The following is a 72,089-nucleotide window of genomic DNA, read 5'->3' on the forward strand; positions in this document are numbered from 1 at the left end:
AAAGTTGCAATGATGGGTATTGTCTTGTAATTAGCCGTAGGGTAGAACATTTTTGAAAAAACGCTCAAACGATGTGTCAAAAAGTGATATTTACCCCAATAAAGAATTATAATTGTTTATTCTTTTAGATTTACTTACATTATAAGATTAATATGTTAGGAATTTAATTGGAGTTGTAGGGGTAACATAGTCTATTTATTAATACTCTTATTATTATTTTATTTTATTCTATTTGGAGGAGTGGAAACAATGGAGTTTGAACGCTATACTTAGCTGTTACATACTGAAGTCTGCACCGCTTGAATGTATCCTTAGAGACTATTATTATTTTAATTAAAAACAATTAATGAATAAAATGAGGACTATAAATAGTGAAAGATCTGTTGCTCTCGCAAACTCAGAAATGTTCAATAGAATGATTGAACAATCAACCCAACATTACCGTATAAAATAAAAGTACGCACAATAGATGATTTTATACTACAGTATTAATTAATTGCAGCTGTATGTTCACTGGAAAAATCCATTTTACAATGAAGATACATAAACCACTCAATAGAATCCCTCTTATTGAGTGGAGTTGAAAAGAAAAAAGATCCCTTCTAATCCTATCAACAATGCTAGCAACAACTAGACTTTGAATGGAGCTAATTGCATAAGAAACCTATCAACTAGTTCTAAACATACGAGTCTCCTACTCAAGGTATGATTAGACATATGAGTCTCCCACTCAAGGTGTGATTGACTAGATGTTGGTTTGAATGTTGAAACAATACAGCTTCGTGATCCAGCAACTCAACACTTGTATTTTTGCTTGAATGAACTAGTACCGAATGCAATGAGCTCTGCCCCTATTTATAGATGAGAGTATAAGCTTTATGGGCAAGAAAACATGGCTGATACTTTAAGGTTTTGAGCGTGTGCTAGGGTTGAGCACTTGCTCCCCAAGTTTAGGGATTGGTTAGACATGTAAACCAACAATCCCTAAAAACGTGGAAGACCAAGTCTTTTCTCTTTGCGGCTTGTTTATCATCCGATTCTTCTCTTCTCTTCCAAGTATTTGAATGAACTCTTCACTCCTTGAAATACTCCATAATTGTTGATATGTTCTGATTGATTTTCGGCAATTGAACACAATTGAACGACTGATTTTGATGAAATCAAAATCAAATTTATTTTTGACAAAACAAAAATATGAAACCAAAAATATATAGTGTTATATATATATATATATATATATATATATATATATATATATATATATAGGGATCAAAAAAGAAAGCTAAATGTAGGAAGAATAAAGAATAAATATAAGCCTTTAGATTATAGTAATCAAACGGCCCATAATTAGGCTGAAGATTAGATGCGATTTTTATCTTAAGGTTAATCAAGTAATTTTGATTTTTAATGTAACCGCTTTGACTTAATGATTTTTTGACCGAATCTTTTTTATTATTTTGTTTCAGTCATGGAGATATTATTATTTACGGTAGTTATCAAATTAATATTAATGAGGTTGACAAAATTTGTAGTATTTTTGGTGGTAGTTACATACATTTTCATGATTTTCTTATTTAATTTTTTATTAGTTCAAATTTTTTATTTTTTTTAATCATAAATTCGAGCGTATGTAAGACCATTGTTTTTAATTGTTTGTAGTTTAATGTTATGATTTATTTTATCACATAATAATTTTTTTCAATAATTAATTAAAATTAAAACTTTTTATTCTACATGTTCGTAATTTTTTTAAACTTGTTCGAAATGTTTTTTATGAAATATTTTAACATTTCAACAAGTAAAGTTCGAAAATTTAATTTAGATAATCGTAACTTTTGTACACTTTGTTCGAAATATTTTTCATAAAATAATTTTACAATTCTCAATCAGATATCAATTATATTATTCATTCTAATATAATTTATTTCAAATGACATTCATTACAAAAACGATTTACTTCGCTATTTTTGTATATTTATTCAAAAGGTTTCATATTAATTATTTTACTTTATATTAGTAACAAAGATTTTATTTAGATGTTCGGAATTTTTATGTAGTCTAAGATTGTATTTGAATATTGTTTAAAACGTACCAAAATAAGAATTATATTTTTGTGAATATGGATACTAATTTGATGAATAACGTAACTGTTACTCAATACTCATAAATTATGAATAAGAAAAATATTAGTTGAATAAAGTAACATTATTCATGAATATATCATTTTCGAATAAAAATCATATTTATTTGAATAAGGATAAGAGTTTGCTGAATAATTTATATGATACTCATAAATTGTGAATAAGGAAACTATTTTGTTGAATAAAGTAGCATTTTTCATGAATAACCGTATCTGAATTTTGTTCAAGATTTATCGAATAAAAATCATATTTATGTGAATAAGGAATAAAGTTTGCTGAATAATTTATATGATACTCATAAATTGTGAATAAGGAAACTATTTTGTTGAATAAAGTACCATTTTTCATGAATAATCATATCTGAATTTTGTTCAAGATTTATCGAACAAAAATCATATTTATGTGAATAAGGAATAAAGTTTGTTGAATAATTTATATGATACTCATAAATTGTGAATAATAAACAAATATGACATGACCACACATAATAAAGATCAAATTTATTTGAATAAACTACAAAAGTTAATGAATATACATAGAAAATTTAAGAATAAACTACACAATATACTGAATTTATAACGAATATTCAATGCAAAACAAGAAATGAACAATTTTTCCCAGCACTCATCGAAATTAAACCAGCAATCCATAGTATGCAATCCAACAATAAATGTCTTTGTTGAGTTTCCTCGCAAAATTCAGAGAATTGTAACTACAAACCTTAATTCCCACAAACCCTTCTAGGTGTTTATAGGAGCATGAACGAGATTGAAATCTATAAAAACACATCATATGAAACAATTTGTGAGCCAAATCTCGAAGTAATTACATAAAAGAGCCACCAAAAATACAAACAAATGAATTACACAAAAAGGGGAAATCCATGAGACATCGAAAGACAAATACCAGAACCAACGAAAAATTAGCGTGAATAATGGCTGAAAATATCTAGAGGCAGCGGCGGTGAAAATCTTTTTACTAGAGGTGGCACGGCCGGTGGTAGTGGCTTCGCCTGCGACGGACGACAGAGGGCGGCAGAGGGAGGGCGGTAGCGCCTCGCAGCGCCGAAAACAACGAGAAAGAGAAAGAGAGGGGATCCAGCAGCAGAATCGCGAGATCAACCTCGAATTGCAGGCTACTGAATCAAGATCGGAGACGCTCCACTCTACCAGATATTCATGATTCGCCACTCTACCAGATAAGAGAAATGGACGCTCCGCCACTCTACCAGCCACAAGCGAAATTGAGAGATTAGAGAGAGAGAATGAGACGACAAATTAATGGGGGTGATGGAGGCGTGTTATTCATAAGTATATTCTTCCATAACTTTCTTCAAAATAATTGAGTGCCGAGATTGACGGGATTTGGGTATTTGTGGGGTAATTTACGTGGTGGTAAAAATACACATCTATCCTCCACTAATTAAAACCAATTTTTAAATGTTTATTCACTAAATAAAACTATAATCTAAGAATTTATCATAACCGTCCATTTCCACTTAATAGACGGCTGTTATTGATTCCTTATTCTCTAACTTAAGGGGATTCTCTATGGATCTCTACCCTATATATATATATATATATATATATATATATATATATATATATATATATATATATATATAGGGGAAAGTTTTATGAAAACACAAAGTTAGATGGAGAAAGGAGACGCAATCTGGTTCGTTAGATCAATCTTGATCAAGGGCTGAGATTAGAAGTTAATATAATTAATATAATCATTTCTGACAATAAAATTGGTAAGATTCATAATATCCCTAAAATTACTCACTTCCCATTTTCTCTCCCTCATCTCTCTCTTTCTATCTCCCTCTCTCTCTCGTCTCTCACACATAGAACACACACACACTGAACCTGCCGCCCCCTTCTCCCATTCAAATTTCCGGCAAAGCAGCGGCAGGCGAGCCCACCGCCGCACGCTCGACGCCCTCCCTCTTGCTCCAACTAGATCTCTTCACTTTCTCGAGCCGTTAGTCACGCTCGACCGCCGCCCTTGCTGTCGCCAACCGGAGCCCTAGCCCTACATCCCGACTTCTCTCATATCTAGGCATTGGCACTGCCCTACGTGGCGCTGCCTCCTTTCTCGGTGATGGCAACCGCCGCCGCCTCCCTCCGTCCTCTCTCTGTTCTCCAGCTTGACTCGGTACTCTGAACAGCGACCCCACCATAAGCCACCCTAAAATTCCCGCCTCGATCTACTGCTCAAGCCCCGATTCGTCCCCACCACCACTGCCGCCTTCGACCGCCCTCAAGTTCACTGTCACCGCCGCCCAGGTTCACTGACACCGCCGCCCAGCTACCCTGCTCCGCCTCCATATCCCTCGCTCTCTAATCGGAATGGCAGGAGCCTCCACCGCCTTCCCGATTCTCACCATCAACGACCCATCTCCCTCAGAAAACGGTGAGAATCGTCGCCGCCCCTTCTCCGAACTTGTAGATATAGTCCAATGAACGTATAGTTAATTTTATTGAACTTATACATACATTATCCAATGAACGTATAGTTAATTTTATTGAACTTGTAGATATAGCCCAATGGACTTTTAGTTTTCTGGTATTGAACTTATGTATGTATTTTAATTTTATGGAGTTCAATACCATGGACGAACCTTGAACATTCGAGGGAGAGGAGGAAGGTGGTGGCAAAATTGGGGATATAATGAAGGGGATGGGAGAGAGAGAGAGAGATGAGGGAGAGAAAATGAGAAGTGAGTAATTTTAGAGATATTATTAAGGGAAAAGTATCAAATAAGCCCCTAACATAGTGGCCCTTATCACATTTAGATCCCTAAAGTCGAAATTGGGTCAACTAAACCCTTAAACTAATTAATTTCGTGCAATTACCCCCTCCATCCTAACGGCTGTTTAACACCGTTAAATCTATTTTTTCCCCAAGGTAGCCGGAAACTCGACAGAAACACGTCGGAAAACATGAAACACTACTCCTTTGTTTGATTTTCATTCTCCGTCGTCATATGTACATTTATCCCCAAATTATTAATCTAAAAACATGGAAAAACATCATCTCAATTTCCCTTATCTTGGATTCAATCAACCTTGCTCATCCACATCCGCTTAATTACGCCATTAATCATCATCGCATCACTCTGCATGTAGGGCCCCTTCTTCTCCATCTCCATCCCCACCATGTAATTCCTCACCCCCTTCCTTATAATCTCCTGCATCATGCACCCCAGAAATTTTGCGCTGAAAAACTGCTTCTTCGCCGCCCATCGCGTCTGAGGATTGGGATCTAGATCCATCATTGCGAGTGCGGTTGCAGATTCGGTTCCAAGCAGGGAGAGGCTGAGCGATGTGACGATGTGCGGCTGCGGCTGCGGAGCAGTAGACGGGGTGGGCCAAGGGAGTGGTGTGCGTGGCCGGTGGCGTTGAGGGCGGAGGCGACGGAGGCGGTGGAGGCGAGAGAGCGGTGCGCGAGGCCGCGACTGAGGGTGAGGAGGCTGCCGAAGCAGGGGAGGCCGCGTGGGCCAGGGATGGCGACGGCGCCGGCACGATTGCGAGTGTTTTTCCAGGTGGTGCCGCCGGGGAAAAAGAGAGGATTGCGGCGCTGCTGGCAAAATTAAAAAAAAAAATCTTAATGGTGTTAAACCGCCGTTAGGGCGGAGGGCCCTATTGTTAAAAATTAGGTACTTTGAGGGTTTAGTTGACTTAACTTCGACTATAGGGATCTAAACGTGATAAGGGTCGCTATGTTAGGAGCTTATTGATACTTTTCCCTATTACTAATCTTACCATTTTTATTGTCAGAAATTATTATATTAATTATATTAACTTCAAATTTCAGCCCTTGATCAATATTGATCTCACGCACTAGAATTTGTCTCCTTTCTCTATATAGGGGACTGTTTCTATTGAATCTAACCCTATATATATATATATATATATATATATATATATATATATATATATATGAAGAGGTTCAAAAAAGAACCACTAGATATAATTTACAGAGAGAGGAGAGATGGGGGAAGAAGAAGAAAGAGAAGGGTGGGGTGGGGTGGGGTGGGGTGGGGCGGGGTGGGGGGTGGGTGGGTAGGTAATTGATTTGACTTTTTTAATTCCTTTTAATTTTTAGCCCAATTTTTAATTATTGTTATTTATTTATTGTATTGTATTTAAATTAGTAATATTTATTGTTAATTTTAATTATTGTAATTTTTTTATTTAAATTATGTCTTTATTTTTATTTTAATTATTGTAATGTTTAATTTTAATTTTAATGAAATTGGGAATTTAAAAATAAAAGTGTAGAAATATGTATTTTGTGGAAATGAGTATCTAAGAGCATCTCCAATGCATGGTGTCTTAGGGGGTGTCTTAGATGGTGGTCCCCACCTAAGACACACCCCTCTCCAATGCATTGGTGCTTAGAGGGTGTCTTAGATCTCCATTTTCACAAAATTCATATTTCTACACTTTTATTTTTAAATTCCCAATATCATTAAAAATAAAATTAAACATTACAATAATTAAAATAAAATTAAAAACATAATTAAAATACGATAATAAAATAAAAAATTACAATAATTTCCTAATTTAAATAAGCCCTCGACGCTTGAGCGCTTCTTGGACTAGGTGGTTGTGCAAGGCCAATTGTACCTCCGTCATACCCGTCGTGTCCGTGCTCAAGTGCTTCATATCCATCTCCTCCCGTTTCATCTCGGCTTGCATTTTTTTGACCTCGGCGATTTCCCCCGTTGTGAGAGCATGCTCCTTCATGCTTTCTGCCACCTTCTCAAGGGCGTCGAAGAATGCCGAACCTCCTCCCGAAGACTCTCCTCCCTTCTTCGCCTTGCCCTTTTCTCACTTTGCCGCTTTTTGGCCTTTGGGCCTCGTCGTGACACTCGGCTCTGAAGAAGTGGTGATTGCTCCACCATCGGAGCCCTTCAACTTCTTTGCGGAGTGAACATCCCCGGCTTGCGACATGAATCTTTCGCACACACGAAACACTTTCCAAGCTCTGATGTAGGAGAATTGCTTCTTGAAATTCGCTTCGAACATCGTCTGGGCTTGTTGGATGATTTGGTCGTCGCTCATACTGCTCCCCCAATTCTCCTTGCAAGTGTTGTAGAAGCCCTCGAAGAATTTCGTGTCCTTTTGGGCACGTGCGAAGTGGGATTTGAGATGATCCGGCTTACGCGTCGGCACTTCCGGCTCCCTGAGCGCGTTGAACTTATCCGCGATTGCTCCCCAATATTGGAGCAACTTTTGGGAGGTCCCCAAAATAGGATTGTGGGTTGCCTTCTCCCATAAGATTGCCAGGAGCTCGGTCTCCTCGCTAGAATATTGAGTGCGAGTGCCCTCGGCTTTCGGCCTCGCCGCCTCCGGCTTTTCTTGGATGTTGGCGCGCACCACTTGCGTGGGAAGATTTCCCGTGGCCAAGACATTGGAGGCTTGCGAAAATGGAGTAAACTCCATCATCGGAAGTCTCGAACCTCCACCTTGTTGCTCGAGGAATTCATCGAATTCACGATCCATTACAAGAAAAATGTAGAAGAGAGAATTGTAGTTGAGATGATAAAAATTTTGAAGAGAGAATTGTAGTTGAGAAAGTGGTGAATTTTATTTTGTGGAAGAGCGGTATTTATAGAAGGGAAAAAAAATAGCCGTTTACAAAGCAACGGTCGAATTTAAAATAAAAAAATAAAAAAATCAACGGTTAAATTTTGAAAAAAACAGATTTTTGATTTTTTTTAATGGGGCACGTCCGGTTCCTCTCTTCGCCCCGGATCTCCGCCAAGACACGTCTTCGCAACAGCCCGGGTCTCCAGCGCGGCCACCCTCCTAGCGCCCCAGATCAATCCGCCCTTCGACCCCCCGGGTGGAGATGCTCTAAGACACCTTCTAAGACTCAATGCATTGGAGAGGGGTGTGTTTTAGGTGGGGACCACCATCTAAGACACTCCCTAATACACCATGAATTGGAGATGCTTTATAGTTAAAATAACTCAAACAAATAGAATTGCGAATTGAGAGAATACGTAGGGTGTGTTTGATAGCTGGAGTGAGATAAGGAATGATAAATAAAACCTAGATAAATAATATAAATTGTGTGAGATTGTTAATATTTTATAGCTATTTGATAAATAAGATAACTAATATTATTGTTTGGTACAAAAGATACAACTATAGATTAAAGAGTAAATTACAATTTTAACCTTATATTTAAATAAATAAACTAAACAAAAGAAAAATAAAAAAATAATTATTTAATCCTCCCAGCCCCAGCAAGTCAGCAACACCCCACCAGCCGCCCCCACAGTCTATAACTTCTTCTTCTTCTTCCCCACCTCACCCCACCCCACCCCACCCCACCGCACACCTCCACACCAACCCCAACCCCCCTCCCCCCACACGGCAGACTGCCAATCCTCCCCATGAATTCTTCCACCCCCAAACACAAGTAACCCAGCAGCTCCTAATTTCATTAGGTGAGTAACCCAGAATTTTTTTTATCTACAGATTTGCAATTAAATTTTCGTTTCATCTTCACAACTCCACTGCTGCTTTTACCGGTGACGACAATTTCCTAGATCTCATGCTCGCCAATTTTTGGTGAGGGTTTAGGGTTCCGCTGCGGGAGATGGTGGAGGAAATGGATGCGGTGGTGGTGGAAAAGCAGAGTCGGGTATGGCGATTTAGGGGGCTGTGTGTGTGATTTTTGGGGGCGATTTTGGGGGCTGTGATTTTTGTGGATGGTGGTGGTGGTGTGATTTTTGGGAACGATTTTTGCGGCCGCGTGTGTGGATGCGGTGGTGGTGGGGAAGTAGAGTGGTGGTGGGCGCTATGTATGTCTTGATTCTCCAGAGAGGAAGAAGAAACGAGGATTAAAGAGAGATGAATTGAGGTTGGTGGGGGATAGTTTTGTCAACAATGAAATTAATCCTTGTTACTGTACAACTCAATATAATTTAACTTGGGGGGAGTGGTGGATCCAGAATCTAAGAAGAATAGTGAATAGTTGCAGGCCTTGGCTTTTGTGTGGGCCAAGACCACTATTAATCAATCATATCAAACGCTCAAATAACTATAGAAATACTAATTAACAACTCTAATGCACCCTATCAAATTGACCCGTAGTGTACGTAGTGTCCATACCAAACTAAGTTTAATGAGTTAGTTTACTATCCAAATTAAGTATTCTATTTTAAATAGACCTTTCATTTCATATCCAGATTGCTGGTTCTTATAAAGAGAAGATTACAAGTAACTTTAAGAAGTTAGGACGTGATTTAAATAAAATTTCTTATTGATAAGATGGTAAGAACTGCATTGATTGTATAAGTTAATAAGTTAGTGTAGTTTTCATAAAAAATAAATTCTTAAGGCTTAAATAATATGTATATATTTATATATATATATATATATATATATATATATATACATATCTAGGGAAATGCTAAAATAAGAGCATTTCTTAAGATATAAAATAAGAATCATTTTCAGCCCTTAGATCATCAAAATCTACGATTGATTCGTAATCCTGTTGGATGGATTTATGGTCCTGAGTTCGAATCTCAAATGTAGCAAAAATTTATTTTTCACAATTCATACCTTTATACAGAGAATTCATACGTGTTCTACATAAAATTCATACATCAAAAATTGCTCTTATTTCTTATTTTTAATGTGCTCTCACGATAGCCCACCCCTACATATATATACATATGAGTTATACTAAGAACGATGTATTTCATAAGAACTAAGAATAATGTATAAGTCAATATATAGTGTTGTATAAGCTGCTTATAATAACTGCATAACGAAATTCAATTAATTGATAAAGTTTCCACTCCCTTTAGAATCTGAACCCGTATTTAAGCTTTGGTAAAAAATCGTCCCACTAGATAAATATCAGCCATAAGATTTGAAATTTTCACGTTACAAATCCATTCTCATTTCTCATCACATTTGTCCATTCTCATTTGTCCTTATCCTATATATATATATATGTGTGTGTGTGTGTGTGTGTGTGTGTGTGTGTGAGAGTATGGAGAGGCTATGGTAAAACCTACTATTAAAATAAAAAATACGAAAGAATAAAAATATATAAATTCTATGAAGATTACGTATAAATTCGCTGTGTAAATGTCTGAATTTTGAAAATTAATTTTTTTTTCTAGCTATAAGATTCAAATTTAGGACCATGAATTCATCCAAAAAAAGTGATGCATCATCCGTAGATCTTGATGATCTAATGGCTGAAAATAGTTCATATTTCTTATTTTAAGAAGTTTTTTTTTTAAGCTCACCATATATATATATATATATATACACATATATTGAGAACTATATTTTAAGTAAGAACGTGAGAATCATTATATTAATGCATTCGCTGTAAAAATTATTGCATCGTCTGTTAAAATTAATGCACTTACATTTTTTTTTGTTGCTACCACCAGGATTTAAAATCAGATGGTGCAATCATCCAACAAGATGATGCATCTACCGTATATCCTGATAATCGAATGGGTGAAAATTGTTCTCTATTTTTATTTAATTTAGTGATTTTTACTTGAGCGAAGAACCCTAGGCGCTCTCTCTTCTCCCCTTCGCCATGTAGCTGCGGCGGCTGTAGGGCAGTGTTTGCTTCCTGTCGCCGGCCGGATGTTGGTTTTCACCGGCCGGCTGTCATGTTCTCGTCCAACCTTCCACCGGTTTCCAATCCGGGTGTCTTCAACCTCTCGGACTCTAATTTTCCACCGTTTTCTCCTTCGAATCTTCTTTCAATCACGTCGGCTCTTCAAGCTCCGATCCCTTCTGCAACGAGGGCTTTGCTCTTGCTTTCCGTTCTTCTTTAGATGGCCTTTTATTTCCGAAAATTATGGTTTTGGAATCACAGACTTTGGCGCTCGCGGCTAGGGTTCATGGTGATCATGGTGCTAGGGCTTCAACACCTTTTTTCTCCTCGGGCGAAATCCACGATTTTGCGGTCACGGCGGGAATCGCAACTCTAGGTTTAGTGACGTCTGTTGCTGTCGAGTTGCTTCAGCCGGTGTCTGGTTTGTGCCGGGGTGGGGTTTCTCCGATTTTAGGGTTTCAAAACAGTGGGTTGCATGCCCCTATCTGTGAGACTAGAGGGTCGAATTTTTTGTCCTCGACTATTATCTCTGCAGATTGCTCAATTGGCGTCAATACTTCTTCCGGTCGGCCGCCTGTTCTGCCGTCTGGTTCTTTAAATCATCCAGGCTTGCCTTTTTCGGCTGTTGCAAAGGTGGATCAGTCGACGAGGGCCTCTTCACAAAACCTCCAGATGGTGAGTTCAGATTCTGCGTTGGTTTCCAAAGCCGAGAATTGCTCGGACCATCATTTGTTTGCTGTCAGTTCTTCGGCTTTGTCTTTGGGACAGCAGGCCTCCTCGGCGGTGGGTAACATTCTTTTATCGGCGAGAGGTTCGTCGGGTTTGATTGTTTCAGGAGAGGACGTCCGGCAGCATGTCGTTCAATTCAGGGGACATATTTCTCCTCCAAGAAAGTCGTTTGCGGAGATTCTTACACGTTATTCGGGACATCCTACGGACGTCCCGGCTCATGATTTCGCTATTTTGAAGCCTACCGTTGAGGATGAAAGACTTGTTCTTCTGTTATCTTCTGCCTTTCGTCAACGGCAAATTCGATCTTTTCAACATGCCATTCATGCCCGGGTTTTCCTTCGTAAAAGAGAGTCGCCAAGATTTGCTGCCGATCTTCATTTAGAGCTTTCTAGGCTATGGAAGCCTTCTTCGGCTTGGGAGGTTATCCCTCTTGGCAAGGGATATTTCACTTTGAAATTATCTTCCCAAGAGGATTATGTTGTTGCTTTTTCAAAGACTGCTTGGCGCCTTCGTGTCGGAATTATTTTTCTTCAGGCGTGGACACCAAATTTTAATCCGAACAAGTTGGCTTCCTCTACGGCTCAGGTATCTTTAATCTTCCACATGAAATATGGCATCCTGAAGTTATTTCTAGTCTTGCTAGACATGTGGGTACCCCTATTCTCATCGATGGCATGTCGGCTAGGGCCTCTGTGGGTTATTTTGCTAGGGTGTTGGTTGAGATGAATGTGGCTGTTGATATTCATGAATTTCTGGACATTAAATGTGATGATGATATCTATGAAATTGAATTCGGTTATGAAAACTTGCCATATTTTTGTTGTATCTGTTCTGCGGTTGGCTATGCTACTGACAATTGTAGGAAGCTAGGTTCGGAGAAGGAGCCCAATTCTCCATCTAAACAGGCTGAGCAGGATAGGTCTCTGCGGGGTCGAAAGCATCGCAATAGGTCTTGAAAAAGAAGGAATGACAGAAGCCGCTCTTCTGATGCTTGGAGGCCTAAATTCGATGATGTTCGGTTCTTCATGGTGATGGGAGTTTGGATATGCTGTCGGCTGATCCTAAGGGGAAGGAGACTGCTGGAGTCGCTTCGCCAGGTTTAGGCGAAAGCAACTCTAGGCGAAAGCAACTCTAGTGAGCTTCCAAAAGTCGAGGACCGGGGTCCTTTCTTTAGGACAGCAACGCCCTTTGGGTCCTATTTCGCATCACCCCAAGAAAGTGGTTGCTTCTCATCCTCCTTTACCTCAGCACCGTGGCGGTCATAGTGGCAGAAACAAGTCTCCAGTTGACCCCATTAGGTTCAGTTATGTTACTGTCAGGAACTCTCATTCGAAAGGAGGGATTTCTATCGATCCCCCCAGCCCGAAAGGGGGGTCAAGCATTCGATTCCCACTGCTTCGGTGGAATTCTTGGAGAAGGTTTCTGCTGCTCAAGCTGCGGGGGCCGTTATTCAGGGATTGTCTATTGACTCCTCCTCTTCTCGGGCTTCTAAGAAAATATCTGGCATTGCGAACGAGAAATAGGAAGATGTGATTGATGATGATGATGATCTTCTTCAGGAGGATGGCCTTCCTCTGGTTCCTCAATGAATGTGCTCTCTTGGAATATTAGAGGCATAACATCTGCTATGCCTCTTCTTTTCCATTATTGCAACACTTATAGACCGAGTTTGGTTAGTATTTTGGAGCCTAAGACTCAGTTTTCTGGTATCCCGAGTTCCTATTGGCGTTATTTGAATCTCTCTCCGGTCCATCAAAATGACCGCGGTAGGCGCTCGTCTAACATCTGGGTTTTTGTTGATCACTCTTTGGCTCCGGATGTTCTCTTCTCTTCTGACCAAGTCATGGTCATTAGGTGTGTTATTTTGGGGATTGTTACTATTTTGGCCTGTACACATGCCTCTTGCAATTATTTGGAGCGGCGCCAACTTTGGCTGGATATCGAGCCCTTCATTGATGGCTCTTTTCTTATGATTGGTGACTTCAACTCGATTTTGGGCGCCCATGAACGTAGAGGTCGCCGTATTCTGGCTTCTACGCCTTGTAATGAGTTTCGTGCTTTCATTGAGGCTTATGACTTGATTCAGCCGGAGTCTTCAGGGCCTTTTTTCACTTGGACCGACCACCGGCATTTTCCTTCATCGATTGAGTCGGTGCTTGATAGATCTATTTTCTCTTAGGACTTCTCTGATATTTGGCACTTGTCCTCTGTTCTTATCTTCCTCGGCTTGGTTCTGATCATTCTCCTACTCTGTTGAGATGCCAAGATACGGTCTCCGCTCCTGTCCGCCGTCCTTTCTATTTTTTGAATATGTCGTGCACTCATGAGGGTTTCTTGGATCAGATCAGGGCTTCTTGGATTCTTCCTATTGATTGTCTTTGCCCGATGGTTAGAGTGATGAAGAAGCTGAAGCGTCTTCGTCCGGTTCTCAAGGCCTGGAACAGAGATACTTTTGGGAATTACAATATTGCTTTGGCTGAGCTGCAACAAAATTTGAGTTCTTTTCAGGAGGGAATTAATGACCATGGTTACATTTATGATCTCTTCGATCAGGAGGTTTCTCTACAGGCCCGGATTGGCACCATTCTTATGCATAAATCCGAGCATCTGAGGCAGCAGAGTCGGCTTTCTTGGCTCTCGGATGGTGATATGAATACCTATTTTTTCCATTCTATGGTTAAATGGCGTAGATCCCGTCAATCCATTAAGAAGCTCAGCATTGACGGTGTCTTCGGAGTACACGGCTACTATGGCTGCTCATGTGGTTGACTTTTATGAGTCTCTTTTCTCTGAGCCTGTTTCTGGGTTAGTGGATACATCCTAGATTTCGAACTATATTCCCAGCTCTATTTCTTCGGCGCATTCTGCTTTGCTCACAGCCCATCCTTCGGCTGAGGATACTCGTTCGGTGGTCTTCTCCATGGATAGGGATAGTGTGCTTAGCCCAAATGGTTTTAATGGGGCCTTCTTTCAGCATTCTTGGGATGTGGTGGGAGAGGATATGGTGGCGGCCGTTAGGCGGTTTTTTACCTATGGCTATCTCCCCGTTGGGCTTAACTCGAACCTGCTTTGTCTTTTTCCCAAGAAGGCGAATGCGGTCCTGGTTTCTGATTTTCATCCGATTGTATTGGGGAACTTCTTCAAAGTCAGCACCAAAATTTTGGCCTCGTGGTTAAATGCGGTGACGGCGGAGATTGTTTTGGCCAATCAATTTGGCTTCATCTCGGGTCGCTCTATTCAGGAGTGTATTCTGCTTGCTTCTGGGGGCTTAACTATATGGAGAGTTCGGTTTAGGGGAGGAATTTGGCTCTTAAGGTGGATATCAAGAAGGCTTTTGATACTCTCAATTGGGACTTTGTTGATGTTGTACTGGAGTGTTTTGGTTTCCCTCTCACTTTCAGGCAGTAGATCAGAGTCATTTTTCAGTCTGCCCGGATTTCTATTATCTTTAATGGGGAACAACATGGTTACTTTGGTTGTTCGTGTGGGGTTCGGTAGGGTGATCCTTTGTCTCCTGTTCTTTTTGGGTTGGCAGAAGAGGTTTTGAGTCGTCTCATTTTGGATGTTGCGGATAGAGGTTTTATTGCTCGGATGCGGATGTCTCGGTCCCTGCTCTTCCCTTCTCACCTTCTTTATGCAGATGATGTTCTGTTGTTCTGCAAGGTAGATCGTCGTAGCTGCAGGATGATTGATTCTATTCTTTAGATTTATGCTGCTGTCTCTGGTCAATTTTGCAATAAGGCCAAGTCCATGATTTTCATTGGCAAGGGTGTCCCTCTTCAAATATGCCGTCGTTTGAAGCGTGATTTGGATTTCGCTACTGGCTCTTTGCCTTTTATCTATTTGGGTGTCCCTATTTTTGCTGGTCGGGCATCTTCTTCTCGTTTGGCATGCATTCAGGATTGAATTATTGCTCATTTTCCTAGATGGCAGGACATGCAGCTATCCATGGTGGGCCGTATTTGTTTGGTCACCTCAGTTATTCAGAGTGCGGCTGTTCATAGCATGTTGATTTACAAATGGCCGGCGAAGCTGTTGCTTGACTTAGATCGTGCTTGTTGTTCCTTTATTTGGATTGGCAGCACAACTTCCAAACCGAATTCTTCTGTTTGTTGGAACCGGGTTTGTGCTCTTACTACTCAAGGTGGTCTGAACGTAAAATCCTTCATTCACATCAGTCGGAGCTTTATGCTTAGGTTGGGCTGGTTGCTGATTACTTCTGATTCCATGGGTTTTCGGTTGTTCCGTCAGAGATATTTGGACCCTTGCTTTCGTCCTAAATCTCCTTGGTTTACCTTTTCGATCTGGCTGGCTACTAGAGATGCTACTAGTTTCTTGGTTGCTAATACGCATTGCTCCATCGGCTCAGGCTCCTCTATTATGTTCTGGATGGATAATTGGCTGGGTTATAGACTCATTGACAGAATTGGAGTTCCTAGTGTTGTCCATCCGTATCTCATGCAGTCGATCTCAGATTATTTCTTCGGTAATTCTTGGCACTTCACTTTGGAGTTTTTGCAGGCTTTTCCGGGCATTGCTTTTGACATCGATCAGTCCCTATTAGTGGGGTAGTAGACCGTTGTTAGACCCTTGAGAAGCGAGGTCCGAGACACGTCGAGTCCGTGCGACGTGCCTCGACAGATTGGCGGAAGGTTGTTAAGAAAAGGGGCAACGGAGCCAAGTGTTGATGCGCAGCAACACATCGTGCGGGTGAGTACCGGGCGAGATACGAATGGCCGATGTTGAGTGGCATCGGGTGAAGAGCAGACCAGGGTAGAAGGTCAGAGCAGACCAGCTCTGGAGGTCAGAGCAGACTAGCTCTGGGATGTCAGAGCAGACCAGCTCTGGAGGTCAGAGCAGACCAGCGCGGGGAGGTCAGAGCAGACCAACTCTGGAGATCAGAGCAGACCAGCGCGGGGAGGTCAGAGCAGACCAGCTCTGGGCCAGAGCAGATAAGCTCTGGAGATGTCGATGGCTGGATCAGTGGGATCAGAGTGAAGCAGTTGCTGGGCGCCAACTTCCACGACCCACGTTGGGCAGTTTTGAGTTAGTGGGGCGAAAAACTGCCCGACAGTTAGTCTCAGCCCGTATAGACGGTTTTTGCCTAATGATGGGGGTTGTCTATCACATTTATATATTGTAATTGGCCGTGAACGTGCAGAGAGTAAGAAATGTGCGCGAGCCTTGAGCATAGAGATAGGTCCTTGTAATTTTATTGTGGGAATAAAATTAAAGGTTGGGGCGTGGTGTCCGCGTAAATTGTTGTGTGTTGTTTAGGGTTGTTCATGTTGATGTCCGCTGCGTGTGAACTTTGATTCGTGCATAGATTTGCGAGCCTCATACATTCTAAGTGTCAAAAGAGTGTTGGTGAGGGAAGAAGCTGGTCGGATTATGGGAATTCGGCGCTGCACGGGGCGAAAAATTCAAAGTTGAAGGAAGACCTTGTGACAACCGCCGTGCTTGGACTCAGTCACACTTTGGCGAGGTCACTTCTTCTCTTGCCTTGGATCATCTGCGTCCTAGCTTTTCGACTGTTGATTGGGGTCAATGGATATATACTCGGAGGGTTATTCTGGGTCGTCTCCCGACGGCTAGTCCGCTGTGTCGCCAGGGTTTTATGGGCCCTGGTTGGTGCCCGCTTTGTAGGAAGGCTGGGAAAGATATAGATCACCTCTTTTGGGAGTGTGCGATTGCTAGACACGTCTGGAGCTCTCTTTTTTCTTGGTTTCACTTTGACGGTTCTTCATCTTGGATATTGGGAGTCTTGTTATCTGGGCGATAAAGGTTCCTGCCAGCAGGCAGGTGACCAATCTCTGGCGGGTTGGTGTCATGTCTGCTTTGTGGAGTTCATGGAATCATCGGAATAGGGTGGTGTTTGATTAGGCTCCTATTTCTGCTGTGGCTCTGACAATTCAGGTCAAAGCTTTTACTCTTGAGGCTGCTCGTTTCAATTTAGGTGAGATGGTTAATTATGTGGAGGAGTTGCTTGTTCTTCACGGTCTGGGGGTGCCGGGCAAACCCGGTCGTCCTACTTCTTACATTTATGTTTTCTGTCTTCCTCCTCCTTATCCTTGGTGGAAGATTAACATTGATGGTTCTGTTCATGGCTCGCCTCCTTTTATCCATGCTGGTGGTATTATCCATGATTCTAGTTCGATTATTGGTTGCTTCCATTTCTCTGCTGGTCGTGGTTGGGCGTTCGAAGCGGAGCTTTTCGCTCTTATCATTGCTTTGGAGCAGATTGTGGTTCATGGTTGGGATTACGTCTGGATTGTGGTTCATGGTTGGGATTACGTCTGGATTGTGATCTTCACATTATTATCACTCATATCTTCAGGGAAGGGAATTGGGTTGCTGATTACATGGCCTCTTCGGTGGCTAAGGAGGGTGATTTACATGCATTTTTCTCTCATTTATCGCGTTATTCTTAGTGCTTTGGGCGCTTTTACCGAGTCGTTGAGTTGTCTATTGGTTATTTTGCATATTTTTGTGGAATAGACTACTCATCAGTGTTTGTGCTATTTTTACAGGTTTTTGGACTCGATTTGAGAAGGTTTGGATGATATTGAAGAGTAGTACATGATGAGACGAGCAAAAAAGAGCGTCGGAAAGTCCGCGTGTTGGGTGACACGTGGCCGCGCGTGAGGATCACACGATGGGAGGTCGCGCGGTCCGAGCATGCAGCCGCGCGCCGAGTCAGAGATTTCTGTACGACCGCGTGGGCACGTCACGCGGCTGCGCGAGAAAGTCGCGCGGCCAGAGCATGCGGCCACGCGAATGGACCGCGCGAGTCGCCGTATTTCCGCCCAAAAGTCCATTTTTCTACTGCTTACGCGATTTTGGGGTATTTTTGGAGCTACAAGACCTAGGGCATATAAATACTCCCCAAGAACTTATTCTCAGGAGCTTTTTATCATATTTTTTCTATCTTTTGGAAAGCTGAGAGAGACGAAGAACACATCCAGATCAAGAACTGAAGAATCTCAACTTTACTACGATTTTTCTTGTTAAATATTTATTTGTTTTATTGAGATATTGATTCTAGTTCATATGTCTATGTGTGACTAGAATCCCTTTTCCCAGGGTTTAGGGAGTAAACATGATTTGATTTTCTAACTGTTTGATTCAATCAATTGAGATTTCTATTCCTTTTTATGTTCTTGTGTATGTTGTTTGCTTTATTGATTGGCCACCAATTTAGCATAATCATAAGTTTAATTTGATATCGAGAGATGATAATTAATACCTAAACTAAGAACATAGAACACATTTATTTTAATTCTAAAGGGAATTGATATTCGTGAGAGCGTTAATCCTAGGAACTTTTAGGAGTTGCATATAAAAAGTGTGATCCGGAGACGGTAGCCTTGCATGTAATCAACGGTCTGTATGCCATGAGAGTGGGTATAGACTAGTTTTGAGATTGCCTTAGGAATTTTCTTGATGATTGAATTGGATTTGTTAGTTATGAGAATCTGTTGAAACCTTTACCTTGGGAAATTCTTCTCATATCTATTTCTCCATATTTCTCAGCTTGATTTATTTCTTTCCTGTGTTTATTTATTTTGTTCTTTAAAACAGAAATCTCTTAATTTCGGTTTTCCAGATAGAAGATTATAGTATAGGATAGGAATTGGTACTAATCAGTCTCTGTGGATTCGGCCTTATTTGCCACTATACACAATTGCACCCGTGCACTTGCGGCGTGTAAAGAAATTAGAGAACAAGTTTTTGGCGCCGTTGCCGGGGACTGATTTATTATTAGTAATATCTGTTGATTGCTTGAGACTACTCTGGATTTTATTTCTGTTATTTATTTAAGTTCCTTATTTCTTTGTTGTGGTTCTAATTTGAAACTGGTGAATTGTTTAGGTGGTATATGAACACAAGATCTAAAAATTTACCTTTAGTAAATTTTGATTCGGAACATAAAGCTACGCTCCGCCTTAACAACAGCCAGAAAACTAAAGCCACACTGAACACGATGGCTACTACAGAGGAAGTCCGTGCTTTGAGAGAACAGCTGTAGACGTTGTTGGATGCTCAGAAAAATGCTGGTGAGCAGAAACAGGCCCCAATTGATGAGGCGTTTACTCCCTTGTATCAGTACCAAGAGCCACCGAGAGTCAACGCAAATAACTTTGAGTTGAGGACTGGGCTGATTACCATGGTGCAACAAAATCAATATGGAGGTAGTGCCGTAAAGGATCCCAACACGCACTTGAGGCAATTTTTGGAGTTGTGCAGTACGATAAAGATGAACGGCATAGCAGATGACATCATTCACCTTCATCTATTTCCCTTCTCACTGAGGGACAAGGCTAAGTCATGGTACCACACTCTTCAATTGGGAGCCAATCCTACATGGGAGGAAGTGGCACACTTATTTCGGCGAAAGTTTCATCCTCTGGGCCTCACATTGAAGCTGAAGATGGACATTGTTCAATTTCAGCAGTATGAAGGGGAATCACTAGCAGAAACATGGGAACGGTACTAAGAAAAATTAAGGAAGTGCCAGCCCCATGGCTTTGATGAAGGGACTCTAGTGGTCATGTTTTACAATGCATGTGGAGAGCGCACGAAGATGTTCATGGATACAGCAGCTGGAGGTTCCCTGCTCAAGAAAGGAAGCTCGGAGGCAATGGAGATCATAGAAAGTATGGCCGCTACAAGTTACCAATGGCCATCCGAGAGAGTGCAGTTGAAGAAAATTGCTGCTGCGTCTAGCTCAGATCCCATGGCATTGAATTCGACTCAGCTGGCAGAGATGAACTTGAGAATTGCAGCGTTATCTATGGGCAATCCTGAACCAGCTGTGGAGGAACCGGCAGGCATAGAAGACGCCAACTTCATTCATGGAAGGAACTATGGAAACTTCCTGCGTGGACAGCAGAGAGGTTACAATAGAGGACAACATTACCAGCAAGGAGGGCGTCCACACCCAAATTTGGCATATGGGAATCCCAACAATGCAATTCAACCTCCACCAGGCTTCTCGGTAACCAATGGAGTTATAAATGAAGAGAAGAAGCCGAATTTGGAGGAGTTGATGATGAAGTTTGTCTCCAAGTCCGACGAGAGAATGGAGAGTTAGAGTCCACTACCGCTGCTTTGGGGACTCAGATGAAGATGTTCAAGACCCAATTGGGTCAACTAGCTAATGCTTTTACAAATCTACATCAACAAGGCCAGTTTCCGAGCAATACAACTGTCAATCCCAAAGAGCACTGTAAAGCGATCAACTTATGGAGTGGGACTACTTATGAGGGGCCCAAGATTCCCGAGGACGAGAGTACACCGCAGGTCGTTGAGAAAGAAGCTGAGGAGGTCGCCGTTGAGGTTTCTGGCAAAAAGAAAAATGAAAAGTAGAAAGCTACTTCGCCAGCAACTGTGACTGTGCCATTCCCTCAGTGCCATCAGAAAGAGAGGGTGAAAGAGCAGTTCTCCAAGTTCTTAGAGATCTTCAGGAAGGTGCATATTAACATTCCATTGGTGGAAGCGCTGCAGGAGATGCCGCAGTATGCTAAATTCCTGAAGGACAATATCTCGAGGAAGAAGAGGCTAGGAGAGTTTGAGATGCTCAATGAGAAATATAGCGCAATCTTGCAGATGAAGCTCCCAGCAAAGCTCAAAGATCCAGGCAGCTTCACTATTTCCTACACCATAGGAGACTAGCAGTTTGGGAAGGCGCTCTGCGACTTGGGGGCAAGTATCTACCTCATGCCCCTATCTATCTTTCACCGGCTGGCAATTGGAGTGATGAAGCTGACGTCGATCGCGTTGCAGATGGCAGATAGGTCGGTGACATACCCACGGGGGATAGTGGAGGATGTTTTGGTGAAGGTCAATGAGTTCATATTCCCTGCTGATTTTGTGGTGTTGGATTTTGAGGAGGACAAAACCATCTCGTTGATACTAGGGAGACCGTTTTTGGCCACGGAAAGAGCTTTGATAGATGTGGCCAATGGCGAGCTTACCTTGAGGGTGAATGATGAGAAACACAACTTCTCCATATACCGACCTTTGAAGTTTTATGATGAGAAGGAAGCCACGAATATGGAGGAGTGTAAGCTGTTGAGAATAGTTGATTCCTACAACACACTGTCTTCATGGAAGGGTCTCGGCGACCCTCTTGAGGCTTGCATTTCTCATGCTATCTTCTCTACTGATTTTGATTTTCCCTTTGATATGCACTTATTTTCTAATGAGTTATTTGAGTGTTGTAGTGCATTGGAGAGTATAGCAGAGATTACAACGAGGAAGAGACAATTTCTAAAGCTGCGCACCGAGGAAGAGAAGAAAAAGATGGAGGAGGACAAGGGGGCTGCCCCAAAGCTTGAGTTGAAGCCGTTGCCGAATCACTTGAAATACACCTTCCTAGGTGATGGTGAGACGTATCCGGTAATTGTATCAGCGTACCTTTCTCCTTTTGAATTGGATTCGCTGTTGAGTGTTCTACGAAAGCATAAGTCTGCTATTGGTTGGTCGTAATCTGATTTGAAAGGGATTAACCCGTTTGTCTGCATGCATAGGATCTTGCTTGATGATAATGTGAAGCCTAGAGTTCAACCTCAAAGGCGTTTAAATCCTATTATGCAAGAGGTCGTTAGGAAATAAGTGTTGAAATTGCTTGATGCTGGGATTATATATGCTATATCTAATAGTGAGTGGGTAAGTCCTACCCAAGTGGTGGCTAAGAAAGGGGGGATGACTGTTGTGAAGGGAGAGTTTGACGAGATGATTGCTACTCGTTTGGTGTCTGGTTGGAGAGTCTGTATTGATTATCGCATGTTGAATGCTCCTACCAGGAAAGACCATTTTCCCCTCCCCTTTATTGATCAGATGCTTGATAGATTGGCTGGGTATGAGTTTTATTATTTTCTTGACGGGTATTCTGGGTACAATCAGAGGGTTTTTGGTCTTTTGCGATCCCTGGTATTCTTCAGCTGGTGCAGGCCGACAATTGACTCCTTATGTTCGGATCGTTACTTAAGGGTGTTGCTCTTTCTAGGGTAGTTTCTGTCTTTTCCTTTTGCTTTGTGTTTTGCTTGGGGGTGGGTATTCTTTCTTGTTTTCTTTTGTGTGTGGTTTTTAACCCTTCTTCTTGGCTTTCCTTGCTCTTACCTGTGCCTCTCGTTTAGCATGAGTTCATTTGTGGTTTGGGTTTGTGGTCGTCTTTGGTGGCTGTCCTTGTCCCTCCGGTTTACTATAGTTCCTGTGTTGTGTAAGGGGTTTAAGGTTTTGGTTGCAACTTCTTGATGAGCAATTTTTGACGTGATTTGTCCTGTAGATGCTAGGAGGAGTGTTTTCATTGCAATAGGCCTAATTTCTTTCTCTGGTTTGTCTTGTTTGGTTGATTTTTGAGTTTTTAATAGCTCCAGGTCTCTGCTGCTTTGATGGTATCTGTTGGGTCCATTATGAGCATGGGAAACCAAGCGGGAATATTTTGATTACCCCCAAAAGGTTTTTTTCCGTGAAGTTGGCCTATCTTTTGAAAGAAAAACTTTTGATCATTTGTTAAAAGGTTGAGATTGATTATAAAGGTAATTGCATTAGGAAATTCATTCCTAGCGGAGAATTGGGTCTGATCGGATTGAGTTGCATCTTCTTGCTGTTGCTTCTCAAAGCCTTAGCTTTGCACACTTCTTCGAGTTTCTAGTTTCTTGAGGGACTTGGTCTGGTTTGAGACATGTTTGGTTGGAATCACTTTTGTTTTTTCTCTGATCTGGTGGTGGATGTTTGGGGCTTGCGTAGGTCATATTTGGAAGGGTTGTTTTCCTTTGTTGGCTTTTGTGGGTTATGGTTGGGCACGTTCGTTTGGCTCTCTGTGTTTTTCTCTGTTTTGCTCGGCTTCTTCTGTGTTCTCCTATGGTTTTGCAGGTTCATGGGGTGCTTTGGACTTTGGTGCTTGTGTTTCGTGTTCCTATTTCTGTGGCTCTTCTAGTGGTCTTCTTGTGTTTTTAGGCGTCTGGTTTGGAGCGTCCTTGCTCCTGCTGCTTCAGGCATTCTTGCTTCAGCCGGTCTGGCTATCGGTTTTTTCTGTGGTTTTTATTTGGGTTTCTGTTTCGGGTTTTGGGGGCCGATTTTCCCAGGGGCAATGGTTCGGCCGGAGCCTCTGAGGTTTGGAACTTCTCTTTTTTTTTAATAAATTTTTTATTTCAATAGTGATTTTTACTTGAGCCTCTCCTTATATATATATATATAGGTCCAAATTTTGGACCACACAATGGGGGCACGTGGCGCTAGGGATGACAATCGGGTATGACGGGTACAAATAGTGACTATCCATACCCATACCCACAAACTAAATGAATAGTGGTTTTTAATCACGAAACTATCCATGGATATCAAATGGCATCCAAATCGGCCACCTGCGGATACCCGCTATCCGTCGAGTATCTGCCACCTTCTGTGTTCTCCTATGGTTTTGCAGGTTCATGGGGTGCTTTGGACTTTGGTGCTTGTGTTTCGTGTTCCTGTTTCTGTGGCTCTTCTAGTGGTCTTCTTGTGTTTTTAGGCGTCTGGTTTGGAGCGTCCTTGCTCCTGCTGCTTCAGGCATTCTTGCTTCAGTCGGTCTGGCTATCGGTTTTTTTCTGTGGTTTTTATTTGGGTTTCTGTTTCGGGTTTTGGGGGCCGATTTTCCCAGGGGCAATGGTTCGGCCGGAGCCTCTGAGGTTTGGAACTTCTCTTTTTTTTAATAAATTTTTTATTTCAATAGTGATTTTTACTTGAGCCTCTCCTTATATATATATATAGGTCCAAATTTTGGACCACACAATGGGGGCACGTGGCGCTAGGGATGACAATCGGGTATGACGGGTACAAATAGTGACTATCCATACCCATACTCACGAACTAAATGAATAGTGGTTTTTAATCACGAAACTATCCATGGATATCAAATGGCATCCAAATCGGCCACCTGCGGATACCCGCTATCCGTCGAGTATCCGCCACCCGCTATTCGTCGGATACCCACCACCCACAATCCATCGGATACCCGCCTTAGGTTTAGATTCTGTTTGGGCCTTTTTTTAGATATGATATACTGGCCCGTATCTCAAATGTATATTCATAGCCCATTTTTTTTAGAATTTTTTTATGAGTATTTGACGGGTATTTCACGGGTAATTGGCGGATATTTTTCGCGGGTAAATGGGTTTTGCGGGTATGGATAGTAAGTATCCAAATCCATAGTCACGAACTAAATTGATAGTGAATTGCAACCACGAAACTATCCGTGTATATCAAATGCCTCTCAAACCCACCCTAATAGGTTTGGGTTTTCGCGTATATCCGTTACCCGTGGGTAAATTGCCATCTCTACCGCCACGTGGCAGCAGCCTCCCAAGGGCTTCCAAAGCCTTCCTAGGCCAAAAACGTGGAGGGGTAAAATGGTCATTTCAATTTTTTTTTATTGCCGAAAATCCATTTTTTTCCCACGGCCGTCGTAAAAATTATGCATATGATTGTACACTAATATGCATAAAGATAAACCCAGATATGCATGACGCTGGATAAAAATATGCATCGGAAAGTATCAGTATGCAAACCATCTGGTATCTCTCGCTGTCGAAAAATGCTATGCATATTTGTGTCTAATGTTATGCATATTTATATTTTTCTTTATGCATATTCGTGTTGAACTATATGCATAATACTATGCGACATCGTCAGGTAGCTCTCACCGTTGGTCACTTGACAGGTCACACACTGATACTTTCTCATGCATATTTTTATCCAGCGTCATGCATATTTGTGTTTACCTTTATGCATATTGGTATTAAATTATATGCATAATTTTGACGACGACCCAGGGAAAAAAAATGAATTTTCGGTAATATATATATATATATTAGAAAAATAATTCAAAATAATCATTTTACCCCTCCGCAAGCCTGGAAGGCTGTTGCCACGTGGCACGCTCCTAATGTACCACATGGCAGCAACCTTCCAAGGTGTGTGGAGAAGCGCTAGGAACTATATACTATTATAAGGGAGTGGATCTATATGATCCACTCCATATATATATATATATATATATATATATATATATATATATATATAGGGGCGCGCTCCAGTGAGACCCCCCCTTAAGTGTTAGGACTAGGATACAATCTAAACCATTAGATCTTATATATCCAACCGTCTACATTTTTTAGGATTATTTTAGTTGTATTTTATGCTTTCTTTATTCAGTTTATTAATTTGCCAACTATTATACACGTTCACACTCATTTAGGGAGAATTGTGTAATTTGCTTTGACTTCTAAAAGCGCGTGCCAACTAATTTCCACGATTCCCGGCGCTGAAATGTAATGCAGCAATTTACCTCCAATTTTCACTTTTATTCACGCGGTAAGTGAACTAGAATAGTCAAAAATCGGCTTCTGAAAATTACCGTCTGCAGTTCTGAAAATAGATCTAGGGTTTTTACTGTGGTGATCTATATTTGTGAGATTGACCTCGATTTGTTGAAGGATAGCCCACCCTGGTGAACAACTTGTGAAAGAAGGTGTTTTACCCAAAAAAAGGCGAGTTTTTTTTGGTTGTTTCGTGCTGATTTCATTTTATTTATGATCCATTTATTAAGTTCTTTATAGTTTATATGTTGTTCAACACGATTTGTTGATTTAAATTTCAGCCGAAGAATTTTAGTTTGTGATTTGGTGTTTTCACTTTTCGTTTTGGTTTTTTTTTTTTTTTTTCTTATTTGGTGAATGAACTATTCAACATCACAGTGGTCTGTTTACACTACAAATTAAGGAGAGAAAGTTACATGAAGGTATATAATGGTGTAAGCATTAAACGAAAAGGAGAAGAAAGAATAAATTGATTTGTTGCACAGTAAAGGAAATAGGAATTTATATTAATTTTTGGTGTGAAGTTGGATTACTCTGATACTTTTTTGTCAAGCACGTGTCTTGTTTTTTTCGATATGTCAATTTGTTGTGTGTTTTGGAATGTGATCTGTTTGATGGTCCCCCCACCCCCCTTTTCGAGTAAAAATAGGTTTTTTTGTACTATATACTAATTATGAACACAAACACAAGAAATCATTGAAGTCATGTGTTTTTTTTACTTATATTATTTTCAATGGTTTGAAAGTGAATATTTGTTTTGTTTTTTTTGTGTATTTGCACGTGTTAGACATTGAACTATGCTAATTATATTTTTATTTCATGTTTTGAGTTAAGGTACTAAGAATGGCTGCTCAATCCAAAAAGAAAAAGAATCAGAAAGGTAACAGTAGCCATTTATGTATTTTGTTATCAATAGGTTTTTATATGATATTTTGGAATCAATTGAATGTTTAAGTATGAACTTAAAGTAGGTTATGCTGAGGAAACAGGTGATTCCCCTGTCAAAAAGAAGCAAAAGAGAATTTCACTTCCTGGTATAGTTATTCGAGGTAAATAGTTGAAGGAGTATTTGTACAATTCATATTTTTTTATATTATTTTAGTTGGTGTCAGGAAAATCTATAGAAACCTATATTATTTGTTGATTGGAATGACTTGTGAAATATGTTTGTATACCCATTTTTGTTGATAACATTTTATTTATTTTGTATTTTCTAGAACCGATTTCTGGCCAAGTGAAGGGACCACGTACAATTCAACAAGATAAAAATAAGGGAAAAGGAAAAATAATTTTAGGTAATTTTTGTGGAATTTGTGGTGTTTTATTAAGTGACAATTGAATATAATTCATTTGTGCTTAAATGAAAATGTGTAGATCCCGACTCTGCCAAAGTAAAGAAATCGTGTACATTGCAACAATATAAAAACAAGAATCCAGATCAAATGATTGAAGGTATATAGTTTGTCTTTAAATATATAGATTTATGCATTATTCATTGCGATTGATTTAATATTCGATTATTATTTTTTATTGTTCAATAGGTGAGTGTTCCAAGGCAGCTGAACGGAAAAAAAATAAAGGAAAAAGAATGTTGAGTGAAGGTAAATTTTGTGTAAAATATTATATTGTGGTTCATTTTTAACATTTTGTTGTTGTAAATTGTTTAAAATTTGTTATATATATATACTTTGAAAGTTTTTTAGAATTTACTATAATTTCAATTATTTCGTTTGTTTCTTCAACTAATATATGTGGCTATAAATATTAAGAGCAAATAAAAAAGTGAGTTAGTTTTTGTAAAAAGTGTGAATGAATGGAATCAATTGGCATAAATTGTTAGTGTTTTGTGTAATTTGGTTATGTTATATATTTGCCTTATTAAATAAGATTATGTAAAATAAGTAATATGTTGAATTTCTTGTGCACTTGTTTTCAGTTGGTATTCATTTCGATAAATAATTTAGTTCACTTAAATAATTTAAATGTTCATCATGCTAATGTAATTATGCATTAATTCCTAGATGCGTTGTTTACTGAAATCTCGTCATTTGTTTTACATATATAATCATGATATTTGTTCATGTCTGTGCCAAAATTCAGAGGACAAAAATGAAGAAAGCGAGAGTTCAGATGACGATGATTTTGAGGTTGTGCATCCAAGGGTTCAAATCGCGAACCTCATGGATGTACGGTGCAAACGAAGAGGAGTGAAGGAAAACTTTCCGAAGAAAAAAAAGGTCAGACAGATTATGGCATCTGTTCCAGGTCTGAGAACACGGACTTCGCCAGCATCACTGTTCAAGAAAATTAGCTTGATGAATGAAGCTAAAAAACAAGCAGTACGTGACATGGGATTTGGGTCCGTATTGCAGTTAGGTGTGAGAAAATTACCTGGAAAACTAGCTTTCTGGGTAGTCGAGCATTTCGACTGCAAGAGCTGTTCAATTGTGGTGGGTGGTAATCAAGGTATAAGGGTTGATGAAGATGACGTGTATAGAGTTTATGGTTTTCCAAAAGGCAAAAAGGAAATTGAGATATTCGAGAGAAAACATAGAAGTCCTCTGTATGATGAGTGGTTGGCATTCTTTGAAGATTCAACTAAGGATGACATAAAGATCACACATGTGTTGGACGTGATGATAGAAAGGGTTGATGCAGATATATGGTTCAAAAGACATTTCATAATTGCCATGGCATGTTGTTTGATTGAGAGCATGACCAATGGGACAGTGCATCCTTACATTCTGAATTGTCTTCATGATATGGACAAACTAAGAGAGTGGAATTGGGGGGCCTATGTTCTGGACAGTGCATGTGATCAGAGACTTTCATGGGACAAAAATAAAAAGAAAGTTTTTGCAGGACCAGCCTTGTTCTTGACGGTACATATTGTTGTAGTTTATTTTTTTTTAATTTTGTTTTGTTGGTTTGTTATTTAATGAAAATGTTGTCTAACATATTTTTTTTTAAAAATTTATTGTGCCTTTACGTCGATCGCATACAGGTTTTCGGATCACCATCAAGGAGAGAATTTCCTATCATTTCAAATTGGACTACGTCCACTTTGTTGAAAAGGCAAAAGAAAGAATTGGTTAACAGTTACTTTGGTGGTGGAAGACTTAGAACACCGATTAAGCTTCCTGATGAATATCAGATTCAGCATGAAACGGATGGGAGGAATTTGGCAGACGAACAGCCGAAGAAATCAAGTACAGATGGATATGGACAACATATCAATCTGGGACTGAGAATCATGCAAGAAGCAGTAGCAATAGCAGTAGAGAACGCATCTAGGATTGAGAATTTTAAAAAATTGGTGAGCACGGCAACGACTTTGGATTTGAATGACCAGACGTTTAAGGATAACGTCATAACAGCTTGTAAGATGTTGAGAATCGAGATCAATATCAATGAATTGAGTAAAGCTCAAGATGAGACAAACATTGGGGTGGATAAAAATCAAGATCAGCAACTTGATTCGAATGACATGTCCATTAAGGATACCGGTATGCCAGCTTCTGATATCAATGAATTGAGTAAAGCTCAAGATGAGACAAACATTGGGGTGGATAAAAATCAAGATCAGCCACTTGATTCGAATGACATGTCCCTTAAGGATACCGGTATGCCTGCTTCTGATATGTTGGGAGTTGAGATGAATATCAATCCAGTAGAAAAATCTCAAGATCCGGCTAACATATTTCTGTATGATGATCCAATATTCGAAAGCGAATTAGTTGATCTTGTGGACAAAGCATCTGCCGAGTCTGATACTTCGAAGACAAAGCACTTCGAGTGTGCTTTTGATATTCCCATGTTTGATTTGCACTTCACTCCTCTAGACCCGACAAAGGAACATGATAACACATATCAACAGAAGGTATTATTTCATCTTTTGTCCACATTGTATGTTGTATTACTTTTTTTTTGGTTTATTTGTGATTAACTAATTTAGATTAAATTTTTAGGAATCTTTGGAGGTGGCTGGAATTGAGCGGAACGATGGATACCAGACAATGACGGGGAATAACGTCAAGGTATTTGAGGAATTTAGATTTAAAATTTTTATTTGTAACGATGCTTCTTGCTTAACGTATGTTACTATGTATATAGGATGTCCATGCAAATAATGTGGATGTGTCGAAGATCAAAGAAAAACCTCTAAGGGACAAGGTATATTATCTATAATATACCTTTTAGGATAATTTTTGCAAATAACTATATGAGCGAGTGGACAAAAAAAATTGGTATTTAAGTCATATGTATTATTTACTAACTACTTTTTGAAGTACAATAATAATTATTAATTTACATTTAGGATACAAGCTCGGCGGATCTGGGATTGAATAAGGATAGTGATATGCAAAAAGCTGTTGAGGTATGTGAAATAAATAAATAAATAAATGTTTGTTGTGAAAGTTGTAAGTCTATTGAATCGAATATTCTTTATTGTTCTATATAATTTGTGTCTTATTCATTTCAATATGAATTTTGTGTATTTGTTTTTTTCGTTGACTGGTGTTAACTTAGTGCACTGTTCACTAACTATTGATCGATATGTTTTACTTGTGAATTTTTTTACTTATTTAATAGGTTAAGAATAACAAAGGCAATGAGCCTTTAACTTATATTAGTGCATACGGAGTTAGAATCAGGGGAAAGCCGGCAGCAAGTATAGGATCCCCTTTGGGTGATGTTGGAAAGGTAAAATTTCTTTTAATATAATAAATATTGTATGTTTTATCACCTAATTAAATACATAAGAAATCAAAATGAATGTTTTAACTTCAAGTTGACTGTTGATTTATTTGTAGGGGAAAGAAGCAAGCTCTGGTAAGAACGTGGGAGTGCCGAAAGATGATCAGACGGCTAGAGGGACTGATGCAGTGGTAAAAAAAAAATGAATCTTCGTAAAAGGAAGAACAAGTAGTTCGATTTGGTTGTATAATTAAATTAACTATATAATATCAGGTACTTCAAAAGAAGACAAGTTCAGGTGGTGATCGTTTGCCACTAATCCCAGTTAACTCAAATGTGGGTATATTTTTTGGCACAATATTATATATATATTAGTTGGGTGTATATTGCTTGATTTGTGTTCATAATATGCCTACCATGCACGCGCCTTGCAAAAAAATATGCCTAGCATGAATTAACTGAGATATAGATGCGTAATTCTATGTGTTGGGTGACTTAATTGTGGACATTACATATTAATATAGTTTATGTACCACGTAAATAAAATAGTTGTATTATTTTAGAGATTTTATTTTCTAATAAGTAATTATTAATTTTGATAAGTGTTGGACATTGTTTATAAATAAACAGGTACATATTTATAAATATACCTGTAATTGTTTATTCATTAAGTGCTATACATTGTTTATTTAAAAACTTGTACAAATTTACTCGAGAATTTCATAAATTAATTGAGTGATTCTATTATTCTATAATTTTTATTTTATATAGTGGAATATAAGTTCTGTATATTATGATGTTAGTGTTATACTTTAGGGTGCATTGTATATAAAATACCGATGAATATATTGTTTTTTTTTATAAATAATATATTGAAGATATATTCGAAATTTATATTTTATTTTTATGTGTATTTTGATTGTAATTATTTGTTGAAGATCATGACTGGAACAGCACGTAATACCATCACTTCAAAGAGGACAATGTTGGCGAAAGGAGCAAAATTTCGATCACCATTTTGTCAAAGGGAAATTTCAACAACGAAGAATCTAACCAAATGTGAGAAGGAGTTGGGTATATACGCTATGTACAAAGACACGCGTGATTGGTACAATGACAAAACCCAAAACTGTTATAATTAATAGGTTGAGTCATTTTTAGGATCATATATTTTTTGTATTTATTTTTGGTTATTCAATAGGAAGGAGGTATTGTTCGGATTCAAAGATACAGAGGTTAATCGTTTTAACATGCTATCAATGAGGACGGGTTCCCCAATAGCGAATGATATTGTGAACGCGTGGGCAATTATACTGAACGATAGAGAAAATTTTCGATCAGATTTGTCTCCATTGCGATTTTTTGCCAGTACCAATTTATATGTAAGTATTTTAATTCATATGTTTCTTTACGTGTATATTAATTAAGATTGATTGTATATATTTGTAAATATTTTTAATTAATATATGTATTGTATTGTATTGTATTGTAGGTGGACTGTATTGAAGCCAATGGAATATCATACGACAATCAGAGATCCACATTCTTTATTTTGATGACCATGGAGATACAAGAGTACCACCAAAACAAAATAAACCTCATAGATATGGTAAATTGTTATAAATTATTGTATTTTCAGATTTAACTTATATTATATAAACAGTACGCATTTTGTGATAAATAGTGTAAAATTATTAATGAATAATTTATCATTATTTACTACATATTGTGAGTTGTGGTATTATTATGTATTATCAATATCAGGTTCTTAATTATTTTCATATTACAGTACTTTTTCCCAGTATACAGAAAAGGTTTATACTATGCCGTGTGTGTGGATCTTCGGAAGGGACGTGTGTTTGTGTTGGATAGTGCACTGGACATTACTGCTAATGAAGAAAATGACATATATGAGGAAGTGTGCAATACTTTTGTAAGTTTCTAACATTATTTTTATGTCTATTCAAAATCATGTTTATGTTTGATTAAACTTATTATTATGTATCTGTATTGCAGAAAAAACTTTTGTCGGATTTACTAAAATACAATAATGAAGAGCAGAAAGCAAAAATAGTGATGAATTCAAAGATGCATGTTGTGAAGATGAAATGGGCAGATCCACATAACACTATAGATACTGGCTTGTATCTAATGAGGCATTTGGAGATGTTTATGGGCGACGCGAGTGCTAGTTGGAAGTGTCAGTTCTTATCGACACCGCAAAGACAGTTGCGGATAATGCGTGTACGTTATGGTGCGGCAATGATCAATTGGGATGGCAATAAAGTGAAAGGGAATATTGTGGTTCAAGCATCAAGAGTTTATCAGGACTTAAGTAAAAAGCCAGAGTTCGACGCCGACAACCTGTTGCTTAATTGATTCTATTATGATTCTGGTTTTCGAGATTTTTTTTTTTCAATTAAGTGTGCAATGACTCATTAAATTGCACTGATTATTCTTTGTTTACACTTTGTTTACAGACTGACACTTTGATGTTGAATTTGGTTTTGATACTCACTATTTTAAAATATGAATGGAAAAGAACTATTTATTTAAGAATCTTTGTTATCAGATGACTTATTAATATGCACTAATTAGAAGTTGTCTACGGATTGTCATTTTGATATTGAATTTGCTTTTGATACTCAATATTCGAGCATGTGGATGGAAAAGAGTTATTTGGATAAGATTATTTGTTATCAGATTAGCAATTTCATGATTTGATTAATATGTAAAAATATTACTATATTAGTAGTGAATATTTATCAAAATCTAATAAATATGTAATAATTAGTAATGAATATTGTTTTCATGTAATTGATGTGAAATTACCTGTACTTCTTGACAAACAAAAATATAAAATACCAATTGGAGAAATAATAAGGACTGTATATTATGACTTTAGTTTTTCATAAACTAATAATAATAAACAAAGAAAATAGGAAGGAATTACAGAAACGTATATTAATCTAATTATTGAGCAATTTCATGATACAAGCCAAAGTGAATAAGAAGAAACATGCCCACATAAATTTTAAGAAAAAAAAATTGAATGTAAATTTTCCTGTACGAATTACAAAGACAAAACTGAAGGAATTATAAATTATTGTAATTGCATATAAGATAAAGAATAATAATAATCCAGAAACGGTGAATACTACTAACTTAATAACATAAATTTGTAACTAAATAGCAAAGAATACGAAAAATGTTTAATAACAGGAATAGTAGTTAAAATAATAAACAAAACAAGGGTAGTATGGCAAACAATCCACATGATTTTTTTTTAACCCTCAACATAAAAGCAAATTAAATTATGGTTTTCACAAAAGTGAAGTATAATTTTATACATCCACATCTCCATCTTTGCCAGGACAATTCCTCGAATCATGGTGACACTTACGGTTGCATTTCCTGCAAAGGCGCAAGGGTTTCTGAGCTAATAACATGGCCTTCTCTGCATGTGATTTCCTACGCCCACCTGCTCCGCTACCTTTAGTTTTCGATGCCAATGGTGGTAGAACAGAAGGTACCTCAGGAATAGATGAACCATAAAATTGTTCAAAATTATTCAGCTGGGATGACGAACCTTGGTCAGGCCTGCAAAGCTCCTTGAACTCGTCACGTACTTCAGTTAGTTTCAGAAACAAACGATTCGTCAACTCTTCATTACCATTTACATAACCAAGAGTCTCTGTCAATAATACAAATAAGCGTTGGTTCCCAAAAGTTGAGTTTATTTGTGACGAAGGTTCTGCTAAATAAAGAGCAGCGTACTGTGGGGACAATCTGCTCAACTTACACCAGCGAGGAAGAATGTATTTATCTGGTATTTTTGAGGCTTTACGGTAGCGTAATACCACGAAGATGTGACGGCATAAGAGACCTTTCCTGATGAACAGCTTACAGGAACACGATAAATAGTCTTCACCAGCCTCATAAACAACTTTGAATTTTCCATCATGTAAATCATCCACGGAATATGTGCAATCTTCACCATTATATGAGACACCAAACATCATGCAAGTGTCCTTAGATGCTTCAATCTCATCCTGTACATCCTTGAATACAGTGCTTGTGTAAAGAGTAGATGCATGAGTCTCCAAAGCAACATTAGTTTTCAAAACTGGCGCACAAGTCTCATCATCATATGTAACCTTATGGTATGTATGACGTTGATAGTCCATTGCGCTGTTGAAATTCATATATAACATCAAGAGATCTGAATTCTTGTTCAAGTACTGCCGAAAAAAACTATTTTCGCTCTCCGATAAAGACGTAGTGCGAAATAACCCACTCATACGTATATCTCTGAAATACGCAGGAATCCATAATGCACGATCCTCATACATGTCATTAAACCATCTGTTTTCGGATAATTCGTATTCCTCAATAAAATCTCTCCACTTCTCCTCGAAAATAGTCGGCTCATCATTGTCGGTCCATATTATATTGTCGAGTTTGGCCCTCAAATCAGAATTGTCCATCAAACTATTTGGCAACTTTTCTTTAACCTTCATGGTTATATGCCACATACAAAATCTGTGTTTTGTATCAGGCCAAACAGATGCAACTGCCTTCCTCAATGCCGGATCTTGATCAGTGATCAACATTGTAGGAGCAGAACCCATGCACTCCTTAAATCTTTCCAAAACCCAAGCATAAGCATTTTCATCTTCGCGAAACATGAGAGCAGCTCCAAACGAGACACATCTGCCGTGATTGTCTTTTCCAGTGAATGGCGCGAATATCATTTTGTACCTGTGTAGATGCATATAAAAAAATATTAAAAATACCAACAAATATAAATTTTAATTAGACACATAATTATGTTAATTTTCTTATTTGCTAAAAACAACATTCAACAAAAAATTATACCATATTCAATACGAATTTGTGAATATTCATTACAAATTATAAATCTGTTTACAAAAAAAATATTTGGTATATTATCTATAATATACGATGGGTCCCAAACAATGATGGGGAATAACGTCAAGGTATTTGACAAATTTAGTTTTAAAATTTATATTTGTCACGTCATTGGTATAATATAAATTATTAATAACTAATCACTAATATTAGAAAAAAAAATTATTAAAAAAAATAGGAAAACCAACAAGTACATTAAAAATTAATAAATAAATCAATAAAAAGTAATGTTTATTAAAATATAATAAACTTTAAAGTAATTTAAATAAAACAAACTTAACCATTATTAGTGACAGTTTAATCCAACATAATATACATATAAGACAAAAAGAAAAGGAATATAACACAGTTCGTTTAAAAAAAACCTGTTCGTGTTGTATGTAGCATCAAACGAAACGGCTTCACCAAACAAGTTGTAGTTTCTGATGGATACATCATCGGCCCAAAACAAACAACGTATCCTATTCATCCCTTCATGAAGCTCGTAATAGAACTTAAATGAATCACAATATTGTTGTTTCTTCTTAAATTCTTGAATCAACATATCTGCATCAGAGCCCTTAGTATAACCCTTCAAATCGCGAGTATAATTCCTGAAGTCTCTGCTAGTGCATCCAACATCGTCATACTTTCCAACAAGCTCCTTGTAAAATCGAAAACTTTTCATTGGACCAATATTTGCTTTTACGGCAGATTGGATAATCATTTGCTGAACATCACCAACTTTCCTATTGGTCATCATGAATTGACGACTACATTCAGGGATCATAGTATGAGTGTGACCTTCATTGAATGTGACAATCTTATAATATCCACCTGATGCCACATGAAAAATAATTCTGGCCATACATTCAACTCTAAATGATGATCGATTGCGTTTTTTATTTGTATGGACAGCTAAGGGGTCAGGCTTTTCCCTCAAACCTTCACGATTGCAATACATCCACCTCTTGCGAATCGTTCCATCCTTCGTTCGTCTGATTGAGCCTTTTCTAGTTTCAAATCCACAATCCTTAGCATAATTATCATAAAATTCCTCTGCAACTTCCAAAGTAGGAAATACTAGACCAACCCGGGGTTTCAGAGAATCATCGCATTCAGGAAAAAACAAATCTTCATGCGAATCATCATCGGAATCATTAACAGGCACTACATTTAAAAGTTACAGAATAGTATTACAAACGTATTGAACAATACACAGTTTTACATAACAAGAGAACAAATATGGCTAACTATTTTCGCAAAAAAATAATCTTCTGTATTGGAAATTAAGAAGTTGATAATGGAAAAAAAAAGACATCATAAATATTAGGGTTTTCTGTGCAAAAACAATACTGAACAAATACAAAATCATGGTAAAAAATAAATTGAACAAATACAATATACTAAAAAATTATAAACTAATGTAAATTAGTGGATGCATAATATCCACAATATAATTAATAAAAGCATAATGTTGACAAATAACAAACCTTCGATTAATTTTGCTTTACCCTTGCTTTTATCTTGAGGAATTGTACGTGCGCCCTCTCCTTCGCCATAATCAGGTTCTGCAAAAAAAAAATTACAGATACAAAGACTGCATAAACTGATAGGAGAGGAACGATAGGTGTGAGAAAATAAATTGAAATCAAAGAGAAACTAATGTAAATTTTTGGATGCATAATATCCACAATATAATGAATAAAAGCATACTGTTGACAAATAACAAACCTTCGATTAATTTTGCTTTACCCTTGCTTTTATCTTGAGGAATTGTACGTGCGCCCTCTCCTTCGCCATAATCAGGTTCTGCAAAAAAAAAAAAAATTACAGATACAAAGACTGCATAAACTGATAGGAGAGGAACGATAGGTGTGAGAAAATAAATTGCAAATCAAAGAGAAACTAATGTAAATTTTTGGATGCATAATATCCAAAATATAATGAATAAAAGCATACTGTTAACAAATAACAAAGCTTCGATTAAATTTGCTTTACCATTGCTTTTATCTTGAGGAATTGTACGTGCGTCCTCTCTTTCGCCAGAATCAGGTTCTACAAAAAAAAAATTATAGATACAAACACTGCATAAACTGATAGGAGATAAACGATAGGTGTGTGAAATAAATTGCAAATCAAAGAGAATTCAAGAAACAAAAACTACAAAAACTATTAAACTTCCAAACGATCAAAAACAATTATGCAAAAATAACAAAATAAAAAACTTACCGGTGTTCTCCATGAACAAGTATATGAGCAAAAAAAGTACAGATTGCAAAATATTATGAAGAAACGCAAAACTGCCTAATAATAAACTAAACTAAGAACGATAAATTGAAAAAGCAGATTAAATATAATTAATTAAAAACATCAAAGATATGTATCAAATAAAAATTAGCATAAATAAAAAAAAATCAGATATTCAATACGTTTAAGATATGAAAAGAATCAACAAAAGATATGGAAAAATCGCCAATTACAAATTTAACCTTTATGTAATTAAATAATAAACAAAATCAGGAAAAAATCTAGCCATAGGATTGAAACAATAAACGCACCAGATCGTGCCCTAGATCTCATTAAAAGTAGGGGGTCCTATTGGAGCGGCCCCCTATATATATATATATATATAGGGGTGGGCTACCGTGAGAGCACATCTTAAAATAAGAACTAAGAGCAATTTTTAATGTATGAATTTTATGTAGAACACGTATGAATTCGCTGTATAAAGTAATGAATTGTGAAAATAAATTTTTGCTACCTTTGAGATTCGAACTTAGGACCATAAATCCATCCAACAGGATTACGAATCAACCGTAGATCTTGATGATCTAAGGGCTGAAAATGATTCTTATTTTATATCTTAAGAAATGCTTTTATTTTAGCCATTCCCTATATATATATATATATATATATATATATATATATATATAGGGGAGGGCTAAAATAAAAACACTTCTTAAAATATAAAATATAAACAATTTTCAGCCCTTAGATCATCAAGATCTACGGTTGATTCGTAACCCTTTGAAATGAATTCGTGGTCCTGGGTTCGAATCCCAAAGGTAGCAAAAATTTATTTTTCACAATTCGTAACCCTGTTGGATAAAATTCGTACATTAAAAAACGTTTATATTTATATTTTAAGAAGTGTTTCCACTGTAGCCCTCCCCTATATATATATATATATATATATATATATATATATATATATATTTATTTATGTTAAGATACACATGTCACATGTTTTTCATAAAACAAATACTCCCTCCGTCCACCAATCAACTTCCCATTTGCCTCTAAAATTTTGTCCACCAATTAACTTCCCACTCTGCTTTTTGGACTTATATACCCTCCCTTACTTTTTAAATTACTACACTTTATCAATTGGACCCACCACACTCTAACATTACTTGTCTAATTAATCCAATTTTGATTTTAATTAAATAGAGTAGGATATTTCAAAATTTTCAGTTTATTTTTTATTTTCTGAATTTTCAGTTTATTTATTTTCTGAAAATTTTATTTTCAGTTTATTTATTTATTTTCTGAATTTTCGGTTTATTTATTTATTTATTTATTTTCAAAATTTCAGTTTATTTATTTATTTTCTGAATTTTCATTTTATTTATTTATTTATTTACTAAATTTCCAGTTTATTTATTTATTTATTTTCTAATTTTCAGTTTATTTATTTCCAGTTTATTTATTTATTTATTTTCTGAATTTCCAGATTATTCATTTATTTACTTTCTGAATTTCCAGTTTATTTATTTATTTATTTTTGAATTTTTAGTTTATTTATTTTCTAGTTTATTTATTTCCAGTTTATTTATTTATTTATTTTCCAAATTTTCAGTTTATTTATTTATTTACATTCGAATTTTCCAGTTTATTTATTTATTTTCTGAATTTTAAGTTTATTTATTTATTTACTTTCTGCATTTCCAGTTTATTTTATTTATTAATTTTCAAATTTTCAGTTTTTTTATTTCCAGTTTATTTATTTATTTTCTGAAAATTTTGTTTTCAGTTTATTTATTTATTTTCTGAATTTTTGGTTTATTTATTTATTTATTTTCGAATTTTTCAGTTTATTTATTTATTTTCTGTATTTCAGTTTATTTATTTATTTATTTTCTCAATTTCCAGTTTATTTATTTATTTATTTATTTTCGAATTTTCAGTTTATTTATTTCCAGTTTATTTATTTTCTGAATTTCCAGTTTATTTATTTATTTATTTTCAAATTTTCAGTTTATTTATTTATTTATTTTCTGAATTTTCAGTTTATTTTTTATTTAGTTACTTTCGAATTTTCCAGTTTATTTATTTACTTTCTGAATTTTCAGTTTATTTATTTATTTACTTTCTGAATTTCAAGTTTATTTATTTATTTTCCGAATTTTCAGTTTATTTATTTATTTATTTTCGAATTTTCAGTTTATTTATTTTTGAATTTTCAGTTTATTTATTTTCTGAATTTTCAGTTTATTTATTTATCTATTTATATTCGAATTTTCAGTTTATTTATTTATTTTCTGAATTTTCAGATTATTTATTTATTTATTTTCTGAATTTCCAGTTTATTTATTTATTTATTTTTGAATTTTCAGTTTATTTATTTTCCAGTTTATTTATTTATTTATTTTCTGAATTTCCAGTTTATTTATTTATTTATTTTCAAATTTTCAGTTTATTTATTTATTTATTTTTTGAATTTTCAGTTTATTTATTTTCCAGTTTATTTATTTATTTTCTGAATTTTTAGTTTATTTTTTATTTTGTTACTTTCGAATTTTCCAGTTTATTCATTTATTTTCTGAATTTTCAGTTTATTTATTTATTTATTTTCTGAATTTTCAGTTTATTTATTTATTTATTTATTTTCGAATTTTCAGTTTATTTATTTTCTGAATTTTCAGTTTATTTATTTACCTATTTATATTCGAATTTTCAGTTTATTTATTTTCCAGTTTATTTATTTATTTTCTGAATTTTCAGTTAATTTATTTATTTATTTTCTGAATTTTTAGTTTGTTTATTTATTTTCTGAATTTTTAGTTTATTTAATTAAAGTGTAAAAAAAAAGAATAAATAAATAGCTTATAAAAAAAATACTTTAAGTCAAGGCATTAAAATAATGTGAAATGTAGTTAGTGAAAGATTAGTAAAAGTAATCACAATACATTAACACTACCCTTTTAGTCTTTTACACCACCTTTACACCACATTTTTCAGCTTTCTTAGTTTCCGTGCCGACCACCAAATGGGAAGTTGATTGGTGGACGGAGGGAGTATGTAAGAAGATACGAGAAACATCCAAAGGTGGAGAGTTCAAGAACTGCTAAAAATCCTAGTGGCATGTTCTATTGTTGTCAGCTTCGAGAGGTAAGATGTATTACTTGGTTAATTCTTGATGTTGTCTACTTGTCTGCTTCTAATGTAATTTTTTTTTATTTGTCATCTACAGTGTGATTTCTTCCTATGGGTGGATATAGCTCAGAATCAGCTTAGAAATAGTGGATATGTGGTCTATAATGGTCGGTTTTGTGAGTTTGCTGAGAAGTATTTCTAGAGAACGAGAGAACTTGAAGTGAAGGTCAATGAGTTCGAGAATGTAAGCAAGTATTATGAGAACACGGTCATTGAGTTAGAGGATTTGAACATTTGTTATGAGAAGAAGGTTTGGAATATGCATTTAGTGATTATAATTCTTGTGAGTTTGATGATCCTACTAGTAGTGTAGAACAAGTTATGCTCTTCGATGCCATGTTTTGTAATTTGCTTAGTGTTTCTTAGTGATGTTAGTGTTAGATACCATGTTTTGTAATCTTGTGAGTTTTAATGGATTATTTCGTAACCAAAGTTTCCAATAAATGAAGCTACAATGTTGTAATACATAGTTTCAGTAATCATGTGTCGAAAAGCTTGAGCTCCATGTATTTAATTGGAAAAAAAACAAGGATTTGTTCATTACATGAGCTATAACGTTTTCTACAAGACAAAAAAGATGTTATGTTTTCAAAAGCTGAGCCACAAAAGCCTGCTATAACAAGATTAAATTGTTCATTTAGTGGCTTGACTTTCTTGGGTTGGCATTTCTGTTGCAGTTGTAGTACTTTGTGTTGAAGAACTCCTACTCCCAGAACCTTTTCCTCTACTTGCACCCACCCTCTGATTCCTCATCACTTCTTTGTAAACTTGCAGCCTCTGATTCATTTGCACCTCGAGGGAATTTTCTCGGTCTCCCTCTTTTGCCCTATAAAAACCAAGATAGTTAGCTATCAATTTCAATTCATCATGCTCTTTTCTCTTTTTTCTCTTGGATCTTTCTAACATGATTATCATTATAGGATGCAACACTGCTCTGTTAGTAGACTTTGACCTTACTTTCTCACTGTTTATTAGTTCAAAAGCATAAGAGTAGGCTTTCAAATATTTCTTAATGGTATAACAATCATGCACATAGTCTGCAAGGTCTTTTTCATGTAATTACTAGCAAATAGAACATGGACACCAGGAATTCCAGTGATGTTTCATAGTCTTCTATAATGTAGAGCATAACCTTTATATATTGCTAATGTTCTCAAACCCTCCTTACACTAGTGAACATTCTCAAACCTAAACCAAAACTGCACAATCATATCTTTATGATCACATTTAGGATCATAAAGAACTCTATAGCACCTCTTATGACTATAATCAAAATCCTCATCTGCAGAGTCATACATCTTCATTAGAAGTAACATAGTCTGAATACACATTCTACTATTCCCTCATCATTTCCCTCTAAATTACCCAACACAACATTTATATTGTTAGGTTCAGGTTCTTCATTCTAATTTACGTCACTAATCACATTTTGATTGAGTCTAAGCCTAATTCTGGCCTCCCTGTACTCATCATCATCACTGCCTAGTTCACTATCCCCCAAGCTATCCACGGTCTCATATGCTTCCTCATCCTCTGTATGTTGGTAGTCTTAATCCTTTGAATCACTATCAATTAAACCCTCCACCATCTTACCCTTCCCTATCACCCTCTTACCTCCTCAGTAACCAGACCCTTCCCATCACCCTTTTTTTGTACATTGCTACACCCTTTGCATCACCTCTTTTATGTGCATTGCTACCCTTTCCATTACCCTTTTTTATAACACTTTGTCACACTATTATCCAAGAAAACATCAAAGAACTTACAACTAGGTGAGAGGTTTTGCAATATACACATAACATCAACGCCATCAAACAAATGAAGGTATGTATGTGATCTAGAGACTTTATACTCTAGGTCATCATAATCTACATACCCTAATTTCATAATTTCATCCTTTAGATATTAAGAAAACCAAATGTATCGCTATAAAAAATGTTAGCTAAAAATCGTATTTCACCACCCCCACAAGTACTCTATTTTTGGCTAACTGTTGAAATTACTCCCATGATGTAGATAAATACCAAAAGAATCACTGTGACAAACATAAAAAAATTCGAATTAGACTTCAAATTAAACCTAATTCATACAATTTGCACAAAATTCACCTAAAATAACCATTAGAATCAACCCTAAAACCACAAACCACAAAACAACAGTTGCTAAATCTTTAATTTAAGACCCTACATGTCCTCCATTATTGCAGCACGAGCTGCAACCAAAGGGGAGGATCACTTTATGTGTCGCACGCCTCTGTCCCACCTAAAGAAAAAGCGAGGGAGAAAGAAAATGAAGAGACAAAGAGGGAAGAGGGAAACTGTGAAGAGGAGAAACTGAAGAAATTAGCAGAGAGAGAAACGAATTTGAAACCCCTTAATCAGATTATAACTAACAAAACGACGTCGTTTGTCAATGTTGAAACAACGTCGTTCTATTAAACATTCACAAAATGTTGTCGTTTCATTTCCACACGTGTTATTTTTTTGCCACGTAGATGTCATGTCATTTTCTCCGATCACAAGAAATGAAATCGGAGTTAAAATTGAACAACTAATAAAGTTGGTATATATTATTGAACTATTCTAATACAATTTGCACATTAAAAAATAGACATATTCCTTTAAGGATACAAATTTTTACATACAATTAACCATTTCTTAAAACAATTTGTACATTAAAAAAAAAAACTAATACTGCCTCTGTCTAAGAAAAGTATTCAGTATCTTTTTTCGGACATCCATAAAAAATAGTTATATTCCTTTATGGATATTACCTAACAACATATCATCCATAATATATACTCACTCCGTCCCTGAAATAAGTTCATCTTTTTCCTTTTTGGGACGTCCCTCAAATAAGTTCATATTTCTTTCTTTCCATTTTTCGATAACTACCCCACCACTAATAATACTTTATTTATTCTTACTTTTCACTTTTTCACCACTCCCAATATTAATTATAACATTTTTTCACCTTTTCACCACTCCCAATACTAATTATAACATATTTTTCTCCACTATCAATATACTTTACCATTTTTCCTTAAAACCCGTGTCATCCCCAAAGAGGAACTTATTTTGGGGACGGAGGAAGTATCATATGGTGAGCCGAGCTTTTCTTTACTCATAATATAATTAACTACTTTTTGGACGCTCTGGCAAGTATTATCTAGTTACTTATTTAAGTAACTTACAAGCTATTAATTATAGGGCCTATAAATACCCGAATTTTTTGCATTTTCTGGTTTTGCACCTCGACTTTAAAATCAGCTTATAATAACCCGAACTTCGTATTCTTTCTGTTTTTGCATCCGGTGAATTTTTATCCTCAAATCGTTGACGAGATGAATGCCAGATTGAGAGGGAAGTTTGAAGTTCATAACGAAATAAATAAGTTTGTTGTCAATGTGAAATTTAGAACATGTAATTGTAGATTTGGGATGTCAGTCCGGCTGCCATATTAGTAACAATTTGAGGGTTAAAATTCGTTGGGTGCAAAATCAGAAAGAATACAAAGTTCGGGTATTTATAGACTGATTTTAAAGTTGGGGTGCAAATCAGCAAATGGTAAAAATTCGATTATTTACATGCCAATACCCCTTAATTATAGTGGTAACTTTTCTTTTATCAAAATACGATGTAAATCTAAAGGAGCTTACGAGATTTCAAAATTAAACATCTAATTTTAGACGTAACGGTTGGACACTACAATTATGTAATTTGGCATTGATATGATAGCTACCATTCCGTGTATAAAATCGAAGTGCCATAAATGGGCAAGAATCTAGTCATTCCAAAATCATGGGCTTCTTCTATTACAGATCTCTATATGTATAAGCAAATCTCTCTCAAAACTTATACCCACAAAAAATCTCGTCGAGTTTCGACAAAATGGACGAGAAAAATCAAGATTCGATCGGATACGCCTTCAAGGGTAAGATCATGATCTCATCCATCGCCATACTTTTCTTCGCCTGCTTCGTCATAGTCGCATTCCACGTCTGCCGCCGCCGCCGCTCCGACCGCCATCTCCGCCGCGTCACCTCTCCCGCCGCCGCCCCGCTACCTGCCGCCTCTCGGGGCCTCGATCCCCTCGCCGTCAGCTCGCTTCCCACTTTCGCCTACAAATCGGAGAATCAAGAATCTCCGCCGGAATGCGCCGTGTGCTTGTCGGAGTTCGAGGAGGGAGAAACGGGTCGGATCCTACCCGAATGCAACCACTGTTTCCACGTTGACTGTATCGACGCGTGGCTCCGATCTCACATCCATTGCCCGCTCTGCAGAAACCGGGTTAAGGCCGGTAGCCCGCCCGATTGTGCAGTGGTCTCCATACATGAACTGGAGGGTGCAGTTCAAGGGTCGGGTTCCGGGTTGAGTCAGGCTGGCGAAGGCGATGGATGCCCTCCTTCCTCATCGGAGGATCCGGATATTCCAACGCGGCGAGATATGAATAAAAGTGAAGGGGCTCCGGATCCGGATCGGACGTTGAACCAGGATCCGGGTTTCCGGGTGGCTCGATTCTGGTTGTAATTTGATCCTTAAGAAAAAATGGATGCACTAATGTAAAACTGTGTGCTATCAAGATTCAAGAAATGGTAGAATTTGGCTGCACTTTTTCGTTGTATATATAGAGATACATTAGATGAGCTTATAAATTCCTGAATATTTTATAAAATAAATTTAAAACGGTAAAGCTATTTGGACAAATTTTGTCCAGCCAAAAAGTATAAATTGGTACATCTTATAATAAAATAAAATAATTACATATTTATAGCATTGGTTAAGGGCCCGTTTGATTTTCAGTATTGGATTAATCAGGATATAAATTATCCTGATAATTTAGTGTAGATTAGTCATGATTTCTAATCTCAGATGGGTGTTTGATATCATTGGTAATTAATCCCAAAAAGTGTTTGATATCCATTGAAATAGGTTGGATTAACATATCAAATACTTAAATTAGTAGCCTATGGAGGGGGTGGAATAATTAGTGTGGGTTAATCCCATGGGGGAGGTAGGATAATTAGTGTGGGTTAATCCCACAAAATAAGCTAGGGTCTTGGGATAAACCTGGAGTTGACCATATTAGTAACACATAATATCAAACACTACATAAATCCATATTAATTTAATTTATCCTGTTTTTAAACCCATATCAAACAGGCCCTAAATGTACAGAAATAACCTTCGCATTACTATCGTGGAGAGAGAAACATATATTACTATTTAATAGTTGCAAAGTTGTCTCCGCAAAGTTTTTTTTTTGAGAAGTGTGCCTTGTAGTTTCCCATGCAACCTTGTCTCCATATTAATATAGGTAGGGGTGTAAACAAACCAAGCCGTTCACGAACTATTCGGAGCTCGGCTCGAAAAAAGCTCGTTCAAGTTCGTTTAGAGAAGCTCGATAAATAAACAAATCAAACTTAAGCTTAGTAGTATTCGGCTCGTTAGCTCGTGAACATGTTCGTCAAGTGATTCAGCTTGAAAAATATAAATTATTAGTATATACAACTTATATTTATCCACTAAAATTAATAATGATTGTATTAAATCTCTAATTAATTTTATTTGTCATAAGAAAATAATTAATATATTTATTATTTTAAATAAAATAATTTATTTTTAAAATAAAATAATCAATATTTTGAATATAAATATAAATTTAGAAAGTTTGTATAGGCTCGATTAGGCTCGTGAGCCGCTCGCGAACCTCAAAGTATTCGATAAGTAAAGTTCGAGATTCGATTCGATACTAAACAAACCAAACTTGAGCACACCACTATTCGGTTCGGCTCGGTTCGATTACACCCCTAAATATAGGTTTTGATGGAAATTTTGGTGAAACAACTTTTAACACAAGGAAACTTTAAGCAGAAAATAAAATCATTTAATCGGGCGTATCATTATATTGCATTACCGTTGGAATTATTACTTTGTTTGTGGTGATTGAAATACTACATTGATATGTTTGTTCTCTTGATTTTTGTAGATATGAATTACGTGAGTCTTTCGAGATTTTTTTTTTGAAATTTTATAAAGAAATACTTCATTGATATGTATTACCTTGTTTTTAATTTTTTTAATAATAAAAACAAAAAATATTTCAATATCATGAAAATAATATCATGAGCCTCATTAAATCTTTGAACTAGATTCATTAATCTTAATAAATATAATTAATAGTAAATATATATATATAATATTAATTTTACACATAATCCAAATTAATAATTAAAATTTTATTTTTACTTTTATAAAATATATCCATACATTTTATTTGCATCGTGAAGAAAAATATATTTTTCATGTCTAAAAACTTTATTTGTTCCAATTTCATCCATAATAATAATACAATTTTAAGATTAATCTACATTTGATTAGTGGAATGATTAAGATTAATACAATTTTAAATTACTTTGTCAATTCAATTTGACCAAATTTATTTAATTAAATACATAATTTAATTAATTCAAATTTTAAAAATAAATTGGTGCGATTAAGTAAATTATATCTTCAATTTAATTTGGTCATAAAATAATATATTTTGTATACATTTTTAAAAATAAAATGTGGATTCAACTTGATTTTTTATAAAAACATTATTAAATAAAAACTTACTCCCTCCGTCCGCCAAAATTATGTAAAATTTCTTGGGCACGAGATTTAATAAAATTGGTGATGATTTTGATGTAGTGGAGAAAGGGTCCCACCACTTTATGAGATGTGTGGTTGAGATTGAATTTTGAGTGGGCTTTTTTGTAAATAAAGAATGTTAGTAAAGATAAAATATTAAAGAGGATGGTGGGACCATTGTCATAAAAGGAAAGTGACATAATCTTGGCGGACGCCAAATATAGTAATTTTTACATAATCTTGGCGGACGGAGGGAGTATATAAAAGGAATAATTTGAATTGGGGGTTTCACTTGTGATGCTTGATCGGACAAATTCGAATTGGGGGTTTCACTCGGACAAATTCGAATTGGGGGTTTCACTTGTGATGCTCGATCGGACAAATTCGAATTGGGGGTTTCACTTGTGATGCTCAATTCGACCAGTTCGAATTGGGGGTTTCACTTGTGATGCTCGATCGGAACAATTCGAATTTGGGGTTTCACTAATGGTGTTCGATTGGACAAATTCGAATTGAGGGTTTCACTTGTGATGCTCGATCGGAACAATTCGAATTGGGGGTTTCACTCGGACAAATTCGAATTGGGGGTTTCACTTGTGATGCTCAATTTGACCAGTTCGAATTGGGGGTTTCACTTGTGATGCTCGATCGGAACAATTCGAATTGGGGGTTTCACTAGAGGTGTTCGATCGGACAAATTCGAATTGAGGGTTTCACTTGTGATGCTCGATTGGAATAATTTGAATTGGGGGTTTCACTTGTGATGCTCGACTGGAACAATTCAAATTGGGGGTTTCACTTGTGATGCTCGATTTGACCAATTCGAATTGAGGGTTTCACTTATGATGCTCGATTGGAATAATTCGAATTGGGGGTTTCACTTGTGATGCTCGATTGGAACAATTCGAATTGGGGGTTTCACTTGTGATGCTCGATTGGAATAATTCGAATTGGGGGTTTCACTTGTGATGCTCGATTTGACCAATTTGAATTGGGAGTTTCATTGTTCTATTTTTATATAGAGTAAAATAATAACAAATTTTTAATAATTATAATATGGAAGTATTTTTAAAATATGTGACATTTTTATAATTACTTCCATATTTGAAATTATTATTAGTAATCAAATATACTAATATATATATATATATATATATATATATAGATAATCTAATTATAAAAATCCAATTATGCATTTAATTAATTACAAACTTTCGATTATATCCTTTGATTTTATTTTCTTTCAATTAAAAAATTAAGTTAAAAGATTTATAGATATGGGGCACACCCCTAGTATTTAATTGAGTTAGGCAAATCAAGAATGATGAAAGTAACTCGTAGAAAGTATAATACTTAATTATGATATGTTGAATTTAGTATATGCTTTTAGTTAATAGTTTAATAATAAATTACATCCTAAATGCAACAATTTATTTCTGAATTGTACTGTTATTAGGCTTTCCTGAAATTAATTTTATGCATACTAAATTATTAGTATACTAGTATTATTTTATTAAGTATCTAGATTTCTCTTCTTAACTATTTTATAAAAAGAAAACTGTTATTGTCGAATAAAAATGCTTATATAGATAGATAGATAATTTAATTGAAAAAATGCCTTATAAAACACACTATCTAATAAAATACAAACGGTCCAATGATATACAGTATAACATTGGGAGACTCGGAGTTGATTACGTTGGAGCAATGAAACATATAAATGCTTTATTCCAACTTTTTAATTTTTGGATGAATCGGTGCAATAAGGAAATAAGTGAAGGAAGCTTTTCAATGGAGTTAATAAATATAGGGCAAAATAGTCGCTTTATATGTATTGCTTTTAGTTATAAATTTAATTGAAAAAGAAGTCAACCAAAATAAGCTTTTTGTCTGGACAAATTTGTCCGATTAGCATCACTCAATTTAAAAACAACTTATAAGTTATAAAGATAAGTTTCAAAATTTTATAAAATTGCATTTAGTAATAAATTTTGGGGAGGATAGTGGACCGTCACCTAAGTAATTAAGATATTCTCACTCCCTCAACAACCTACAAACTCCACTAACCTCGAGGTTTCGTCATTTTCCATGCGATAAGTGTCAAGTTATGTTCTCTCAAAAAAAAAAAAAAGTCTCAAGTTTTGATTAATTCATTATATTTTTTTTAATGCTAAGTTAATATTTTTAAAATTATATTGTAATAAATCAAGCTCACTAAAAAATAAATTAATTTACCTCAAATTATTTTTTCATAATTTTATACTCCCTCGGTCCCATTCCCATAAGAAAGTATCACATTTTCTATTTTCGTTCGTCCTATAAGAAAGTATCAATTCTATTTTGTGACATTACCCCCTTTCTTTGAAATGTCTAAGCTACACTCGTGCGCAATTCGCTTCCCCGGTAAGACGCTGCCACGTGGCCCGATTAAATTTTGAAAACCGGTTCGTCCGAACCGGATGCAATACATTTTTGTTTCTTTTTTAATAAACTGCTGTTAACATTAAACCAGCTCTACTCATTTCCAACATTTGCTTTACTTCTTCACTTTTAACTTTAGCAAATTTCTTTTTTTTCATCTACGTCCCAAGTTCCACAATATCAAATGATTTAATTTTTGGCATAAATTAGCTCATTTTCTTTCTCTAAAGAGAGATTATTATTCAACCAAAACTCGTTCTTTTCGAAGTAGCGGCGTAGCATGACATCTCGCTGATTTTGATCCCTATTTTTGATCGTCGACGTAGCATGTATGACGACGACCGTCGCCTTTCTAGGCAAAGAGTGGCTGATAGCCGAGAGAAGGGATAAAGAGGATCAAGAGAGAGGATGGGGGTCGACAGCGGCTGCTCGCCAAATTTAAGAGAGATGATGCGGTGGTCGGCGAGTTCGCCGAATTCGGGGGAAGGGGTTCTGTGTTGTGAGTGTAGCGTGAGGCGAGAGAAAAAGAAGCGAGAGAGATCTGGCTAGTTTGAGGTGAGGGGTGGAGGTGGTGGAACCTCGTCGGATTTTAAAAATGGCAGCGAGGCATTCTGTGGGGAAGAGAAAGATGAGGGAGGCGATAATGAATAGGAAGAAAAGTATTTTTGGTTGTGTTGTGCCTAAATTATTTAAGACATTGGGCTTAATAAATTATGTATTGGGGTCGTTTTAGAAATTTCATAGTTATAAAAAAAGTTATATGTATTTTATATAGCTAATTAATTATGAGATAAACATAATTGTACTTATAAAACTGACTTTGAAAAGTCAATAAATGGAGTGATATAAATTGCATAATCAAATGATATAAAATAATATATTCAATTTAGGTCCCGTTTGATAGCCAAGTTGAGTTTAGGCTTGATTGAGAAAAATTAAAGGGCCAATTATTACTAAAGCTAGTTATATAATATGTAATTGTGATTGGTAGCTAAGTTACACAACATTAATTTAACTCTAGGTTGTTTGGTAGCCAATAGCAACTGCTTGGTTTAATAATGAAATGACATCATCACCCTCAACCAATTCCAATATTTCCACCTGTATCCTTCATAATTGTGAACATGTTTTAGACACGAAAAAGAGTAGATTCATCAATTTTCTCTCAAAAAATTTATGCGAAAGGGGCGATTCACTTTCCCCTTCTCCATCACCTCCAAAACCCTGTCTGCATACTCAACAATTCACAAGCCCATTCATCAAGAAATTTGTATGTGTACAATGTGAGGTTGTTTTTTTTTGTTTTTTTGTTACAATTCAATAACTCTGTTTGCACATAAAATCTGGATGACAGGTTGATAGTCTGATAACTAGATGTAGCAAAATTATAAAAACAAAAAAACAAAAAACACAAATAGGATAACAAGACCAAACAACCTAGTTCCAAAACATCCAACCAAGTGCGAGGATCTTGAGGGGGGCCACCTGGGCGAGGAGCTTGACCGGGCTTTGGCATGTCATCCCTTGGGCACCTGAAGCATTGTGGGGGTTCCCTGTTTCTCCTATCAGTAACTGAACGAACCCTCACCAATCACCACCTTAGAGTGAATGGCACATGAGACACAATATTGCATCTTCACATACACCTTGGAAAGTGTACCCATCAAAAGCATAGGCTTCTTGTACATCTCTAAGTCCAGCTTGCTCTAACTATATTCCTCACCAAAAATCTCTTGATTGCTTTGTCCTTGGGGCAACATTTACCATAGTTGGAGCAGCGGATGAATTTGGTGTGTCCACAATTGTGCTTGTTGCGACCGCCGTTTCTTCTCTCAGACATCATTGTCGACTGACAGGAATTTATCGCAGGAGCTCGGCTACAACTTTGAAAAGCAGTAGGGTTTAAATTTCAAGAGTGACATGTGTACAATGAGGGTTGAATCCCACTTGTTGGAAAATAGATGAAATATCCTTGTTTTGATGATCCCAAAACCCTTAGATTTTATTTTTCTAGACTAGACATTTTTCGAACTCAAGTGTTAGAGTTCTTTCTCTAGTTAGACTGAAGAGGCAAAGCTTGAAGACTGAAGACTGAAGACTGACGAAGACCTGACTGAAGAACCTCGACTAATGTAATGACCAACTGAAGCTCACTTGAAGTTATTGCAACAATAAATGAAGGACCTGTACTGGAGTGAAGAAGCAATCTTTAGTCGAAATATTCTATGAAGACTTGTTTAAGGATCAGAAGAATACATCGGACTATAGCTACAAAAGACGGACTGAAGATGCATTAAAGTACAACTCTGTTACACACCACATTAAATGCAAAGGATAGTGAATTAAATGCTGGGATATGGCAAATCGTCCTTCACCGAGCAGAGTTACTTCATTTGTGTTATTTTATACTGTAACACCATCTCCCCATGCCTGAAGTGATGGAATATTAAACTTAATTAATACTCGATTTGCCCGAGGATCGTTTTTTGGATTATCTTAATTCACCATACATCTATTAAACCTAGCATGCTCCTATTAATTTAAATACTACACCGAATAGTTCATAAATACCTGAAGAATTCCTAAATTTCATCAATTCGTCGCTGAACAGGTCAGCCTTTGAAGCCTCGAACGTCCTCTAATCGTATTTTGTCCAGAAATACGACTTCTTCGTCTTCGAGAGAGATTTCCGTGGCCACTTATTTCACCTCAATCGGAGTTCTTTAGAGAAAGTTATGGCCATTCTTCGGAGACTGCCAGAACTTGATTTCCTGCGAAAATCTGACTCCAGCTCTGATCTTCTGGACTGTATCCCGCTCAATCCCCGATGTCGGATGGACGACGATCTTTGAGGATTCCCCGGACAAAAACACCCACTCAACAGGCGCCGCTCAGCTGTCACACAAAACCTAATTTTGTAATATGAAATTACGTATTACGTCTGGTCTATTATGTTCTGAGAGCTGAACTGTATTTATAATTACAATTACAGGATATGGGCCAGAGTCCAGACTTATGAGTTAGGTTATTTTTCTCCTACTAAGCTCAGGAGTCGTTGGGCCAGCCCAGGGATCAAATACAAGGAATAAAGATGGACCTCAAATGAATTAATTCTTCTAATCAGTCCAGATCATAATTAATTCATAAATATTAATTCATTCCACTAGAGAATCAATTTTGACTTACCCCTTTATTGCCGATGATGAGTCGGGGGTTGTATTTAGACTTATCGAACCCCCGTATTTAAGATATCCAACATTCATTAATTAATTAAAGCTTCTGACAACTTATATTAATTAATTTCTTATTAATCCTTAAGTAGTACCACTCAACTTTATTATTGCACCTGAACTTAAACAACCTGTAGGATTTAGTGAAGTAAAACTTTTAAGCTCCTTAAGGGGATGTTATCATCCTATACCGGATACAGCCACTTAATACAGATTACCAAATGTCATATATAAATTGCTATCACCCAAGATATAGAGTACTAAAGTTAATATGTAACTCTCACCCATAGTAAGTGTTGAGAACTTAATGAAATATCCTAGTCCTAGTTTTGATGATACCAAAAGCCTTAGGTTTTCTTTTGAAATAGACTAGAACCTTTTGAACTCAAGTGTTGGAGTTCACTTTGTAGTTTGTTTAGTGTTATGAAGACTGAAGACTGAAGACCTGAGGATTGAAGACCGAAGACCGAAGGACTGAAGATTGAAGACTGAAGAACTCAACTAAAGTTTACAATTAAAGGCAAAGTCAAATACTGATGTTTGACTTAACGAGTTTCTCAACTAAAGAATCAGTCTTAACTAATTCATCAATGCTGGCTACGTGGATTTAGCGGACTGATACTAACGTCAAGTATCAGTTGATATTCTTCCTCGGACTGAATCTCCAGAAGCTTAAAGGAAGCCACGCACTCCAAGTAGGGACTAAAACCACTTCCAAAGCCAAATCTCAATCCAAAGGTAAAGAAGTCCAACGTCCCTCTTCTGTGCCAATTCGCTATGGCACCTCTGAACAACAAAGGATTGTTGCAGCCTTAAGATTGTAAGCCAATAGGGATGCTACTCTTCACCTCAATCAACTGATCCCTGGTTTTGACACATCCCTAGAGGCATATCAAAATCTTCATAGCCTCTTTGCTTTCACTTTCTTCAAAACTGTACCTTGCTACCTTGCTCTCAGATCAACGAACTCAATCTCGTTGAGAATGATGACTTTTTTACCTTTGTAGAAGCTCGACTGTACAACATTTTCGACTTTCCCAAATTGTGGAATGTCATCTATGGATTCGACAAGTTTGCCTTAGACTATCTTAAGTCGTAAGGCTTCATGAAGGTCCCTCGTTCACTAACCTTGATGCAGGGACTTCCACCTCCAAAGCTGCCGAAGAGCCTAATGCAACCATTCTTCAAGAAACTCCAGTTTCTGAAAGCGCTCTTCAAGAAACCCCAGCCTCTACAGCACAAGATCAACTGATGACTGAACCCATTAGTCACTCTACTAAAGATGAGCCACAACTGATGGACTCTGACCAAGATGGAGTCTCTACTGATCCTCCCGTGATGGAGAATATGCCGCTTGAGGATCCATCAACTCCAGAAGTTATGTTGAGGACATAACTGATGAATTAATGTAGTCATCCACACCTCCAGAATCCATTATTGCTGCTGCACCAGAAGAGAAAGTCACTCGCATTTACAGACTTCAATATTTTCCGATCACTTATTCTGATGATGTGCAGGTCATCCCTCATTGGTCAATCATCCTCTGTCCTTCCTAAGGATGCTCTTGCTGTTATATCAACTGAAGCTTCTCATTCATCTTCAACTCAATGAGCTTCTTCATCCAAAAAGAAGTCCAGGGCGCCACATATCCCTCCAGAGCTGCCCGTGGAACATAGTGAGATCACGCGCAAGCCTTTTCTGATCTATGATTCTGACGATGAAACAGATGCTCGGATCACAGTTTGGAAACAAAAAGCTCTACGAAGAGTTATCTTCGAGTTACCTGAAGACACTGAAGATCCAATTCGGATGTTGTTGGATGTGATCTCTAACCAACAGACTGAGATTGAGCACCTGAAGCATGAAGAAGAGCTCAGAGACATCTACGGTGCTAAGTTCTTGAGAAAGCTGGTTGAAGTCGAGTCCACCCTGACTGATGATATGATTGAACACTCAGTTCAGATAGGTGTTTTCCACGACAGGCTTCGCCGTCTCCGGCAAGAACACTTTTCACATGTTCGAGAAATTATACCCATCCAGGCCACTGTCCCTAAACTTCAAAGCGATCTCAAGGAACTTCAAACAGAGGTGCTGGTTGCAGAACTTAAGACAAAAGAACAGATCCTTGATACTCAAAATCAACTCAACAAGCTTCGCACTGAATTCTTGAAGGAATTCATGACTGAAAATCGACGCCAAGCTTCTCATTGCAGAAGAGCTACAACCAGTAAATGTCAGAATTGCTCAACTTGAGGTCGAGCTCCGCGCTGTTCGTGAATCAACCAACAATGCTCTTATTCAGAAAATGTTCAACGACATCTAGGACCTTCAAGAAAGATTGGCTCTCTCCCTGGTGATGATGCCAAAAAGGGGGAAGAGTATTGGGGTTCTGAACCTTTCTCTAAAACTGAACCTCCCTCTGCAACTGCAAAAGCATTACCTGCTCCTACTCCCTCTGTATCGAAAGAATACAGAAAAAGATCCAGAGAAGAAGATGTGTCGTCAAGAGTACATGAGCCAAAAGCCAAGAAAGCACTAAATCATGGTGCATCCGCTCCTCCTCCTCTTCCCACTATCAGACTAAAAGAAAAACAACAGCTGAGACTCTACATTCAAGAAAGTCTTCTTGTATCCCATCTGGAGAAATGCGATCAAATTGATAAATGGGTACCTGAAGACATGAACAACTGGTGGGAAAGGATAAAGGAAATCTACACCAAATGGGTTGTCGACTTAAGTCAAGATCCTGAGTTTCAAAGAAATGCCTGGAGATATTTCCTCATCAATTGGTATGAAAAGGGAATGATCCAAAGGCTACTTGATGCACAAAAGAAAGAAAGAATTCAGATGATTCGCTATCCTCTGAAGAACTTAGTGAGCCCTCCAAAAATCAAGAACATTATCAACCGATAGGTCATCAAGAGGGAAGCCAATGCTTTATGCAAGATTTGGGGTGTTACTGAGAATGACCCTCATGACTACACAGATATTTGGAAGACAGTCTTTGGCGTGTATTGACAATCGATTTAGGATGTTCCTTCTTTGTATTTTTTTTTTCTTATGCTTTGCTCTGTACCAAAACTGATTTATCATCAGTTACCTTCTTAAATAAAAATACCACTCCTTTTGATCTCAACCTGAAGACAATATCTTTTTGTCCAGGCTCTGATTACTTATTTCAGTTATATCTTCGTGTCGTTATGTTCTTTAACTGTTTTGTTTTTCCTCTGAGTGCAAGTTTTTAGGTTACTTTATTTAGGGGGAATGGTATTCACCTAGTTTAGAATCTTGGCTTTTGCTTTCAGTCACGTCTTGTCTTAGAACTGATTGTATGGTTTTGACATCATCAAAAAAGGGAAAATTATTGGGAACTTAACGAAATATCCTAGTTCTAATTTTGATGATACCAAAATCTTTAGGTTTTCCTTTGTAATATACTAGAACCTTTTGAACTCAAGTGTTGGAGTTCACTTTCTAGTTTGTTTAGTGTTATGAAGACCGAAGACTGAAGACTGGAGGATTGAAGACTGAAGACTGAAGAACTCAATTGAAGTTTGCAATTAAAGGTAAAGTCAAATACTGATGTTTGACTTAACGAGTTTCTCAACTGAAGAATCAGTCTTAACTGATTCATCAATGCTGGCTACGTGGATTTAGCGGACTGATACTAAAGTTAAGTATCAGTTGATATTCTTCCTCAGACTGAATCTCCAGAAGCTTAAAGGAAGCCACGTATTCCAAGTACAGCAGCATTAAATGTAGAGATACTAAGGATCATTCTTTCTCTGCAGAGCATTCCTTTTTGGTGATTACTTTTCAGAGGAGCCTTACCTTCTGTACCTAAAATGCCGTTTCTCACCAAACAAGGAACCTCGAAGATTGAAGCCTCAGCCAAATTCAAATTACTCTCACAACGGATGAATTCTTGAAGACCATCTCCGCCAACGGATCTATTCAAGACCTCTCCTATAAATAGAGCTCAAGGATCACTTTAATCTTCACTGATTCAAAAGCACAAGCACTGCCAAAATTGTAACTCAGTCATTCAAAGCCATCAAAGTTTGAATCGAAGAAGAGAATTCACAATGCCAAAAATCAGACTACTGATTACTTACATTCTCTTAGTTCCTTAGGCAACTACTTGTATTATCCAAAGCCTAAGTTCCAATTACAGAGAGCCTGTTCTGTGTGATCTAGTTGGTACTTCGAACCTCCTTTCAACTGAGAGAAAAGAATGTTTGAAAAGAGCGGAGTTCAGACTAGTGTTCTGACTCCAAGAGATCTTAGCCAACCGCTAGCAAAGGCATTGTTGTGTCTCAGCGTGCTAAGAGTGAGCGAGAAATCCAACCCAATGTGTTGGTACTGAAAATCTGATTTTCAGTTGTAAGGTTTGTTGTGCACCCGTAAGCACAAGCCCAGAGTGTTTGTCAGTGTAATCAACTGACCGTGGACGTAGGAACTTGTTCTGAACCACGTAAAAATCCTTTATCTTTTATCGCTTTCAATTTTTACTTTCTTATCTGTGCACAAACCTGTTATTAACTGAAAACTGATTAATTGCAAAGTGAAACCATAACCTGACAACGTGTTAACCAAAGGCTTTTTCAAAAGAAAAGTTTTTTGCTGCCAGTGTTATTAGTCTAACTGATCAATCTTCGGATAGTCAGTAAGATTCATAACACACCTCTGTTTTTAAAGTCCGACTGAAGTCCCTTTTGGATATCAGTCGAAGTTCTGTTGTTTAACTGAAACTGGTTCTTAGTGTTAACTTAGGTCAAACTCTGTCAGTATCAGTTGATACTATTTCAGTTGACTTCAAAAAGGTTTTTGTGTTTTGAAAAATAGCCTATAGGTGTATCCCCCCCCATACACCTGTTCTAGACCTTCCGGGACCTGACAATTGGTATCAGAGCAGGTTGTTTGCAAGAATAATTTGCTTTGACCCGGTTCTACTAAACTAGATCCTTTTCAAAAAGAAGGTCTCAAATTTTCTTTTTCTTTTTCCAAAGTGCCACTTGCATTCTTTAGCTGTTATTTCTCCTCTTTGTACAATAGAAACTAACTACAGCAGAGCCTCATCACTCCCGACGTTTAGTATTGAAAAATACAATATATGGAAGTTTCGACTAGAAAGGTTCCTCACTGCTCAACACTGTCGGATGTGGGAAGTCATCACCAATGGATCAATCGTCATTACAAAAGTGGTCAAGAGGATACCACTGGACACCACAAGAGATCCATATGATGGAGCCAGATCAAATCGAAGGCCGACTTCACCACAAAAGAAAGAAAGCAAGATGAGCTGGATAATCTTGCAAAAAGTATCATCTCCGGAACTGTCCCAGAGAAACACGTCACCAAGATCATCAAGTGCAAAAAAACAAATGAGATGTGGGACATTCTCGAACGAATGTGCGTCGGATCAGAAGAAATAAAGGAGAATAAGCTATCCATAGCTTGCCAAAAATTCGACACCTTCTTGATGCTAAAAAATAAATCAGTCGAAGAGATGGAATACAGATTCAACAAAATCTTGAACGAGGTTCAATCCATCTTGAAGGACAAGTATACCTAACGAGAAATCAACCTAAAGATTCTACGAGCACTTTCACGAGACGAATGGAAAATCTATGCAGTTGCTCATCAGAACAAACTTGGATTCAACATGCTCCCAAACCAACAAGCTTTTCTCAGATCTCGTGGCAAATAAATTTGATATTCAGAGAAATCGAGAAACCAAGAAGACCGGAGGATCAGATGAAGATGCTCCATCGGCATCAAAAGGAGCTGCACTGAAAGCCTCAACAAAGGAGAGCAAGAAGCAGTAGAGGGAGCCGACTGAACTAAAACCAGAAGACTTCTTCAGTCAATATGCTTTGTTGATTGAAAGGTTCAATAAGAAGGAATCCAAATTATGCAAGTACAGAAAGTTTCACAAGAAACATTTCAAGGGAAAAGAGAGAGATCACAAGTCCAGACACTCCACAGACAGAAGCGGAGAAAAGAAATCATCCGCAACTGATCTCAAGGATGTGGAATGCTTTGGATGCAAAAAGAAAGGGCACTATAGATCAGAGTGCCGAGAATTAATGCACGAAGAGCGCAAAGAGCTAAGAGCTAAGAGGGATTGCAAATACGCGAAGAAGAAGGCAACGGTAGCTGAAGATGCTGGATCTTCCAAATATACATCTGGATCATCAGCCTCAACTCCACCAGCTCAGATGACGAGAGCCAAGCCCTTATAGCCAAGGATGCTGAAACCATGGCTGACAACTCAGGCAATAGCTATGCCAATGGAATTAATGGGCCTGAGGTAAACTCTTACTCTAGAACTCTTAATACTGATAATTCCTTGTTGTTTACAGGAGATAATTCAGAATTTGGAGGTAGCTCAGTCAATGAAGTTGATGAGTATGATTAGCCTATGAATGATCATCGAAAGCTAAAAAATATGTTCGAGAAACTTCTTCACCAAAATCAGGAAATTGAAAAGAAGATCAGTAAAGATCAAGGCATGAAGGAAACAGTCATCTACTATCTAGATGAAAACTGTCTTGATGGACTGATCATGGAGAATCACCAACTAAAGACAGAATTCAAGAATTCAACAACAGAATGTGAGAGGGGCTCCCATGAGATCAAGAGGCTCAATTACAAATTAGAACAAACAGTGTATGAAGAAATCTCCTCTAATGGACAACTTTCCATCAAAAGCCCTTGTGGAAAGTATTGGAGGAAATGTGATCTCCACTGAGAAAGGAAAATAAATTATGATCCAGGATGTAACTGAAGCATCTGACGATAATACAACAAAAGAGCCAATGGATTATGACAAGGAAGAAGTTAAGAAGATAAACCTGATGGTGAATAGGAATGTTCCTCCTCCACAGAACTACAAACGAGCAAAGGAGGCACCAAATCACTTCACCCTCCTGAAATGACTGGAGAGCAGATTTCAGTCAAAGTATATGGAAGGACCATCCGGACTGAAGTGACAACAAACAAATGGAGCAAAGAAACAGAGTCTTCCTCATCAGTTTAGGGGGAAGAACAACAAGAACAACCAAGAACTGAAACTTGTTCAGTTCAGAATAGAGCAACAACCATGGAGACAAAATAATGACAAGTCCAGGCGAACTCACTATCACTCACAACATTATGTGACTGGAGCTCATCAGTCTCAGCTCAGACAACACCAATTCTATGCTCCACACTATCAGTCAAGATCAACATATTCACGTATGAGGATTTCTCAACCTCAGAGAAACACTCCATCAATGTCTCTCATGTGTTAAGTTTCATCTCCCTTCCGATGGTCCTACTCCAATCTTCTCTGATGAAGAAGCAAACAGACTCATGGCGAATTGTCGCAGCCCAATCCCGACACTAGTGATAGTGGGGTACGAGTATCGATACGACTATTTTAAAAGAATAAAAGACAAGAAGAATAGGTCGAACATCAAGCGGAAGCTTACATGAGAAAGTGTTAAGGAAAAACATCATAAATTAACTCCAGGGGTATAAACGTTAACATCGTCATAACTCCATAAATATCGGGAATTTCAAGATAAAAAACAAAGCAGGTATAGCTTATTTTTCATAAGGAAGAATAATATGCAGAGTATCGCAGCAAAAGGCGATCCGATTATATGTATGAAGACACATAACCGTGAGTATATTACTTGATTCAAAAGAAAATAAAGTATTTCGATCATCAAGACTCTATCAATCATAACGACAATATTAAATATGAGCACATCGATTGAAACGTTCCCCCACCAGCACCAGATCAATCTCACTCCTCGCTTAGCCTGCACATTTAGAAATACATACAGAGCGTGAGTACATAATACTCAGTGGGCAAACGCCGAAAAACAAGAAAGGTGCTCTTAGAGCTATAGGTTTGAAGCTTGCCACATCTCAGCAATACACATAAATAAGTTAGCATAAATGAATCTGTGCATGCAGTTTTAATAATAAGCATCATAAATAAGTGTATGCAGACAAAGTATACGTCATGTATGTACCACATCTACAACTCATCATCATAAACAAGGTACTGAGAAGTAGGCCTCCTTCTCAAGCACCGTGACCGGCCGACCCGAAGACGGCTCATGGTCACCTCTGTGTACACAACCCCGCTAGTAGCAGGATCCGAATTCGTCTCATCTCATCAGTAGAGGGTAACATACAAGCTCAACATCAAAAATTGGCAAGTCAAACGGTTCTTAAACATCATTTATCTCAACATTTGATAAACTCATAAATATCATCATCAATCATTTTAGAAAGCTCATACGATATACTTATACTCAAAATATTGCCCACCTGAAGACCTTACTCAAAATCTCCCGTCAAAGCGGAGTTACTTACTTCCTTGCTCTGCTCGTGTCTTCAGGGATCATCATCATCATCGAAGGTTCATGTCATAAAATGAATCTCGATTAGAAACTCATTGACAAAATCTTAAGCCTTAACTCATGCTCTATCTCATATTCTATCTCCTTACTCAACTCTATATAAACTCTTCACTCATCTCAAATCCTTAAGTTCAAGGATAGGTTTCAAGAAAATCATGGTTCTAAGTCTCGATTTATCACTCATATAAGGCTCGTCTAATCTCATTCAAACACATAGGCAACACAAACACATAAAAGCACATAAGAAACACAATCAAACATCATCAAAACATGCTCTGTTTTTACACTGACTCAACTTCAAAATTTAACCTGTTCTGACTCCGACATCGGCTGGATTCGAGACTCATACCAAAAGAAAGGTCTTCGAGTCTAGTTTCATATAAAAAAAGTAGAGTCGAAAACTCCAAGTGGTTTGAGAGATATGACATTTTTACCACGATCTACCATATTCGGCAGTTTTGAGCAATCAAAAACTTTGATTTTTGAAAAATAGTACACGTTGTCAAACGGGGCTCAACTTTGGTGGATATCTAGCTAACACAATAAGGTTAATACCATAAAATTTGGAAAGCTAGATCACACAGGAAGCTACTGAAATGAATGACTCTTGTCCCTGTTCTCTGAAATTCTCGGTAATAAGGTGCAGTTTAGGTTTTGCATTTTATAAAAATAGTAAACGAAGTCCAAATTACTTGACGTTTTACCGGTATACTCAAGACTCATGTAGGGACTTTCTATTAAATTTTCGAAGCTATTAGACAAACCGTCTATCACAGTAGGTCAGTAGGCCTACGAAATTCACCAAAATCTCATCTCAAACTCTTAAATGCTCAACTCAACATTCCTTCAAGGAAAACTCATCAAAGCTCATTTTAAACACATATAGCGCTTGAAAACACTCAAGCACATTAATATACTCATCATACTCAATCTCGACTCTCCTCTTACATCTTAAACTCAAATCTCAAGGAAAACGTTTCAACGAACGCATCAATTAAAATTGTCTTCTCATTTTCATGCTCAAAATTACTCAAATACTCAAACATGATCTCATTCATCATATAACTCATCATACACATATAGATTCCCTTTTTATCATGTAAACTAAACTCTAATGAAAACTCATGTATCAACATAAAACTCTTAATAAAACATGACAAACGTTCACATAATGATCATAAAGCAATTAGACCTCATTTTACCAAGCATCAACCTCACATCATATGAGAACTCAAAAACTCATATAAACTAAACTAAGTCAAAATTTTACTTAGCCTACAATAGACTTAATCAAACATAATTAGACACTAATTTCATGCTCAATTACATATATCTTAAGCCAAATCACTTAATAGACACATAGACAAGAAAGTCCTAATTTTTATTAAACTAAACTCTTTGAAATTTTATAACCACACATGAATCTTTAATCCATTCATAGATCTATCAATCTTAACCCATTTATCTCACATATAAACCATCAATTTACAAATTAGAGCATAGATACACATATCCCTAATTTTATTAAACTAACTCATATCAAAATCATCAATTGACATCATATACTCAATTTACTCCATCAATCATCATCATATACATCTCATGGACTCATCTTCATCATCTATTCATCATTTTAACCATTGACTCAAAAGTTCCAAATTTTGGGTAAACTAAACTCCATCGAACTTTCACTTCTCAAGGCATATACTTCACAACACACATCAATCATCAACAAACATCACATAGATCTCATTTTTCACCCAAAATCAAGGAAAGAAAGAGAAAAGTTCTTGAAGGGTTGAAGACCCAAATTTTCGAAAATTTTGAAAAAAGAAGGGGGTTATTTTCTTGCTTCAATCTTTCAAGAATACACACATACAACATCATTCAAGCCATATCTATGGATTACATGATCACTTACCCAAATTTACACCAAAACTTCACACTTTCTCACTCTAACTTTGAAGCCAATCTTCAATGATTCTCTTGAATTCAAGTAGCTAGGAGGTGTTTATGTAAGATTTAAGAGTGGATTGATGTGTTTGGTATGATTTTTGGAAGCTCCGAAGGTCTCTCCAATGGTTGATAATGGAGGAAAGTGAGAGACGAGGGAGAAGGGTGGGGGTCGAAAATGGTGAGTGATGGAGAGAGAAAATACTTTGCAAGATTGTAATTGATCTTGTGATCTTAAAGAAGATTTTGTAATCTTATGAAATATTTGATCATTAATTGCCTTGATCTCTCTCTCTCTCTAATCTATACACTCTCTCAATCTCTACACTTGGCAATTTGTGGTATTTAGTCACATGCTTGAGAAATTAAAATAATAGTGTAAGAAGGGTGATTAAATAATTACCACAATAATTATGGAAATATTACTCATTAATAAAATACCATAGCATAATTATTCATGTGACCAAATAAAATAATTATGGCACTAATATTAGTGCACTCACTCAATTATAATATTCCTTATCATAGGAAAAATAATTTCAAAATATTATGCTAGGAAAAATTTTCATAAACCGGCATCATTCGATTTCTCGGTAAAAATAAACCGCACTTGCTTTGGAAACTTAATCAAAATTCCAAGTGCTAAAGTCCTCAAATAAAAATTATAATAACTTGGTCATAATGACACACATAACAGAAATCACATAATCAATCAGTCACGTAAGTTCACATAACATCACATCAAAGCAGTCGGCAAACACAGACAACCTAGACGTCTCTCTGACCGACTCTTTTCATCAAGGTTTCTCACTCTTTCTTTCTCAACTCTATTTCCAACTCATTATTCCTATTTTCTTAATAGGACAGTCAAACTCTGATAATTCGGTATCCGGTAACTCTATTCCCGGTAGTTGGAAATAAAATAAAATCTCAGCTCAATTCAATCAGCATCTCTATCTCAACTCATTTATCAAATCTCATCACTCTAACTCCATCATTGGTTTGTCCACTCGTAACTCTAGTTAAAAGACAATCTGTCTTATCTGGTCATAAAAAAAAGTCTCGCATCTCGATATCTCAGTACTCTCAATAGTGTTAAGACACTATCTCTCAACATTAGGAAAAGTACAGGGTGTTACACGAATGCACTGAAAGAAGGAGCTCCCTCAGGCTCAAATGTGAAAACCATCATGAGCATGTCACTCCTTCACTCATACCTCAGACCAATTGCCAAGATAATCAAGAAATGTTGGTTTGGTATTCCTGGGTCACCTGACCATATGTCGAGACTCCACAAGATTTTGCTGCTTGAACTGATGCAAGAAGGTCCTTACAATTGGGAACAAGCCTATCTTCGAGTTTTAGCAGAAGAGAAAGGTGAAATTCACTCCACCAAGCACCTTCGACAAGGAACCAAAGTTTCGTCAATCATTCTACAAAGTACCAAACAAAAACAATGCTTCCGGAAACACACAACAGTAGTAACCCCATCCATCTACCTATTTGAAGGTCACAAGAGTTCCACCAAAGCAACTCCCATTGTGACCAGTGCTACTCCTGTTCCAATTACCGGTGTTTACAATCGAACACAAAGTTCTATCAGAAAGGCTCCAGTCAGCCTCACAGCTCCAATTGAAATTGACCTTGTCACTCCAAACTCTCCAATCAAAGAATTACCCAAGGAAAATCCAGAGAAGCCGCCTATTGATTCACCTATTTTACTTGATGAATCATCACAGCTACCTTCACAGTCCCCGGAGATCCCACCTCTGAATCAAAAAGATCAAACTCCTGCTCAGTCACCAGCCACTCAGGCAGAGGAAGATCCAACATAGGAAACTTTCCCTCCTCTTGTAGGATATTTTCAGCATTGCGTTGAAACCTTTCAGGAAAGGTCAACTTCACCGGCCCTGATGCTCCCTCATCATCAATTGCTACACCGATAGCAGAGCTTACAAAACACTTCCTAAAACTTGCTCAACACAGTGTGAATATCTCCCTGCCCTCAGTTATGGCTGAGAGATATCCAGATGTCTATCAGGATCTTGTCAGATATCTCTTCTATACGTTTGTCAAGACTGCTCCAAAATCCCAATTTCCAGGGATTGATGAAATCTTGACTACCTCAGAAATAGAATCTCGCAAGGCTGATGTCTTTGAAAAGTTTAATGTCACAAATCTATGGGATGCCATTCATGATTGGGTGCCTAACTTCAAGCAATTTCTGCTTGCCAGAGGCCTGCTCAATATTCCTCAGAATATAGAAGATCTAGCCAACATTGAAGAAATTCCCACAGAGACACCTCCTCAAGTTCCTCCAATAACTGATGGCATGAGAACAAGGCAACAGACTAAAGAAACTCCATCAGCAATGAACCGGTCAACTGATGCAGAGATTCAATTAATGAAGAAGAGACTACAAGATCAGGAAATGGAGATAACTTATCTCAAGGTCAACTTCGCCTTCCTCGAATCAGTCGTAATAAATCTTCAGCATCAAAGCGGACTTCAAACAATGAGTGCAACGACAACTGAATCTCAAGGTCATCAGGAGAAAAGCGAAAAGGAAAAAGGGAAGGAAGTGTCAAAGACTGGAAGAAAAAGGTTTGAGGAAGCCGGAACAACTGAAAAGAATCCTGAAGAAAGGTCTACCAAAAGACCTCGCTCATATTAGATAAGGTGGCATGGTAAGCTAATGGGAAAGTTGTGTTTTGTCTACTGAAGTTGGTATGGTAAGATAGATAGGAAGAGATGATTGTGTCTTTTTGACAAGCTAGTATTTTCGCGTGTTTCTTATCGCGTTCAAAACAAATTTTCATTTGATAACTGATGTCTTATCAGTTATTGTTTCTCTTTCGTGAATTGAACTCTCCTTGTCAATTGACAAACTCTCATTGTCCCTATCATGTTTTATGATTGTGTTTGTTATCTTGCTATTTTAGTCAATGAGATAGGTAAGGTTATTTCTTTGAGGGGGAACTAAACTTGACTGTTCAACGGAAGACATGGAATCGACTGATTTCAAAGATCAGTCGATAAGTGAGTAATTCAATTTATGCTTTAAAATAGTATATATCAGTTAAAATCAATTGTCTAACTGATAAGTTACTCGAAAATGTTTTAACTGATTGTTGGGAACTAAAACTAAAATATTTTTGCTGGACAAGTCTCTTAAAGTTGTATTTAAAAATTGTTTTAACTTGTCCCGCCCTTCTCTAGAATCAGTTTCAGTCTTTCCATTCAAGAAACTATACAAAACGTTCTTTTTTGCATAAATCTCTTATTTTAAGGAATATTACTGACGGGCATTTAATGCGGATTTCAAATATCTTTAAATATACCATGACGCGTGGTTTTCAAATCGCCGGTGTCTTTTCAAAGCCCTATAGTAACTGTTCATCTCCCACGTCGCTCCCATCATCATTAGTTTCTCTCTCTTCCACACCTAACCATTTTCTCCTTCTCTCTCACATGCAATCTAACCCTACGCTCCACAGTAATCAACTGTGAGAATTTATGCTCTATCTTTTCTTTCAGAATCACAGATACAATGAAATCAATTGATTGCAGCAATAAGGAAGTGCGTTATGAACAATCGTTGGATGTTCCCTCCTTCCAAACGAAACCAGGGTACATGGACGCCGATGCAATTCTATCAAGGCATCAATGGCTATCTTTCGCCATTACTGAAGCCTCTTTCCAGTTGACGACTCAAATCAATCAGTTCTACCAAAAATTGGAATTCAACGACTCCGGTGATCTCGTCACCCTAGTAAATGTTTTCACAACTTCGGACTTCAAGGAGCAAGAAGAAGTCCAAATCAATGTCTCCAAAGCTGTTCGAGAATTGTTCGCCCTACTGAACTATGGTCTTAAGCCCTCCACTATCACTGATAAGGAGGAAAATGAAATTTTGAAGGAGGCCATGCTCAAGGAAAGTACTTCTACTGAAAGGACTCTCCAGATTTCGCTCTGCAAACCAGGCCACATCTTATTGGCCAAAATCATTCAGAAATGCTGGGTTGGCGCCACAGGATCTCCAGACAAGGCTTCACAGCCATAGAAGAATGTGTTGACTGCTTTGATGATGCCCGGTCCATTCAACTGGGAGAAAGCCTACCTTGACTTGCTCTGCAGCGAGCCTCACAATACAAAGCCAACAAATATGCTTCGCCAAGGAAATAGAGTAACTTAAATAATCCTTGCAGGCACCAGTCATTTCAAGCTTACTGGCCGGAGCAACTGCCAGTGTCTGATAACATTAGCCTTTTCAAGGTGGCGAAGAGAGGACCCAAAACCTCCAAGCCGACAAAAGTTCTTGTCGTTTTTAAAACCCCATCAGTTGAGACTGAATCTAGTGTGTCTCCAACTGAACTCACCAGACATTCTTCCACCACCACTCAAAATCCTACAGACCAACCTTCAATCACCACCACCAACGTCCCACGTCGCCCACGCACCACACTTAAAAAGCCTACTTGCAAGCCCTCTTCCAAAACCACTTCCAAACCCAAATCTCAATCCAAAGGTAAAGAAGTCCAATGTCCCTCTTCTGTGCCAATTCGCTATGGCACCTCTGAACAACAAAGGATTGTTGCAGCCTTAAGATTGGAAGCCAATAGGGATCCTACTCTTCACCTCAATCAACTGATCACTGGTTTTGACACATCCCTAGAGGCATATCAAAATCTTCACAGCCTCCTTGCTTTCACTTTCTTCAAAACTATACATTGCTCTCAGATCAACGAACTCAATTTCGTTGAGAATGATGACTCTTTTTGTTGGATTTGTATACTGAAAGCAAGAACGTTTTATGCTTGTATACAATGTTTCCTGTTACCACTATCTAATCTCCTATCTGATTGTGTTCATGATTGCATATGTATGTTCTCTATCTCTATACAAGTAGATTATATGGTGTGTTGTAGATCACAGAAGACCATATAATTGGATTAACCTTAAGAGATATAATATAATCACAGCCGAAATAACTCAAGGACAAGTTATTGGTTTAGGCTGCGGTATAGATGGAAGTAGTTTGTCTTGACTACTTGTCTATACTGGTACGTCATAATGTATTGATAGGACCACAGTGAAATATATTCTTCTATCTGACTTAAGTGAAGAATTAGAGATCTCGGTGACTTATAAGATCTTAATACTAATAAGATGTCAGATATATATGTTGATTCGTTTATCACTTTGACTTACTATGAGCGAGAGTTATATAGTAACTTGAGTACTTTGTATCTTGGGTGATAGCGGTTAATATATGATATCTGATTATCTGTATTAGTACTCGTATCCGATATAGGATAATGACATCCCCTAAGGAGCTCAATAATGTTTATTGCGCTAAACCCTGCAGGTTGATTAAGTTCAGGCGCAATAATAAGGTTTGAGTGTGGTGAAGCACTGAATCACCAACACCTAAACTAGAAGGTTGATAGTAGATCGGAACCTGAAGGAAATAGGCGGACAGATGTTTCTTTTACTCTTCAATGGAATAGTTCTTTACAGATATCAAAACATACATGTAAAACTTGAGAGAAAAGATCGGTCCCTTCTACTATTACAGACATGTTATTTATAAGAGATGAAGAGGAGAGGGTAAGATTGTCTTTTCCTTCATGGCACGTGCTCGGTACGTCCTTGGCGTCGTTGTCACTGGTGGTTGTCCTTGCTCCAACGGCCTTGCAGCTTTTGCATCATTCAGAAAGTAGTTGGGAGCTCTTCGCTCGTGCCGTCATCTCTAGGTGTTGAAGCCTGCGCTGCCTTCTCCAAGGAGTGCTGGTGCTGCGCCGCCCTCTCTTAGGGTGGTGATGACTGCGCTGCTCCTTCAAGGGGTGGAATGACTGCGCTGCTCCTTCAGGGGGTGGAATGACTGCGCTGCTCCTTCAGGGGGTGGAATGACTGCGCTGCTCTCTCAAAGGGGCACTGGGATCTCCGTTCTTTGTCCTGCACTGTTAGTTTTCCTATTTTGTGCGATAATCATCAAGGCAGTAGATACTTCATATTGGTAACATATGGAGTACGGGTCGTGTGCTGCGCTGATGAGGACCTTATCCCTCATCAGCTACTCCCCCCCTTATTCTACGAAAAAAAGTAGATTTTCACGTGAATTTTTGTAGATGAAAAGTGTTTGCTTTGAGGTATGGAGGAATGGCCGATATTAGGGAAGGCAATGAGTGAGCCTGCGCAGGAGGGCTTCGTATCGCCGCCTGCGCTGACTGCCATGGTACAGGCCTTGTCCCATCGCATTTAATGTGATCTGATGTTTTTGAGTACTTTGTGACGTCCTTCCACGCTTCTACTTTTGTGAGGGTGAGATCTCGACCCTCCGTTTTCACCCACCATTCTGGGATGAAATCCCAACCTTCCATTTTCCTTTCACATTTCCCAACCCTAATGATTATTCTCCCTCCTTTCCCTCGATTCAAATTCCCCTCTTATAAATACCCCCCCATCGCCTTCATCTTCTTCTTCTTCTTCTCTGAACTTTCTCTCAAACTTTTTCTGGTTTCTCCGACCTCCCTTCGTCCCCGGTTCCTTTGTTAGGCTCCCCCTCTGACTATCACTCTTCTCATCAGGTTAGGCTCTCCCTTCCTCCATTATCCCCCTCGACTTGCCCGTTCTTTCTCGATTGTCCTGTTGCGTTTGTTTGTTTTGTTTTTTTTTCGTGTGTTCGCCATGGCCACCGTGGGTGCCAAACAGCAACAAATAAATGCGGCGGAAGATATGACGTGCCATGGCTGTCATTTTCCTCGTTCTACCCTCACCGCCGCCCAGATGTCGGCATTACGGGGGTTGTTACGTATCCAGCCGGACGATCCGGAACTGAAGCTCCGGATGCAGCGAGAGTCCGGCGATATGCCCGATGCGGACGGAAAATGGCGTGAGGACACCATTCCCATTTGGCACGCTCAGGTGAAGGCGGGTCTACGTTTACCCCCTTCAGGTTTTCTTGTGGAACTATGCGAGCAGTTCGGGATCCCCTTCTTTCAGCTTTCCCCTTCCTCTCTCCGTAGGGCCCACATTCTTCATATTCTTGCGCTGCTAATAATTATCCCCGCAGTGTGAAGTTGTTTCACAAGACCCACATCCTCAAGCGGACCGATTGCCACTATAACTTCACCGCTAAGCCCAAGATGAATTTAAAATTCTTGAGTGACCTTCACTCTATGGATAAAAAATTCCATGACAAGTATTGTTTTGTACAAGTGCGGAATGGGACTTGGGAAGACTATACCGGTACTAATGAGGTAGAATGGCATCGGACAAAGCACTCCTCTCCCCCCAATAGGGAACCTCTAGATGCCCTAGAAATTAGCCTCATCGATCTCCTAAACCAAGCTTTTGTTAACAAGGATTTTGATGTTTTACAACTGGTCTCTTCTCCTTCTGTTCTGGCCGGCGCTGGCCTCTTCTCCCGTTATCCCCAAACCTCCATCGGTATAGTCTAAGCGTTTGAATTGCTTAGCGTGTTAGTACTTTGCATTTCTTAATCATTTCTCTTTCTGCGCAGGCATGTGGAGGTCTAAGAAGCATGGTGCCCTTGATTCCTTCTGTTTCCTCCCCGATCCTGCTGTCGGGGGAGACACTACCCCGCAGACTGGGTCGGCGCAGCATGTGACCCCTGAGTCTTTTAATCCCGGGCAACCCCGTCCGGGTTCGTCTGCTGCTGACGCTCAACCTCTCCGACTTCTCGACGAAGGTGATGCGAGTTCCGCTGAGGGCGCTCGTAAGCGTCGCAAGACTCGACAGGTAGTCTCGTCCAAGAAGATAAAGGTCCCTGCTCCTGATGCCGGGGATAAGGATTCTTTTGAAGCTTTACTCGATGATGCGCCTCATCAGGCTGCGCAGGCAAGGGAGGGGTCTGACTCCGTTGTGGAGATTCCAGGCCCTCGTGCTTTGAAGGATTTGACCGGTCAGGAGTGCCGGTCCCAGATGGAATCGCAGATCGCCTCTGTCGACCTGCGCAAGTACGATGCTATGGATATGGGGGACCTGGCTTTCGACATGTGCCTTGGTGTGGAGCAGGTAAGTTACGTGTGTTCTTAAAAAATTTTATTATTATTTTTTTTTTGTGTGGATTTTTGTTTTATGCCGTGAACTGTAATTGTGTCTGTGCAGTTGCGAGTAAAATGTTTGTCAGCCTCCCGCCATATGACCCAGGCTACCTCTGGTCTCCGTGAGAAGGAGGAAGAACTCATGGCCTCTTTGGCTGATAACTCTGAGCTACAAGAGCGGCTGCGTCAAGCCCAAGCTGAGCTAGCAAAGGTGAAGGTGGAGAAGGAGTCCATCGAAACTGAGCTTGCTCGTGTAACCAGGGAGAAGGCGAAAGAGCTTGAGGCTGTCAAGCATGAGGTGTCGGAGGAATGGCGGGTGAAGTTGAATCAAGTGAAGGCGGAGGTTGCCGATCGGGAGAATCAAGCTTTCACGCGAGGGATAAAAGAGTACCGCCAACAGTTCTTCCTCACTGCGCGTGGTCAATTATTCCTGCGCTACATGTTAGAGGATTCTCTTCAAG

At 37.6% G+C, this 72,089-nt stretch overlaps 5 protein-coding genes and 1 pseudogene across 5 annotated transcripts; 3 read left to right on the forward strand and 3 right to left on the reverse strand.

Moving 5' to 3' along the window:
• Positions 1-6,982: 6,982 nt before the first annotated feature.
• Positions 6,983-7,657, reverse strand: LOC131019766 (uncharacterized). The gene has a single exon (XM_057948658.1). The coding sequence runs from the start codon at positions 7,655-7,657 to the stop codon at positions 6,983-6,985; it is 675 nt and encodes a 224-aa protein (XP_057804641.1).
• Positions 7,658-25,830: 18,173 nt separating this feature from the next.
• LOC131020534 (uncharacterized) lies at positions 25,831-28,794 on the forward strand. The gene is made up of 7 exons (XM_057949803.1): positions 25,831-26,026; positions 26,690-26,735; positions 26,827-26,904; positions 27,073-27,150; positions 27,230-27,307; positions 27,397-27,456; positions 27,956-28,794. The coding sequence occupies exons 2-7, from the start codon at positions 26,699-26,701 to the stop codon at positions 28,792-28,794; spliced, it is 1,170 nt and encodes a 389-aa protein (XP_057805786.1). The 5' UTR covers positions 25,831-26,026; positions 26,690-26,698.
• A 5-nt stretch (positions 28,795-28,799) lies between these two features.
• LOC131021331 (uncharacterized) lies at positions 28,800-33,093 on the forward strand. The gene is made up of 12 exons (XM_057950846.1): positions 28,800-29,735; positions 29,824-29,892; positions 29,969-30,028; positions 30,174-30,233; positions 30,449-30,559; positions 30,670-30,744; positions 30,827-30,889; positions 31,492-31,661; positions 31,755-31,935; positions 32,046-32,162; positions 32,343-32,486; positions 32,570-33,093. Exons 1-12 carry the CDS (start codon positions 28,800-28,802, stop codon positions 32,930-32,932), a joined length of 2,349 nt encoding a protein of 782 aa, XP_057806829.1. The 3' UTR covers positions 32,933-33,093.
• An 804-nt stretch (positions 33,094-33,897) lies between these two features.
• LOC131022137 (protein FAR1-RELATED SEQUENCE 5-like) lies at positions 33,898-37,709 on the reverse strand. The gene is made up of 7 exons (XM_057951874.1): positions 37,697-37,709; positions 37,427-37,522; positions 37,199-37,276; positions 36,958-37,035; positions 36,410-36,634; positions 35,851-36,301; positions 33,898-35,314 (listed from the first exon to the last, which is right to left on the reverse strand). The coding sequence occupies exons 1-7, from the start codon at positions 37,707-37,709 to the stop codon at positions 33,898-33,900; spliced, it is 2,358 nt and encodes a 785-aa protein (XP_057807857.1).
• Positions 37,710-44,571: 6,862 nt separating this feature from the next.
• On the forward strand, positions 44,572-45,526 carry LOC131007282 (RING-H2 finger protein ATL2-like). The gene has a single exon (XM_057934428.1). It carries the CDS (start codon positions 44,794-44,796, stop codon positions 45,430-45,432), a length of 639 nt encoding a protein of 212 aa, XP_057790411.1. The 5' UTR covers positions 44,572-44,793; the 3' UTR covers positions 45,433-45,526.
• Positions 45,527-50,973: 5,447 nt separating this feature from the next.
• On the reverse strand, positions 50,974-51,799 carry LOC131022949 (40S ribosomal protein S26-3-like; annotated as a pseudogene).
• Between the last annotated feature and the right edge of the window lie 20,290 nt (positions 51,800-72,089).

The sequence above is a fragment of the Salvia miltiorrhiza genome, chromosome 1 (assembly GCF_028751815.1).
Source record: "Salvia miltiorrhiza cultivar Shanhuang (shh) chromosome 1, IMPLAD_Smil_shh, whole genome shotgun sequence".
Lineage (NCBI taxonomy): Eukaryota > Viridiplantae > Streptophyta > Magnoliopsida > Lamiales > Lamiaceae > Salvia > Salvia miltiorrhiza.

What these genes read in the sequence shown, in the direction of transcription:
- LOC131007282 (XM_057934428.1), top strand. Translation starts at nt 44,794, where the DNA reads ATGGACGAGAAAAATCAAGATTCGATCGGATACGCCTTCAAGGGTAAG.
- LOC131021331 (XM_057950846.1), top strand. Translation starts at nt 28,800, where the DNA reads ATGTTGTCTAACATATTTTTTTTTAAAAATTTATTGTGCCTTTACGTC. An exon ending in AAATAAACCTCATAGATATG is followed by an intron (nt 32,163 to 32,342) that starts GTAAATTGTTAT and finishes TTCATATTACAG; the next exon opens with TACTTTTTCCCAGTATACAG. An exon ending in AGGAAGTGTGCAATACTTTT is followed by an intron (nt 32,487 to 32,569) that starts GTAAGTTTCTAA and finishes TCTGTATTGCAG; the next exon opens with AAAAAACTTTTGTCGGATTT.
- LOC131020534 (XM_057949803.1), top strand. Translation starts at nt 26,699, where the DNA reads ATGGCTGCTCAATCCAAAAAGAAAAAGAATCAGAAAG. An exon ending in TCCTGGTATAGTTATTCGAG is followed by an intron (nt 26,905 to 27,072) that starts GTAAATAGTTGA and finishes TGTATTTTCTAG; the next exon opens with AACCGATTTCTGGCCAAGTG. An exon ending in AAAAAGAATGTTGAGTGAAG is followed by an intron (nt 27,457 to 27,955) that starts GTAAATTTTGTG and finishes GCCAAAATTCAG; the next exon opens with AGGACAAAAATGAAGAAAGC.
- LOC131022137 (XM_057951874.1), bottom strand. An exon ending in TAAAGCAAAATTAATCGAAG is followed by an intron (nt 37,036 to 37,198) that starts GTTTGTTATTTG and finishes TTTTTTTTGCAG; the next exon opens with AACCTGATTATGGCGAAGGA. An exon ending in TAAAGCAAAATTAATCGAAG is followed by an intron (nt 36,635 to 36,957) that starts GTTTGTTATTTG and finishes TTTTAAATGTAG; the next exon opens with TGCCTGTTAATGATTCCGAT.
- LOC131019766 (XM_057948658.1), bottom strand. Translation starts at nt 7,657, where the DNA reads ATGGATCGTGAATTCGATGAATTCCTCGAGCAACAAGGTGGAGGTTCG.